Source organism: Gymnoscopelus braueri (genome assembly GCF_963280865.1).
Source record: "Gymnoscopelus braueri genome assembly, chromosome: 21".
Lineage (NCBI taxonomy): Eukaryota > Metazoa > Chordata > Actinopteri > Myctophiformes > Myctophidae > Gymnoscopelus > Gymnoscopelus braueri.
This window is the reverse complement of record NC_137623.1, coordinates 46,452,040-46,524,128: the sequence shown is the minus strand read 5'-3', so window position 1 is coordinate 46,524,128 and position 72,089 is coordinate 46,452,040. Positions and strand designations below refer to the sequence as shown.

General features: G+C 43.0%; 1 protein-coding gene across 1 annotated transcript; it reads right to left on the bottom strand.

Moving 5' to 3' along the window:
• Positions 1-25,545: 25,545 nt before the first annotated feature.
• Positions 25,546-34,896, bottom strand: klf6a (Kruppel like factor 6a). Its single transcript, XM_080417847.1, has 4 exons — positions 34,496-34,896; positions 30,794-31,391; positions 29,674-29,797; positions 25,546-28,755 (listed from the first exon to the last, which is right to left on the bottom strand). The coding sequence occupies exons 1-4, from the start codon at positions 34,595-34,597 to the stop codon at positions 28,704-28,706; spliced, it is 876 nt and encodes a 291-aa protein (XP_080273973.1). The 5' UTR covers positions 34,598-34,896; the 3' UTR covers positions 25,546-28,703.
• Between the last annotated feature and the right edge of the window lie 37,193 nt (positions 34,897-72,089).

Below are 72,089 nucleotides of genomic sequence, written 5' to 3'. Positions count from 1 at the left end.
CAGAGGCACGAGCAACATAACACAGAGTCATTACACACACAGGACTTCGTCCACTCCATTGTTCTGCTCGCCAGTAATTATAAACACACCTGCGAAATCCTTCCTTCCTGCGCCGAGGTTCCCACCAAACCAATCAAGACGGAGGCTGAAAGGAGCGAGTCACAATGATGTAATTACTTTTCCAGGTTCCCAGGATACACACTGAAAAGAAAACAAGCGGGGTTGGGGATGGTGGGGGGGGGGGGTGTTACAGGACCGTGGCTAAAGTGCAAAGCCGGTTTTTGGTGCTCTTGAAAGCCGACTCGGGGCTGAAAGGGTCTCCCGGATTATCCCGATACATGATTCAATGGTAAATTCTCCATTGGTTCAGCCCACATGTCTGGATTGGATGTTTTTCAAGTGTGGCGACAAATCTGCAGAGAGCATGGCAATCAACGAGATAATATGGTGTTGATTTTCAACTATAGTACCCGTTGATCCTGTCCTGTGTGTGTGGTTCCGGTGATGCAATGAATAGGATCAGGTTCTCTTCTGGAAGGTTTTAACCACTTTAAACCTGGTGTCCCCTATTTTGGGGCTTGTCATTATAGGCAAAAACGTTGAAAACATTTCAGTGTATTATCTTCAATAATAGCGGAGGGAAAAAGCAGATCTACAAACTCACAATGCATCACCTCTGCCATCCATTCGTCATACAACAAAGTACATATGGCTTAAAGGGATAGTTCCACCACCAAAATTATTATTTTTTCCATGGGGTGACTAATCGATAGAGAAAACTTATTTTTTTGGGTGAAATATCCCTTTAAGTGGTTAAGGCATGGGGTTCCTTAACCAAATCTACCCCGTTTACACATGGCACAAGTTGCTCGGGACTCAAACTTGCTCTGCCATCTTTGGCTTTAGTCATTTGTGTAAAAGCAAATCAACAGAATTGATCATTAGCAAAAGTTCCCCTCCAGAGCGTTTTACATAATATAATTTATTTCACGGCTTTGAATAGTAAGGCAAACTGACATTGCATTAGATATGCGGCTGTACCTCAGAATATTGTACATCCAAAATTGTGTCTGTAGACGTCCTTGCTGCGGCTGCAGCACTTGAGGAAGAAACGCTCTCTCCTGAGAGGATGCAGACGAGGGAAGGCCTTTGTTGCACTTGAACTTGTGATAGTCACTGCTTTTCATAAATGACCTTCAGTGCCTTTGCCTTTCAACCGACGCGTCTGAAGTATCTTGGGATTGGATTGCAAGCAATTAACTTCACTGTAACGTTGGTCTATAGTTGGTGTAAACACAAAAAAATGGCAGAAGAAATGAGAGCGAAAGATTAGAGGATGAAGGATACTGTACATAATGCTGGAGGTTGGCTGTTTTGGGGGAAGTTTTCCTGTAAAGTGAAGTGTGAAGTACATACTGTTTAGGTTCTCGGGGCTTATACCCAGCATGCTTTATGCTCTGATGACTTCACTGGAGGAACTCTTGTTAAAGTCAAGAGAGACGGAACATAGAGAGGCTGGTATTTGGCATTCAGGGTTATTCTGTTTTTACAAAACAAACCGTTGTTTGTTAAAGACGCGCATGTGGCGCGCGCGAGCGCACACGCGCGCACACACACACACACACACACACACACACACACACACACACACACACACACACACACACACACACACACACACACACACACACACACACGTTTGTATTACTATACTTAGTCAACCTTTTAGGATGCCGATTTTATGAATGCAATTGTTGCATTCATTGCCATTTTAAACCTTAATCCTCTTGCTGGAACTTGGAATCTGGTGTGAGAAACCGGCATACAACTAAATACAGTATAACTCCAACCCTAGCCTCTAAACGTTTAATTCTAACCCCATCGCCAACCAGAATCTTTTTTCTAATTGTATAGGCCCAATTCCTCAAATCTTAGTTTTTCACAAACAACCATTTCTCTTGTGCAGACCAGGAAAATTGTGCTTACAATTTATATTTTTTCAAATTCTACAATACTTATTACAAGTACAATAATACAAGTACTTTCTCCCCCTGGTCACTCCTCATGCGTTGAAGGAAGCATGAGCTCATGATCAGTTCGGGGCTCTCCCCAGGCTGGCTGAGGGAGAGTAGCGCCCAGGATTTCAAGCTTATCCATTGGCACTGGGTGAAAAATGGGGTACAAAATTGTGGGAGAAAACAAAAGTAATACAAGTACACACACACATACAGAGACTCCGACTTTGTGTCCTTTTTACCTTTTGACTCAGCTGAAGTCATCTTCACAGTGTTGTAGGTGCCGGTGTACACTGGGTACACTTTATTGTTTCGGTTTGAGGGGTAGGGGGGGTCTGTCTTCTCTCTTTCAAAGTGTGGGTTTTTGACTCGGTGCCATATTCTGTGAAGCTGAAAAACAGTAACTCATTTTATATGGATGTGCTGCTCTGATGTGGCAAGTGCTTCAGTCTCTAACCCAGTATGGTGCTTTTGCTATAGGCACTTTGTATTCAAACCTTAGTCTCTCTCTCTCTCTCTCTCTCTCTCTCTCTCTCTCTCTCTCTCTCTCTCTCTCTCTCTCTCTCTCTCTCTCTCTCTCTCTCTCTCTCTGCATTGCTCTTCCTGACTACACAATGGCGACTTGAGACGTTTTTTCTTTCTTTTTTTCATCCTTCGAAGAAGCTCATAGAAATGTAGTGGGAGGATATGTCGAATTATTGTAGACATATCCAACCGTTAAGCTGTCATGTTATTGGCAGAAACTGGGATTTTGTTTGACCTTTGACCCTTGGCCTCCCGTGGTAGAAAGGTGGCTGTCAAAACAGAGCCGTCATCTCTTACTGCTAGCATTAGGTTTGGTCAGAGGGTCTCCTATATGTAGTATCACATTGAAGCAAGCAGAAACAATTGTCTTGGGTGGAGAGATCCTGCGGCCACGGGGTCATAAGCCTCCTCCCTAATCAAATCAGAAACCCTTGACGTTAACCCGTTCAAACCGGGAACCGGCTTCTTGTGTATAACCACTTTATCCAGGTTTTATACTTTGGGGCTATTCAAAAATAGCAGATATACAAGCTCATAGCTATGAACACGGTATGAACTTGTAGATCTGCTATTTCTTTTTAATCTTGAAAATGTGTGCAAATCTTTGAATATAGGCCTACATATATTTTTTAAATCAAACATTTTTAACTCAAATCTTTGCTTCTGGGGATTCTACAAATGTCTTCCAAATCGTAACAGTTTAAAAAAAACATATTTTTTAAAACTTATGTTGCTACTGTATATCAGTGGTTCTCAAAACCTTTTTCATGTCAAGGACCACCCTAAATTATATGTATTAGTCCGCGGACCCCCCCATCTTAAAATATTTTGTTCTAGGGACCCCCAGAAGCAAAGATTTTAGTTAAAAATGTATATATATTAAAAAATGTGCACACATTTTCAAGATTTTATTTTTCAAAAATAGCAGATCTACAAGCTCATAGCGTGGCACTCGTTTTTTTTAAATGCTATTTTTGAATAGCCAAAAAAAAATCTTAAAATTACTTAAGATGCGTTCCCGGATTGAATGGGTTAAACCTGGTGGAAGCAGATATACTGAAATACTTGTGTGTACATCCTGTGTGCGGTTCAAAATATTCCACCAAGTTAACCTCCCAGGACCATGCTATCAAAGACCACCACAGTGCTGGCATTAGGTGGGCATTTCCCCTCAGAGCTGTTGAACAAGGGGAGCCCAAAATAATGTGAACATAAAGGCCTGCTGAATGCTCCCTTTTGCCTTGTTTGGAGAGCAGTTTTTTTTTTGTGTGGTCTCCTATTAGAGCTTAATTGAGAGTGTCCTGGGATAAGCAGGAGGAAGAATGCGCGCACTGTCCCCGGCCGTGGCCCCGTCCCAACGGAGGGCGGGACGCATAGTCGTGAGGGACAGGAGGGGGGCCCCCGTGGGGCACAGTCAGTCACCCCCCTGTCGACCCCCACCCCCACCTCCCTTTCATACGTGCCAAATGGAGATTCTCACTGCCTTTGCTTTTTTCATGTTTTTCTCCACACAAGACGGGGACAACACTATACCAGTGGTTGTCAAAGATTGTCATGTTAAGCACCCCCAAAATGTATTTGGCCGCGCAAAAAAATATTTTGTGCCAGAGTCAGAGACCCTCCTTAGGGGAGATTTGTATTTAGTTTTTTTTAGATTATTATTTCTTTCCCTTTTTTTTTAGATTAGTTTTTGGGGCTTTTATGCCTTTATTTATAGGACAGTAGACTGACAGGACATGGGGAGAGAGATGGGGAGTGACACGCAGCAAAGGTCGTCGGGCATTGCAGCCTAGGGTGCCTGGACTGCCACGCTGCGGCCCAGTTCTACAAAGATTCTTCAATATTTTTTGCTAATTCTTCGAAAATAGCCAATCTACAAGCTCAACAATGCGTCACAGTGCAACGCATTGTGAGCTTGTAGATCTGGCATTTTCGAATCGCCAAAGTTCTCCCACTTTGAGAAAACCACTGCCACTAGAACCCACCTAAATGAGTGTTTCATTTGTTTGACGTGCGTATGAAAAGTATATTTGCTGTTCTTACATCTTTTCCCTTACTCTCTCTCTCTCCTCTCTCTCTCTCTCTCTCTCTCTCTCTCTCTCTCTCTCTCTCTCTCTCTCTCTCTCTCTCTCTCTCTCTCTCTCTCTCTCTCTCTCTCTCTCTCTGTTCCGTTGTTCCCTCGGCGGCGGAGCTTGTTCGCTTTTGTACTTTTCCGTTTGACAATCATTTGTAACAACTTCAAAAACATGCTGGCACCATGAATATACAGACAGATGTTGGCCATGAAATATTTACCCCATAAACTGTGTAACCCGGGATTCTTCTTCTTGCCTTGTCTCGTGAGCTGAGCCAACACGTCCATTATTCATGATGAATGGAGTTTTTTTTGTCTACTTTTTGATTTGTAAAATAGCTGTAGTGAGTGGTTTTCAGATTATGATTATATATATATTCGTTTCTTTTTTTCATTTTTTTATTCTGTAAGCATGTATCGGGTGGTCCCGTGATGAATGATGAGGCGCTGGAAACAGCAAGCTCAGGTCTGTTTTCGTTCGATGAATCTTCATCTGAAATCCATCTTTATCTTGCTCTCGGATGGTGATGACTGGCCATTTAACCCGTACAGGCCGGGAACGCGTCTGTGTCACTTTAAGATTTTTTGGGGCACCGAGTGCCGCGCTATGAGCTTGTAGATCTGCTATTTTTTGAAAAATCTTGAAAATGTGTGCAAATCTTTGAATATATATTCATACATTTTATTTATCTTAAACTTTTATCCCACGATTTTGTAACCCATTTTTTCACCCAGTGCCAATTGTCTAAGTAATCCTGGGCGCTACACTCCCTCTGCCAGCTTAGGGAGAGCCTAGAACCGAGCTCATGCCTCCTTAAATGCATGAGAGCTAGCAGAATATATATATTTTTTAAAGCGAACATTTGTAAAATATTTTTGTTCCAGGGACCCCCAGAAGCAAAGATTTGAGTCACAAATGTTCGCTTAAAAACATATATTTATATATTCAATGATTTGCACAAATTTTCAAGGTTTTTCTAAAATAGTATATTTGCAAGCTCATAGCGCGGCACTCTGAGCTTGTATATCTGTTATTTTTGAATAGCCAAAAGTATAAAAATAACGGTTATAAGCTCAAATAAAAAAAATGACACACAGATATGCAGTTCCCGGACTGAAGGGGTTAAAGATATTCAGGCTTGTCTGCAGAGACGGAGCCAGGAGCCGCTTTGAGCCCGAGCCCAGATCCCCAGGTTTCCTCCCACTGCTTTGACACATAAATAAAAGAGAATAATAATGTTCAGTGCCTGCCTAAGCGGCATGCTAATACGCCGTGAATGTGCCCTTTAACCAATACACCATATCAAGGAGGTGGAAAATCTGATCCTAAAGAGGCAACTAAAAGCCCAAGATGTATACTTGGTTTGCGCGTCGTGTCGCGCAACCCGAAAATATAGCCCGATCTAAGCTCAAGGCCTTGTCGGCATTGTGGCCAGATGGGAAATGTTGAATTCTCGTACCGAAGGCTTAAAATTATCGTATTTGAAAGAAAACTGTTGTACACAGCCAAAAAAGAAAAATCACACGTGTAAATAAGTAATTTCACAAAAAAAATGGTATTTAGTGTAAGAAACAACATTGTTTGAGACTCCTACGTGACAAAAACGCATCACATATGCTGCGTGGAAGCAGGCAACCTCTGGACCTTACACAAGTAAAAGTCTGAAACTGGACTGGAAAGACGCGGCCGGTGTTTTTAATGCCTCCAAGTACAGATCTAGGGTCAGATTTACTGATTTCCTGACTTATTTTGAAAAGCCAAATTGGATCGCGAATCAACAGCCAGGGAATTTAGTAAATTCACACACTTTTTGGTGGTATGGCGAAATTATCGTACATTTGGGCATTTTGGGAATTATTGATCGTACATCGCACAGAGGGTAAAATAAGCGTACAAATACGATAATTATCGTACATCTGGCAACACTGCACGTCGGGAGCTTGTCGATCTGATATTTTCAGTGCTCGACACCGGCGGGCAACTATAGTGTAAATCATGGCTTAACTGTGCCTGCATGCCACACAGAGATCCTATACACAACTGTTCCTTTTATCTTCAGTGGAATAAAAATCCCATGAATCCCCCCCTGAATGTCCTGGCGTAGCAAGCATGCATGCAAACCCAATTCCTGCAAAAACCCGATTATCTGCACGGAGTGCACGCAAACGCTTTTGGAAAACGTGAAATCTCCTACCCAGGGATAGCAGGGCTAATAACAATTCCTTTTTCTTCCCTTCCCTCTTTCCTGTGAATAAAACGGGTAGGAGGGGTGGGAGACTCTGAGGTTGTGGATTAATTGGCATGCAGGGCGGCATGGGGGTGAGTATCTGTCGTCACTCAGTCTGCCGATCACAGGCCCAGCCGGGCATGACAAGCACAGCCTCTATCTCCTCTATACGTTCCATTAGGCCACGGTCTGCATGGGCCAGCCACATGCTTTTATGCTAAAACAGTATGGTGGTGGTTTCTCAAAGTGGGGTCCGGGGACCCCCCCACTTGGCGGGGTTCCCGGCGGTCCCCTGCAGCTAAATATAGCATCGAAAACAGTTTAAAGGGATAGTTCACCCCCAAAACAATTACTTTTTGTCTATCGATTAGTCACCCCATGGAGACTTGAATTCATGGATATGTAAAGTGTAAAGTGTCTTGAGACAACTTGTTGTGATTTGACACTTTAATAAAATTGAATTGAATTGAATGGATATATATATATTTTTTTTTGTTGCATTCCTTAATTTGATGACCGGCAGCGGATCCGGTAGGAGACACAAAGAGTCTCCTTTGTGTCTCCTACCGGAACCGCTGCCTACCGGTCTGCTGGTTATCAAATTATTGGCTTGGGAATGCGACAAAAACTAAAAAATATCCATGAATTCAAGTCTCCATGGGGTGACTATCCATAAAAAAACTATCCCTTTAACACCACAGATCTTCTGTTATGGGGGTCCCTGGCACCAAATCTTTTCAGAAGAGGGGGGGTCCACGGCTAAATACATATCAATTTAACATGAAAATGTTTTAGAACAACTGCTAAACAGCACCGATACAGCTGCCTGAGACTGCCAACAGATCCTTACACACGTTGAAACAAAGTGACGGGAAGTGGACCGACAAAAAAACTAAAGAAAACAAAAAAACAAAACAATGTCACAGAGAGAGGGGAGGGAAAAAAAGAAATGAAAAAATCACACAAATGAATAGAATGAATGAACGGCCCGCGGGGGGAAAAACACGGAAGGAACGCGGTCGGTATCAGAAACAGAAGTGGACTTGATGCGGGGGGAATCGATGAATAACCAGTCAGTCCAGAGATGATTAACTAGACTTTTATTCTGGAAGCGTGCCTGCTCAATTTTCCAAATGCACATTTCATTTGTTGAGATCCATTAAACTTGTGGGATATGGGTGGAATTATGATTGCTGTGTGTGTGCGACACAAGTAAACTAATTAAAATATAAACTAGGTTGAGATGTTAGTTTTTTTTGTTGTTGTACTTTTATGTCATCCTTGCTCCCTTTTGCTTTAGCCAAGTCTCGAAAAACAAATGAGCAACACATTTTTTTTTGGTGGCTCAGCAAGTCTCTCCTGCTGTGTGTGTGTGTGTGTGTGTGTGTGTGTGTGTGTGTGTGTGTGTGTGTGTGTGTGTGTGTGTGTGTGTGTGTGTGTGTGTGTGTGTGTGTGTGTGTGTGTGTGTGTGTGTGTGTGTGTGTGTGTCTGTGTCATTTTTAGATTCCTTTGGCTATTCAAAAATAGCAGATCTACAAGCTCATGAGCTATGAGCTTGTAGATCTGCTATTTTTGAAAAATCGTGAACATTTGTGCAAATCTTAGAAAATCTATTTTTTAAAGTGAACATTCTTAACTCAAATCTTTGCTTCATGGGGGTCCCTGGAACAAAATATTTTGAGATGGGGGTCCGCGGCCAAATACTTGACATGTCCTTGACATGAAAAAGTTTGAGAGTAAAAAATAAGTAAAAAGAAAAAAAAAGAAAAGACCGTTACTCATGGTAAAATATGACTGATCACAGAGGTGGGGGGCTCTCCAGAGCCAGCAACAAATCACCTGAGAGTGGTTCTCAAACCTTTTTTTTTTTTTTTTCAAGGACCCCACTTTGGTATGCATTCGGCCGTGGACCCACCATAACTCTAACTCAGAGTTATTGACCCCGCAATGAGCCAATTGGTTCATAACTATCAGTCATTTAGCTGGGACCGCTTGGAACCCCCTCAAGGACCCCTGTAGATCGCTACCACTTGAACCCTAGAAAAATTATACCCTGAAGAAGACAAAAAGCCGACACACGTTGGTGTACAACAGTATATTAATGCACAGAGCCTATTTAACTAAAGGCCGTTTCTAACCTACCATGGAGTGCCTGGACCTGGGGTTCAGTTAACCTTTCCTTTTCCCTTAAAGGGATAGTTCACCTTTTTTCCTATCGATTAGTCACCCCATGGAGACTTGAATTCATGGATATTTCTGTTCCTAAGCCAATAATATGATGACCAGCTGATCTCCTACCGGAACCGCTGCCGGTCATCAAATTATTGGCTTAGGAATGCGACAAAAACAAATAAATGAATGAATGAATTCAAGTGTCCATGGGGTGACTAATCGATAGGAAAAAAAGTCATTTTGGGGGTGAACTATCCCTTTAACACTCAAGTCAGTATTTTACTTTTGGTCTTGACTAGGGGGGTTTGCCAGCACAATGACCGGTGTTGGCCATTGTCCAAAATGTCACCATAGTCTCGGGGGTAAGTAGCATCAGCTGGTCCGAGTTTATTTGCTCATTGTTTACATACCGTACTGTAATTTGTACATGGGGGTGGACAAACAAGCTCCTAAAAAGGCAGAGTGGGGCCGCATCATTTTTGATCAGAGACCCCTCCCCCCATATTTCTCAGATGAAAAAAACAAAAAAAAACATGTCATTTCTATACTCTCCATTATCCAAACATGGGAGTCTGTGTCCGCGGCCATGCAGTGTTAATAATGTGCTGAGCGGAACAATTATGTCACAGTGTTCGATGGCCTCCCATGTGAGAACCCCATGTAATACAGTATGCAAATGTGGAAGGGGGAAAAAAAGAGTCTGAGAACTGGATCTTATGGTAGTGTAGTGGTTGTTTGTGGATAGGCAATGCACTGCATTTATTACCTTTATTTATTTACCTTTTTTTTTTGCCAAATGCTTAGGCTACTCGCCGCGATGCAACATGTTGTGAACTTGTAGATCGGATATAACATTTTTTTAAAAGCCCTCCTGTCTCAGAGGAAGGCCGTGGACAGTTCAGAAACTCGCCTACCAATGACATCATCGATGAGGAATCCAAGCTAATAGAAACAGCAGGCTTTCTATTTAGCATGCTATAATGGAAGACATAGTTCTTGCGTTAATAAAAATCTAAATAAAAACATTGAGAAAAAAAATAGAAAAAATATTGTGGGGGTCCGCGACCAAATACATATAATTGTGGGTGGTCCTCGACATGAAAAGGTTTGAGCACCACTGATATTACAGCAACATACGGTTTTCAGAAAACTGTTTGAACAATAATGTCACAGTGTTTGGTCTCCCATGTGAGAAGAACCCATGACAATACAGTATATGCAAATGTGGAAGGGAAGAGAAAGTCTGAGAACTGGATCTTATGGAGAAAGACCCAGTCTACTGTTTTATACCAAAGTGAATGGCATCTGTAAGGCATTCATGTGTCTGTGTGTGTGTGTGTGTGTGTGTGTGTGTGTGTGTGTGTGTGTGTGGAGGGGGGGGGGGGGGGGGTGTGAATTAGAGCAGTATGTCATGGGAAATAAATGACGGGGGTGGGGTTACACAGGGTGGGGGGTGGGCTGGCACCCATGGAGAATTGATCTTTCAACACTACCACAGCTATGTGACCCGGGCCATGTCAATTATATATTATGTGTTTTCTACCTTCTGACTAGTGTGTGCACATATCTGTGGGAATAAAAAAAATTGAAAGATGTGAACCACATCTCAAGCAGCTGGGTGGCAAAGGCGACAAGCATCCTGAGAACTAAAAAAGGCTGAAATTCAAGACCGCTGATTTAGCTACTACAGTGGGGAAATATAAGCTTTAGTCATTGTGGTTTTTCTGTTTGCTTGTTAGAACTCTTGTTAGAAAGACTAGAGCACAATTTGGACAGATTCTTGGACAATAGGGCTGGGAGTTGTGACTTCAAATCAATATCACGATTGTTTCAAACTTTTTCCACGAGTACGATCAATACACGTTGTTGTTGTTTTTTTCAAGCTGCAAGCTGTATTTTCGCTTTTATTGCACACCACCAATTTAATAATTATTATCCAATTATTTTGGATTTCTTGTCCACCTTTGGAGTTGCATCATGGCAAGGTAACTAACCAACCAAAACCTCTACCAAAGTGATCTTGCCCTTTAAGTTCTCATATATTGGTATCACTTTTTAACGTTAAAATATTTTGTCCTTGCGGTCCCACAAAAAAAAACCTTGCGGTCCCACAGGTTGAGAACCAGTGACCTATAATACATGAACAAGATTAAGTCAGTTATTGGTTCTAAATATCGGGCTCGATATATTTTTCGTGTTAATTGGCCAGCCCTACTGAACATCCAGAATATGATTTTGACGAAATGCAGAGACAATGAAATTACCTAAACATGTATCATTGATTCCACCCCCCTCCCTCCCTCCCTCCCCTTTTCTCCCCACGATCTCACTGATGGCCTTTATCCCTCGTTGCATAAATTACTCAGGCTGTGTTATTTACATCACACACCGGCGGATCGGATCGAGGCTGGAGCTGCAGATTGTAAAAATTGTGATGGGGTCAAAGTGTCCTCCATGCTCTATAAATTATGCGTCGGGGGTGCATGTTTAACCCATTCAAACCGGGAAACGCATCTGTCATTCAAACATTTTTTTAAATTAAATTGGGAAAATATTTGCAAATCTTTGAATATACTTATTGTTTTCTTTTTTTTCATCCCACAATTTTGTAACCCATTTTTTCACCCAGTGACAATTGTCTATGTAATCCTGGGCGCTACTCTCCCTCTGCCAACCTGGGGAGAGCCCACAACTGAGCTCATGCCTCCTTCAATGTATGAGGAGCTAGCAAGCCGCTTCATATCACCTGACAGGGGGCAGTGTGTGTGTTAAACATTTTTAACTCAAATCTTTGCTTCTGGAGGGTCCCTGGAACTAAATTATCTTGAGATGGGGGTCTGCGGCCAAATACTCTACATATCATTTTGTGTGGTCCTTGACATGAAAACGTTTTGAGAACAACTGATTATAGAACATTTTTCAGAAAACTGTTAGGATTTAGAAGACATTCTGTAGAATCGGAAACCTCAGGCCTTAATGGGTTAATCACATGAAACAGAACACTGGTGAACAAACCCGTAACGCAGCCTGATCTTCTCATAATTAAAATGCAAAAAAATCACCTGTTGCTGCCACGCTCTGCTGCTGTGATTGGAAGTGACGCTGCATGCGCGACCCGCTCCGCTCCGCCTCCTCTCTGGGTCTGGATGGTGATGAACGCTATGACCTTCAGGGCCAGACATAAAGCCCCTCATGGAGGCTCCGTTTACACCTGGACTCAACATCAGTCTATCCATGTTTTGGTCAGACAGTTGGTTCTCAAACTTTTTTTTAATGTCAGTGACCCCCAAATTAATGTGTATTTTGACCGCCATCTGAAAACACAATGTGCCAGGGATGGCCATACAAGTGTTTACTAAATGTTAAAAAAAACAATTACGAATATAAAAAACATAATTATTTCAAGATTTTGTTTTTAACCTCTTAAACCCCATGTGGGTACCCGGAGTATACTAGTGTGTTTTCTGTTTTCTGTTTTCTGTTTCTGTTACTGCGTTGCGTCGCGTTGTTTGCTTGTCGATCGGCTATTTTCTCACGAAAGCTTTCCCCACAATACCGATGCTGGGGTTTAAGTGCTTAAATAACAGATCTACACACTCACAACGCATCACGTTGTGACGCATTGTGAGTCGTAATTAATCATGCTGTTTTCAAATAGCCGATGTAGGGTTAAAGTGGTTAAACTGCAGATCTACAAGCTCACACTCAAACTCACTGTAAGCTTCTAGATCGGCTATTTCTGAATAGCCAAAGTATGAAATAAGGTTAACTATTTTTTGCTGGGGACCTCTCATAAGAGAACTTAGTTGATTTATTTTAGTGGCATTTACACCTGACACAATGAAACTAGTCTCTTATGCACAATGCTTGTTATATATATACAGTACACCATACTGTATACTTGTTTTATACTGTTTTCTGGTTTTATTCTGTAAAGGCCTTTGTAAACTTTATTTAGGAAATGTGCTATATAAATAAAGTTTATTATTTATTATTATTACCTCTACCATATTACAATATTTGTACCATTTAGAAAGAAGGCAGAAATTAATTACTGTTCTATTAATTAACCCTAGTGTAAACTACAATTTCAGTTGCCTGCCAAGTTGTATGCATTACTTGGCTTTTGTCACGTTTTATGGATAAGTGCATGTTTATGACATATCATCATTAAAAACATATCATTTTGGTTGATCCTTGACATGAAAAAAGTTTGAGAACCACTGATATTAAAGCAACATAAGTACTTTTTCTTCAAAATAATTGTTAGGATTTAGAAGACATTTGTAGAAAAGTACACATTCAAAGATTTGCACACATTATCACATTCTTTTTTGCAGATCTACAAGCTCGTATGAGCTTGTAGATCTGCTATTTTTGAATAGCTCAAAGTATTAAAAAATGGTTGTAGCTAAAAAAATCTAAAATGACACAGTATGCGTACTGACCCGGATTGAATGGGTTATTGCATCCTGGGTGCATTTACACCTAAATTGCACGTGTTTTGCAACCTGACGCATGTTCCAGCAGTAAACTAGGCCACTAGGTTCTCTAGGTTATACTATGATGACAATGGCAGTGCTTTGGGTTACGCTGAGATAGTGGCAGTCATTGTTAGTTTGTCAATGTACGCCTGACTGTGTTACAAAGACAACATGCAGTAATGTGATGCAAACCTCATAATTCATACGTTGCCTTTTACAAAAAATAAAATGTCACAGTTGTTACAGTGAGGTCATTTCTGGTCGTTCTGGTCACCCTAGGTCAGCAGTTCCCAACCTTTTCTGGTACCAAATGGACCTGAAAGGCTCTTGAGAGCGTAAAATGAAACCAAATGGACCCATACGGGTCCATTTGGTTTCATTTTACGCTCTCAAGAGTTAAAATAGTTAAACATCTGCATTACTTAATTTACAAGAAGTCTACACAATTAAAGAATGTAGAAGAATTGTTATTTTGATCAACGTTTGCCTGTTAGCTCTCCTATGGTACCAACATCAACACAGCATGGAATTGTGGACAAAATCTTATCCAACAATAACAAAATATTCAGTCTTGGGTCTGAGAGGCTGAATCTCATCAAACAGTGGTTCCGTGGCTCAAATGGCGAACAAATACTGGACCTTGATATGAAAAGGGTTGAAAACCACTGATCTAAGATGTTCTGCCATCTGCCCTACAGCTTGGGAATCGATGGGGAACGCGTGCTGTGTGGGAGAGAGTGGTCAGTGGTCAAAACTACCTTTTGTAGTTTTATCTTTCATTGAGATGAAATTGTATGAGGAGAGCTGAGAGGGAAGGCGTAGGAGGAGCTCTTTGTAACCCTGTTCCTGTAGTGTAACCCATTCAATCCGGGGACGCGGGGGGGGGACGGGACGGGACACAAATACATATCATTTTGGGGGACCTTGACATGATTTTTTTTTTTTCCTCAAAAGAACTGTCAGGATTTAGAAGACATTATAGTAGAATCCCCAGAAGCAAAGATTTGAGTTAAACATTTTCGCATATCTATATATATATATTCAAAGATTTGCAAAATAATTCACACATTTAAAAAATATATCAGATCTACAAGCTCGTGGCGTGGCACTCGGTGCTGCGCTACGAGCTTGTAGATCTGCTATTTTTGAATAGCCAAATAAATCTAGAATGACACAGATGCGTTCCCAGATTGAATGGGTTATAAATAGTTAATTATTAGTATTATTATCCTCAAGGCCTCTACTGTACTTTCTTCCTTCCTCTTCTTTCCTCATGAAAATCAGAGACAGGCAGAAGCTTTTAAAAATATCCATCAAAAACAACATACCTCGATACTTTTGTCTACTTTCTTTCTTTCTCATGTTTCTTCACTCTTTAAATTGCCCCATGATGGCTTTGAACTTTTCATCGGTACAGACTGGCGATGCACTCACCCACTTTCTGAACCATGCCAGTGCCATGTACTGTATTACTTATATATCGGAGCAGGTGGCACCCATAGGCAATCGCCTATATGCTGCCTAAAAGTCTAGAAACGGCCCTGATTTATGACAACAAAAACAACCACCAGTAAAATAGCTTGTGAGCTTGTAGATAGGCTATTTTAGCTGTTTTTGCACGCCACAGCAAAGTATAATACAGGGTTATGTGATTAACCAGACTAATCCATTTTGTCAATTATCTTAATTATCTTAAAATGGATTAGAATGGCCTGGACCGCTGGCGTAGCGGTCCAGGCACCTAGGCTCAGTGTATCCTGACAACGTGTCGTGGGTTTGAGTCCTGATCCCAACGGCCTTTGCTGCCATTAGCAGCAAATGTAATTTCCCATCTTTATCCCCATTTCCTGTCAGCCTACTGTCCTATCAATAAAGGCATAAAAAGCCCTAAAATATAAATCAAAAAAATAAATGAAATTGATTCATACCTTTTCGTAATAAAATAAAAAAAATCACCAAAAAAACAACCCTTGCTTCTGGATTTATCTATTAACCTACGGTTATTTGTTCTCAATGACGGTTTCAGTATATATTTTCGGCTAACCGCCCAGCCCTATATCAGCATGCAGGACGGCCTGTCCTGTCCACAGCACAAGACATTTAAATATTTCACCACACACCCCCCCTTGACCTGAGGGCTGGCTGAGTTGGTGAGACAAAACAATAGGCTGTAGCTTTAATAATTGGAGGACAGATGTCTTCTTCTGACAGTAAGGCCCCTCAATTAATCTCTGAAACAGATAACGTGTCTGCTCTGAAAAAGTACGTGCTGTGTCTCCTCTGGCTGTGAGAGGGCCATTTGCATACTCTCTGCTGTAGCCATGTGTTGGGTTTTACACAGTGGTGTAAAGTAACTAAGTACATGTACTCAAGTACTGTACTTAAGTACAATTTTGAGTTTTTTTGTACTTTACTGGAGTATTTTACATTTTCAATACTTTCACTTCTACTCCACTAGGCAAATATTGTACTTTTACGCCACTACAATTATTTGACAACTTTAGTTACTAGTTACTTTGCAGATATAAATTATTATATCATAAACCATGCATCAACCACTTAAGCCCTATTTTATACCTAGGATATTTGAAATTAGCCGATCTACAAGCTCACAACGCATAGCATCGCGACGCGTTGTGAGCTTGTAGATCTGCTATTTTCAAACATTTTAGTACTTTTACTTTTGGTACTTTTAAGTATATTTTCATGCCGATACTTTTGTACTTTTACTCAAGTAACATTTTGAACGCAGGCCTTTCACTTGTAACAGAGTATTTTTATAATGTGGTATTGCTACTTTTACATAAGTAAAATATCTGAGTACTTCTTCCACCACTGGTTTTACACACAGCAGAGCTGAATACACTGACAGGAATGTAAAGAATATAGTTGCAAAGCCTGTTCTATAATGTCTTGTTTGTCTCAAACCAATTGGACCACAATTGTGACGTTTCCTTGAGAAGCATGTAATGTTGTGTGTCTTTCTTTCAATTATAACGTGTAATAAATCACATCAAATAGAAAAATAGCAATATACCCAATCAACCAAATTTGTGACCTACTTTAAAGGGATAGTTCACCCAAAAACAAATCTTTTTTCTATCGATTAGTCACCCCATGGAGTCTTGAATTCATGGATATTTTTTAGTTTTTGTCGCATTCCTAAGCCAATAATTTGATGACCAGCGGACCGGTAGGCAGCGGTTCCGGTATAGGAGACACAAAGGAGACTCTTTGTGTCTCCTACCGGAACCGCTGCCGGTCATCAAATTATTGGCTTAGGAATGTGACAAAAACAAAAAAAAATATCCATGAATTAAGTCTCCATGGGGTGACTAATCGATAGAAAATAAGTCATTTTGGGGGTGAACTATCCCTTTAATGTTTTATTTTTGTTCTATAGTTTGATTTGTCCAGCAGGCTGATAATAGTTCCCTGATTGGTCAATATCGTTGCTGTCGGGTAGAAAATCTACATATTTAAACGTTTTATGTTCATCATACTACAATGTCACACAAAAGTAGCAAAAATAGACGATCTACATTGTTTCTACAATCATGTTTACGTCATTTCAAACCTTTTAATAACCGTTTTTAGGAATCCGATTCATCTCCAGAATATGGATAGCATGCTAATGCTCATATTAATCTATCTTATCATGTGCGTGTGTGTGTGTGTGTGTGTGTGTGTGTGTGTGTGTGTGTGTGTGTGTGTGTGTGTGTGTGTGTGTGTGTGTGTGTGTGTGTGTGTGTGTGTGTGTGTGTGTGTGTGTGCCATGAAGAAGTCATGGGAACCATTTTGCAGGCATTATTAACTAGCAGACACATTTCATTACCATTGTATACACGCTGTACGGATATGCTGCTAAGTTACAATGGCGGTTTGAATTTAATAGCTGCTCCATGTCATATTTTCAAAACATTAATTTCAAAGTGCCAAATTGTTTTGCGTGTAGGATCAGGCCATTGCCTCTGATTGCTGCCAACACATCTTGTTTTCTTTTTTCTCCAATCTTTCGTCTTCCTCGTTAGCAAAGTCACATGCTATTTTCTACACACTCTTTCACACACTTTTCAGTCAATATTTAATTAGTGTGACTTCAAATTAATTAGGGTCTAGACCAAAGAATGCCAGTGTGTGTGTTGCAAAAAAAATTCATTCTCGAGATAGAGTTAGGGACATACAGATTAATATTCCGCATGAGTGCTCCCGTCCACGAACGTTCTTAGGCCTTAGGAAGATGATTAAGGGAAATGTAAATATAACAAAAATAGGCATTAGCGGTCATCTTGGCACCGCGGAAGTTAATTGCCTCGTGGTCGAAAATAAAACGCTCAATAGTCTAATAACACCTGTCATGCTTTAATATTAGCTTCACAAAATCTAATTTCCACGATGTACCCGTAATGGTCTAAGACTTTGTCCTGGCTGGCATTGTGCTACCGCTGTCAGTGAACCTCAAACAGCCGCGGCAAAGGCGAGCTTAAATCAGCGACACCTTTTACGAGATGTTTCAAACAGAGCAAGTCTCATATTTCACCACCTTTTCACATGGTATCACACTTAATTTCCTTGATATCAGTGGCAAGAGATGAAGGACGCATCAGCAGACAATAGAAAGAAAAACTAATTCACCCCGTGCATTGTGACTTGGTCCCTGCCGCAGTTATTGATGCCTGGGCAAATCGGAACGAATAACATTCTAAGTGCAAAGCGAAAAGTATTTCACCAAGTGTGAAATTAAAATACACCTTGTCAAGAGATTGTCACCGACTCTCTCTCTCTCTCTCTCTCTCTCTCTCTCTCTCGCTCCCTCCCACCCACCCCCTCTCCTCTCTCCCCCTTGCACAGTCTTTCTCTCTCTCTCTCTCTCTCTCTCTCTCTCTCTCTCTCTCTCTCTCTCTCTCTCTCTCTCTCTCTCTCTCTCTCTCTCTCTCTCTTTCTCGCTCCCTCCCACCCACCCCCTCTCCTCTCTCCCCCTTGCACAGTCTTTTTTTCTCTCTCTCTCTGCTCCTCTCCTCTCCTCTGCTGGGCATAGCACACAGCGAGAGGAGGCAGTTGTCATGGTGATTAATGCAAATGCACACAGTTAACCTGGAGACGAGAGATGAGGACTTTTCAAAGCATGTCAGACCTTGACTCGATCTAATGTGTCTGTGCTGTTCTGAATTGAAAATCACACCCCCGTTTTTCTGAGAAAGCTTGACACTTTGGCCTGGACGTGGCTCGTATTAAATCCGCGCCTCTCCTTCTGATTAGGTTCGATTGAGGAGAAGAAGCGAGTCCGGTGACAGAAAACAGAATGCGCTTATCAAGGCGACGGGTTCGCCTTTCCGTGTCATCGAAACGCTGTCCCTCTCCAAAAACGTCCGGCGACGTTCGAGGTGGCGTAGCAACAAGTTGTTTAGAATGACACAAGTTTGCATAAAAGCAGGGATCGGTGGGCCACGCTCATATATTCTGGATGTGTCCCAAAATTCAAAAATATTGGCAGGATATTAATTCCACCATAGAGTCTATTCTGTGTTTTGAGATACTTCAGACGTGTTCCTTGTCGTTATTGGGGATGGGAATATTCCCGAAGAATTATTAGTACATGTACTTAAATCAAGATGTTTCTAGTAGCAAGCAAGAAAGCGATCACGCGTCACTGGTACCAACAGGATTCTCCAACCAAAGACAACTGGATGGACATTATAGGGGAAATCTACACTATGGAACATTCATACTCAGACTACAAGCGGACAAGTTGCACAAATATTGGGAAAATTGGGACTTTCTTCCCTCAGCCCATGGACAATGTATAAAAGATTTTACTAAAGCAATAACTGTAGCAACTGTAGAATGCAGCCCTTTTGCCTTGTCTTGTCTTTTTTTGGTTTGTTTTAATTTTTTGTTTTGTATACTTACGTATGTTTGTTGTTCTCGTGAAATATTTTGTTTCCAAAACAAAATTAGTAATAAAAAAAAAAACAGGGATCGGTATTGTATACAAACAAACAACGACGCATCGTGTCTACAGCCGTGAAAAAGGAGTGACCGACCGAGAATGCATTAACGGGAGCATGCAGGCATGGAGGTCAGGGACACAAACAGTATCACACCAGGGACCATTATGTGGGAATGTGTACATACGCCTCGTCTTGACCGTTTGACCCCCCCGCGGCCCCAGAAGGCTAACAGCGTATTTTCAGTGCGTCCTCCTGGGTCCACAGTGCCCGCTGTGTGTTTCACAGATGACACAAGCCAGAGACTGGAGAGAGAGAGAGGGAATCTAATTATGGGGACAATTATGATCCTGACCCGCACTGACCTGGATTTGTATTCAAAATGGACTCATTTACCTTGAGCTGAGTACCGCCGTGCACCAACCCAGAACCCCTCTGTCTCTGCCTCTCTGTCTCAGACAGGCATGCGTGCGTATGTGCGCACACATATACGCGTGTGAGCACACATATACGCGTGTGAGCTCACACACACACACGCACACACACACACACGCACATAAAATCTTACAGACAGACAGACAGACAGACAGACAGACAGACAGACAGACAGACAGACAGACAGACAGACAGACAGACAGACAGACAGACAGACAGACAGACAGACACACACACATTTTTAAGCGATTATTCTATTGATTAACTTTTCGATTAATCAAATAATCGAGAAATGCGTTTTTTCTATTTATTTTTTATTGTATGTATGTATGTATATATATAGATATATATATAGATATCAATGAATCTTAAGCATTATTTTATACGTCATCGCACAACAGTGTCAGGACAAATAACAGTGAAAATAGCAGATCTACAAGCTGAAAACGCATCGTGTTGCAAGCCCAACTAAAATGTTATTAAATGATTGATTATGTTTGTTTTTTTTTATAATTGGTTACATCTCTTAGTTTGATGAACTGTTTATTTTTTTCACAAAAGAGTCTTGTTCACTGGATCTCAGGTTTTACATACTGTTAACCACACACATTTTCCATGCGTCATTTTGCATTTACCACGTTTCACAAACTTTTGTCCATCATTTCATTAAATGGATGTGAACACCACGCTGGTACCACAGCGGTATCATCAATGTAAATAGGATTCCGGGAAGTGATTAGACACAAGCCTTTCTTTGCCCTCCCTCATGCTCATCTTGTCCCCCTAGTCATGATGTGCTGTGTGGTTGAAGTCACGTCACCCTCTCCTCCCCGCTGTGCTTTCTCCATAAGAACCACAGACAGACGTGTTCGCTGTTTCACCCTGAGTCTAGCGACGAGGTCACGCTGGGTGACATCACCCGGGGGCGGGGACTCTTCTGGTACGAGCCCCCCGCCCCCCCCCCCTCCCCACACACACACACGCACACACACACACACATACACACACACACACACACACACACAGCTTGCACTGTCACTCCCGCAAATCCTCTCTCGCGCGCTCTCTGAAGGCCGGCGTCTCAATTTTCAAACAAAATCGTGACGCCTTTATAGTTTTTGTCGTGACTGAAATTAATCTGTGTTAAAAGGAAGAGGAACATGCAGAGCTGTCTTTTTCTTAACATTCGCAGGGATGGAGAGAAGAAGAAGAAGAAAAGAAATGACAAAACTAAAAAGCACACACAACATCTAATTGGTCGACGAACGACTACGTCCTTCGTTTGTGTGAAGAGTTCTTAGATCCTCTCTCTCTCTCTCTCTCTCTCTTTGTTTTATGGAGCTAATTGCCACACAGTAATTAGGTGGAGGAATCCAATTTACCGTGGGGATTCATTTAAGCAAATATGCGTTATTTAATGGGGATTTGAAGGAGGGGTAAACGCTGGGATTGGACGGCCAAAGCCTGATGGCGCGGCGCAGATCGCATAGCGGCGAAGACTGCGAAATTGTCAATGACGATAACGAGGCCGGTGATGAGGACAGGCGGTGAAGAGCACACTAATGAGGATGAGGAGGATGATGGTTGGTGGTGGCGGGGGGGTGGGGGGGTGTTAGCGGGGCTGGTAGCGAATGTGACGGCTGAGGCGCTGACAATCTAAGAACATAATAGAGGGGTCCATGACCTCTGGTTTCAGCTCTATTTCCCCCTACAGCCCTGAGTCCTAATAGACGCTATTAACAGTAAGAGAGGAAGCACAATGGAGAGAGAGAGAGAGAGAAAGCCCTGATGCTGGGTCTTTCAGAGAGTAGTGTGCATATGTGATGACTTGCAGTCTGACTGGCTGAATGAAGCAGGCATGAAGGCTGATAACCTTCCCTTTTCTTTAATATGTCCCCTCATTTAACTGCTTTCAACCTGGTTTCCCTATTTTTGGTCATGTCATTATAGGTGAAAATGTTCAATTTGTTTCCGAAATGTTCATCTTATAGTGACAATATCAGATCTACAAGCTCGACAAGCTCACGAGCGCATCACGATGCGCTGTGATGCGCTGTGAGCTTGTCGATCTCCTATTTCGTCATACGACAAAGTATGTAGGCCTTGGTCAGTGGTGGAAAAAGTACTACTTTTTTTAACTTAAGTAAAAGTATCAATACCGCAATGTAGAAATATTCCGTTACAAGTAAAAGTCCGGAATTTAAAATGTACTTGAGTAAAAGTATAAAGGTATTGGCATCAAAATGTACTTAAAGTACCAAAAGTAAAAGTACTCATTGAGCATTTGAAAATAGCCGATCTACAAGCTCACAATGCGGCATTGTGAGCTTGTAGATCGGCTATTTTCAAATGGCCGAAATGTATATAGGGCTGAAGTGGTTACTGTATGTTTTGTGATAATAATCAAAATCTAAGTAACTAGTAACTGAAGTTATCAAATAATTGTAGTACCTCATAATTGTACTTAAGTACAGTACTTAAGTAAATGTACTTAGTTACTTTACACCACTGGCCTTGGTTAACTCCAGCACAGTCCAATTTTTGCATTGCATATTATACGATACTCTGGTAAGGTAATATCTCCTCTCCCGGGACTATAGTCTGTTATTTAGAGGCAATTTTGAATAATACTGCTTTTCATCCGCCTTCCCTACTGTCCACAATTGCTGGGCGAAAGAGAGAAGTAGCCCTACTGTCCACAATTGCTGGGCGAAAGAGAGAAGTAGCTATTCCATTGTAATTACCATGGTGATAGACAGTGACATTCATTGAGATGCATTGATGACACTAAACGTGGTGTCAGACAGCTTGCTAACGCAGCCTCGGAAATGGTTGAATAACTTCCATCTATTGTCCCTCCGTTGCTAAATACCAGGCTGATATTCCACAGATTGCAGATAAAGGTATCTGTAAATTGAAAATTTAAGCAAATGAATGTCCCTCTGTCTCGCTCATCTGAGGGATTGAGTTGTGCTGTGATGTGAGTTTGTGTGTAGCATGAGATATCGAGTAGCTTATAATGCTGTCTCGCCGTGTGTCAAAATCGTATCGCTAGTGCACGTTGTAATGATGTGATTGGACACAAACCACAGATCTTCAGTGTATATATGCTCAGCACATTAAGATAAGAGCCGAGTGACAGGTGAAGGTAATGTATTGGCTTGCCGGGTAATCCTTTGGGCTTTAGAAGAGGTTAGGGAGAGCAAACGTGGGAAACCATGCGGAATGACGCACACTCTCTCCTATACATCAAACGCAACGCTATGATCCCTAGTATAACAGCTTTTTACGGGCAGAAACATTATATGTCCATTATGGTTCACTCAACCAGAGGATGTTCCCAACACTATCTAGACTTCTAGAGGATGTGAGTCACAGCGTAAATGGGAGAGAAGATGCATTGTGCGGGGCTGCATTTCCTCACGAGAAGACGTTTCCTCAAACAAATGTGTGACCCCTTGCAAGAAGAATGTGATCTGGGATTATTCTCTCCAAAGCTTGGAATCTCCATTTCCAGGCCCATAATCATGGAGAAGTTTAGATATTCATTACTTTTATCTGCGGAGTTGATCTTTTCTGTGCAAAGGGAGGGCCCTCACGAAATACTACACAGAACTTTCTTGTGAGTTACAGATGAACTCTCTTGGAATTTACTGTGTACTTTGTGTGGAAGTGTATACCATTTGCTTCCCCTCTCTCCCCTGCAGGTCGTGTCGCACCTAAACCACAAATTATGCAACGCAATCATTTGTTTGTAGGAGGCTGATATATATCAAGTCGGGGTTGGTAGCTTGAGAGATCAAGGGGGCTGCAATATGTGGAGGCAATAACATTCTTTGTCATTCCAGGGCTGGGAGGTTCTACCAAACTGAGCTTAATTAACTACTGAGGGCAAAGCTTCATTTAGACTCAAACCAACTGCAAATCAGAAGAACTTTAGACGTTTGCCTGCCTGCCCCTTCTATAGCTCACAACCAACCGTACAGTAAGCGGAAGGAAGAGAGCGGGGGGGGGGACGACGACAGATCAACTCTTTGTATTTTTATTTTATTATCTTTTACCCCTCTCCCCCACATCATTATTTTCTTGTTGGTTGTAACATAAATCGTGCTCTTTTGGTTTATCCATTGCTGTTTTGTACCATTATTTGTGTCAAGTAGAGTTAATTATCTAACAAATGTATAAAAGCGCCCTCTAATTAAATGCCACGGGCTGTAAGAGACGGAGATAAATTATTTATACTGCTTTGATGAGGAGCTAGCTTGCTTTAAGCCATTAGCAGTCAGCCGCTGCTATAAATGAAACCACTGCAATGTCTTCTTAGGCTTTAACTTCAGAAGGGGAGAAAGAAGAGCTAAACTCCGAGACAGACACAGAAACCTAGTCAAGAGCTAGTGTTATACTTAAGTGTACTGTTGCTAGTTCAGGTTTCTCTTTAGCAACCAGGCTTTTTTCTCCCCCCCCCCCTCCAAAGATATAATTTGCTGTTTTTGGAGAGTTATTTTCGCACTGGCATTTACAAGTCAGGAAGAGGCGGGTTTTAAACACAAGGCTGACAGTAACAAAGCTGCTATAGGAACAGGTACGGCAAATCCAGGCTGAAATGACAAATGTGTAAGGAAGTAGCCAGGAATTAATCCCATTTGTATAATTTCCTAACGTCATGGCTCAAGAATTTTGATCTACTATGTACAATGAGGCCCCTGGCTGTGCTTATTGAAGTACTACTGTGATACTCGTTTGTGATGTGATTTTAAGCGTCGGAAATGTACCCTTCGAGCTCCGACACACACACACAGTAGTGTGTGTGTGTGACTGTGTGACTGTGTGACTGTGTGTGTGTGTGTGTGTGTGTGTGTGTGTGTGTGTGTGTGTGTGTGTGTGTTAAATCTATTAAATATAGCTACATTCTGCACAGACTCCCAGAGCGTAACCCCTTTAATGTAATGGTGTGTAACGGAACTGCACTAACAGAGAAGGGCTACAACTACCGATTACTTTATCGGCGATTATTCTATTGATACCTTTTTTTCGATTTATCGAACAATCAAGTATTTTTTATATAGATCAGCAAATCAATGAACCTCTTAAGCCCTACTTTATACTTCAATCTTGCAATCTACAAGCTCAATGCGTCACGATGCAACTCGTTGAGAGCTTGTAGACATTGGTTATTGTCACTATTTTGGAATTCTCTTTTAAATATTTTGAAACTATTAATCAATCATTTTATCAAATACATAATTTTCTATTGAATTATAATCAATCAAATCGGTTAGTTCGATGAATAGTTGCACCCCTAGTGTTAAAGGGATAGTTCACCCAAAACAATTCTTTTTTTGTATCGATTAGTCACCGCATGGAGACTGATAGATTTTTTAGTTTTTGTCGCATTCCTAAGCCAATAATTTGATGACCAGCGGACCGGTAGGCAGCGGTTCCGGTAGGAGAAACAAAGGAGACTCTTTGTGTCTCCTACCGGAACCGCTGCTGGTCATCAAATTATTGGCTTAGGAATGCGACAAAAACTAAAAAAATGAACTCAAGTCTCCATGGGATGACTAATCGATAGAAACAGGTGAACTATCCCTTTAAATATAGCTACAGTCTACTCTACACAGACTCCTAAACGTAATGGAACAAATTAAGACGAGGGAAAGCGGAAAAAGTCTGATAAGAATTTCTTATTATTCCAATAAAAAATACATTCATACAGAAATATAACAATTTTGCAAAACAATTTCAAATAAAAATTTCATAAAGCATAAACATAACAATTTTACAAAAGTTTTTTTTTTTTTCGTCTTTTTTGTTTCTTATACAAACATTTCTGTTGAGAACAAAGAGCTGTATTTCGTGTGTTTGTGTGTGTGTTGCGTGTGTGTGCGTCTACATGTGTGTGTGAAAAAGATACATGTTACATTTCCGGGGGGGGGGAGGAATAATGGAAGAAGGAGCTAGAGATAGAGAAGTGATGGAAAAGTATCGGTTTAAGATGCAAGCAAACATGGAGTAAAATCAAGGCTCAATTACCACCCGAACAGTATTGGCTGCCATTTGGGAGCTCTCCTTCTCCTATCCCACAGAAAAAAAAAGAATTAAAAAAACAAATAAACCTTCGCCCACGGCCAACTTCGATTTCAAGTTTGTACACATCCCCGTCTCTTTCAGCAACCCGTGTGAAACCCATGTGTCGGAGCATGCTACAACTACACTCTTTAACTTTGCTGCAACATCAGATTATTTTCCCCTCCACTGCAGCAGGACCCTGACATTGACTGATTTCATGCTCATCGGGTCAAATTTCTAGTTTAGGTAGAGATAATCCCTCATTATTTTTGATAGCTACCCTTTTCCAATCGCCTATACTCGCAACAAATAAAAACAAACACAAAAAAAAGTAAATGCAGTTTTTTAGGGCAAAGACATATGGCCAGTGGTGTGTATATGCACTGATGGCAGGTCAGCTGAAATGGATGATCTTTATCTGGTTCCAGAGAGGCCATCAACCATCACCCCCACTCCCTCCCTCCCCCCCTCGGTTTTCATAATACTGTTTCAGCTCGGGCTAGAACAACGCTTCCCCCAGACAGGTCAATAACCAACCTACACAGTCAGCAGTCTGTGACAGATTCCATGCCAACAAAGCCTTTAGCAATTCATTACCAAGAGGCAGTACAAGGCAAGGCCTGTCCAACTGCAGCCTGTTAATTACAATAAATCTTTAGCTTTTTTCTTCAGTCTTGCTTGCAGGAATGGTGGGAGATGTTGGGGGCGGGGGGCAGAGAGGGTGATGGTGGGTGGAAGTGGGCCTTAAATTCTCATGCTAAAGCAGCTGCTTCGTATTTAAGTCTGCGTTCCGCCTCGAGTAGGTGCACATGCGTTCCGAATCTGCTTTTTTGTTTTTGTTTTGTACAGTTGTGTTAATGGATTACAGTACATACTACACAGTAGTAAATGTTTTTTTTTTAATAAAGGATTTTAAGTGCTCTTCACATACAGCATTTGTCTTACAGGGTCTCTATGACTCAACCAAATGTGATTCATTTATACATCAATTAATTTGGTGCGTCCGCTCATAAAGGAAGTGTCCTAACTAAAACAAAAATAAATAAAAAAAAAGAGATATCATTTCCCAAACATGAACATTTTTATACACTAAACTCTAATCTAAAACAAATAAGAAAAAAAGGCCTGGGCAGCTGTCGATAAAACAGAAGAGGTGCAAATATTCATAGGTAATTGAGCCTTGAACAAGCTTTTCAAAATCACCCATATAACAAAACGTGACCTCCCGAACGGGGCGAAGAACCACCATCACAGGGCAAAGTCACTTGCATAAGGCACCATTAAGGTCAACAGTGCATTATCAGATAGAAAATGGAAAGAATGTACAAAAAAATCTAGATTAGTCCTCAAAGGCAATGGATGAGTGAAAGAAAAAAACAACCAATAACGCCATTAATGACTTCCGTGTGTCTGTAAGCAAGTGGTGATATTTCCAGCCAAAAGCGTGAAATAAGCAATGAGGGGATGGATGACGTTTAAAACAGAAGATAAGATCGTCAAGGCTTTATGTACAATATTGTAACATTTTAACCGTTTTGCGTTTTTAGCTGCACGTTTATTGAAACAATTTGCAGTCCTGGTTTACAGTGGAAACAGGAGGAAAAAGTCGTGTACAAACCCTAAGAGAACCATGCAACACCTGTCTAATGATACTGAAGTTATAGTATAGGTTGTGTTATACCTCTAAAGCACACAGCTTATACAATTTTTACTACAAATCAATTTTTGTAGCTTGTAAAAAAAAAAGAGAAATAATTCATAAACCAGGCTACATAACACATTGCACATTTAGTAGCTGCACCAAAAACACCAAAAAAGCTCCTCTCATACAGTGACTGGGGGGGCAGGGCAAGGGGGTGTTGAGACCCCTGGATCGCTGCCCAGGAGGAGGGGAGAGGGCAAAGTCATCCCCCCTGCCCCCCAACCCCCTTTACTCATCCAACCCAAGGCCCCACAGTCTTAGGGTGCCTGAGACACAGGCACTTCCTCTCTCAAGCCCATCCTCACACGACCGGGAGGCTAAACAAAACAAAACGGAATTTGTTCCCCCCCGAGAAACCCATTCAGTCCTCAGCAATATTGGTACCAGCCCCCCCCCCCCATCCCTCCCCTCCCTCTTTCCCTCCATCCATACATACATCCGCTACAGTCTCTCGTCCTCGATCCTCTCTCGTCTCCACTCACGGGTGAGGAGGGGGTGGGTGGTTGTTGGGGGGTAGTGGGGGCCAGTCAGCCAGTCACAGACATTCACAGTGCATACATGCTTACCTCAGACAGTTTTTGCGTTTTTGTAAAGTACCAGTGTATCTGCTTGTCCGCGGGGGGATTGAACCCCCCCCCAAAACATCATGCACCATACATACAATTCATTCATTCCTTTTTGTGTCCGTCTCTTTTTTTGTGTAATTTTTTCTAAATTTTTTTGTGTAATTTTTCAAATGTCTCTTCAAAGTCCTTCTCAAATCGATTCTTCCATCCGTTGATTTTGTCCTCTTCTTCGTCGCTGCAAAAAAGATAAGCAGATGACCTTCAGAGCGCCTTTTTTTTTGTTTTGTGTCCAAAGAGAGGTCCGTAGAGGCACTGGGATTGAGAATGGTGCAAAATGGCATGCTTTGGCTGGAACACGCTCCCGCCTCTCTTGCTCTGGGGGCAGTTCAACCAAGAGACCGGTCGGTCGGGAGGCAGCGTTTTTTTATATCTCTTCCCCTTTCGCTGCGGTTGGTTGGTTGGTTGGTTGATGCTCGCCCCCCGCTCTAGATGTGTCTCTTCATGTGAAGAGCCAGATGGTCAGACCTGGAGAAACATCTGTAGATGGAGGGCAAAGAGGAAAAGAGCGATATTTAGAGTCTACGAATGGTAATGGATCACTGCTGCGATGTTAAATAAAGTGCATTCAAAACTAAAACACGGATAAGCTTCTACACTACAGGCATCTGTGAGATTAGCAGTAGGGGTGGGACGATATATCGTTATCGCGATATATCGCGATACTTTCTCCCGCGATAACTAATCGATATACTGCCGAAAAATATCGATATTAAAAAAAATATATATATATTTAAGTTTGTGATACGTCCTACTCTGTATTTGTGTAATGATGATTTTGAACTGTTTGGTGCTATTTTATGTGTTTATGAATTGAATACAAGGACTATCGTGATATATCGTTGGTGAAATTTCATGCAATATATCGTGATATCGCAATATATCGATATTTTCAGATATCGTGATATATCGTTGGTGAAATAAATTTCTTGCAATATATATTGAATATCGTGATATCGCAATATATTGAATATCGTCGAATATCGTGATATATATTGTTATCGTGGGCCTAATATCGTGATATATATCGTATCGTGAGGTACCCATATCGTCCCACCCCTAATTAGCAGTATGTAAAACTTCAGATCCAGTTAAAAGTCTTTGGGATGGAAAAAGAAAATTCAATTAAAATTGCCTGAATTGTGTGTGTGTGTATATAAACTAGTCTTGTAACTTAGCAATGCAAAACACTCAAATGGGACTAAATTAACTCCCTCTGATCGCTGTCAATCGTTTGAATACACTATCATAGCTTCCAATCTCTCGAAGCATGCTCTTTGTTGCGATGGCACAACAAAAGTAGAACACATCAATGAGGACCCGCGCCTTTAATCCTATCTGTCTAACTGGTACGTAAGCGCTATCAGATCTAGGCCATGTTCTTGTTTTTGCCTTTACCTGTCACAGTGACTGCATTTAAATGGCTTTGCCCCAGTGTGCTTTCTGAAATGTCTGGTCAACTCGTCGCTTCGTGCAAAACGCCACTCGCAGCCCTCCCATGAACACCTGTATGGCTTCTCACCTGGAAAATAAGAACAAGCATAGAACAAAATGGTCTTATAAGTTTGGTCGGGTAAGTCAAAAAATGAAGAACATGTTTTTTTTCCAGTGAGCTTCAACTAAAAGCCCGGGGGCAGAGGCACTGTGCATGTCTTTGTTTGTCACTGTCGTTGTTATTTAAATGCATTCAAATGAGTAATGCCTCTGGTCAGACATAATCATAGACAGACATAGTTGGTAACAAAGTCACTCAAAACCCCAGTTTCCACTGAACCTGTTGGATCGCTCCTCATCTTGCATTATGTAATTCGAAACATTTCAGGAATGCAAAGAGCGCTCTTACGTAGCTGGGATGTTAAAAGAAAACAACTGACTTTGTAGGTCAAGAGAGGCAGAGAGGTCCTGTGGAGAAAGCCAACACGTGCAATTGCACGCTGCTAATCAAAAATAAGACGCGGTCAAATGACCATTCAAACCCTTCCAATTCAGTGCCCCCTGCCCCCCCCCCCCGCCCCCTGCACCCTTTCCCATGGTGAAACTCAATCTGTTTTGAGGGGACCGAGTCCCTTTTATCCCCCATGTGCCAACCCTCCCCCCTCTCTCCCTCCCTCCCTCTCTCTCACCCAGTCAGTCACATTCCAGATAGATTAGGTCACAGTTTAGGTATCCAGCCATGCAGCGCTAATACTCGCAGCACTCTCTGGCTGAGGACATGCAATGTGGACCTTTAATTACATTACACAATGGCCGGACAATGCCATTAGGGTGGAAGGACAAAATGTATTGCACTTCCTTTTTTTGCCGTACAATAAGATATAAGGGTTTGTATGTTCTAAAGTATACATACAAGTATAATGTTCTTTTAACACTGAATCAAGATGAACTAGTTCTGCATGGAGGACACAACGAATAGCCTTTTTTTCCCTCATTATGCAGCAAGTTGAAGATGTGTCAACAATCCCTGCTTTCATATAGAGGACCCTGACTGGCTGTTGCAGTGTGTTGTGTGTTAGCTCACCTGTGTGAGTGCGCTGATGTGCTTTGAGGTGGGAGCTCTTTGTGTAAACCTTGCGACAGCCGTTGAAGTGACACCGGTGTACTCTCCTCCTGCCGTCCGGCGACGTGTCCCCGCAGACAAGTCCCGTCTTTTCCGAACTTTTCCCGATCCCCCCGCCGCCGCCTCCGGTCCTGATTTTGACCGGCAAGTGCAGCTCGGCGTGAACGCCGGCGCTCCAGCCCTGCATCATGCTGCTGGGCTCCGAGCCGGCCTCCGGAGAGGACGGTGGCGTGCTAATGATGGAGGGGCTAAAAGGTCCAGAGCCGACCAAGACGGAGCCCAGAGGGTTGTGGGTAAAGCTGTGTGTGGGCGAGAGCTCCTCGGAACTGTCCGAGGCCTCGCTGCTGGCGTCCGAGTTCACGCTGTTGGTGTCCAAAATTGGGCTGTCCTGATTGTCCTCCTCGTGGGCCACGGGGATCTTTGGGTCAGACTCTGCCTTGGCTTTGTCCCCGCAGGCCAAGATCAGCTTGCTCCAGAGGTGCTCCGGGTTGTCGAACTTTAGGTCGGACGTGGAGACGTAAGGCTCGCTCTGTAGGTATCGCTCCAACTCCAAGCATGTCTGGATGAGTGCAGAGAAATGAGAAAAATGCTATCAGCATACACATGAATACAATAGAGCTTCTTTTTTATCTGGAGAATGAAGGTCATTGAGAGAGAGAGAGAGAGAGAAATACTTGGATGAATAAGAATCGTTGAAATAACCATTCAGGCTATGGTACTTGTGTAGACACGTGCCCAGAATTGTGCTGTGTGGTCCTATTGTGGACGAAATGTTTATCGCAGATACAAACAGGAACTTCGCTGACTGCTTCTGCACAATTAATAGGAGTAGGACACCACATATTTGCTAGCTTGATGCATTGTATTCTGCCTGCCTAAACACACACATATACACAGTAAAATCCTCAGGGTTGTGCAAGAACGTATGAATCGACCCAAGTGGACAAATGATGGGTCCATGTTTACACTCTCAAGAGTTCAATTAAACACAAGATTGTCCTGTGTACTACACATAGTATATATCCTAGTGAACCACACAGTAGAAGATACAACAAAAATGCATCCTGGAAGTGTAATCGCTAAGACTGCTAGAGAGCCACGCCAGGATCAAGTCAACATCCCCACTGGCACGAGAGAGAGGAAGTGTAAGCTTCAGCACAGCAAGTGCTCGTCTCGCAAGCAACTTGTCATGTTATCAGCAGCTCCACATGGGCCACATCCATTGTGGAATGAGTGGTGAGTCCATTCGAGCTGAGCTGTCAGCCCCTAAACTCTGACCACTTCTGCACCTAAGTGCAAAGGCAGGCATTTAATGTGCATTCTCGTTTCGGCGGTCGAGTGACTCACTGGACAAATTTAGAGTCCTTTTAAGGAAGCTGCCCCAACTTCCCCTCTTAACATGAGCTGTTCGGCTCCTTGTCCTCATGCTGGGGGCCCGGGTCTGACTGACACGCAATCACATCCTTCCTCAGTGTCAGGCAGAATGCTCTTAGTGGCGACACACTGGTTTAAGTGTGACTCAAAGCTGTGGGACTCGGCGAGCAAGGCCATTCATTATGAGGTGCATATGGCACAGTGGGAAGCAGCTCTGACATGGCTCCGGGCATACTGTAACGCTCTCTTACACAATGTTTTCCAGCTGCACTGGTACCTACTCATGCGAGCCTGGAATCGGCCATCTCTGACATTTGATACTATCATATCGTCTATCCCGGTGCCAGCTATAGGGACCCCCAGAAGCAAAGATTTGAATAAAAATGTTTGCTTTAAAATTTATATGTATTCAATAAGATATGCAAACATTTTCAAGATTTTTCAAAAATAGCAGATCTACAAGCTCATATGAGCTTGTAGATCTGCTATTTTTGAATAGCCAAACCTTATTAAGTGGTTAAAATGATTGTGACGCTATGTTAACTCATTTAGCTGGGGACCCCCTGGTACCCCCCCCCCCCCGCATGGTGCAAATGAATGTGCTTCCTTCCAAACGGAATAAAATTAGGATACGGGTATTTTTTGTTTTAAATAAACCAGCAGTGAGAAATAGCCTACTATTAAAAGCCTTTCAGTTAAGTAAGTAAGACGTGCAACGAGAAACACTGCGACAGGAGAGCTCCCTAAAACCACAACATCCTTCTGCTTTGGAAACAATATGATGACAACAGCTCAAGTTATAAGGGCACCGTGCCAACAAAAGTAAATCACCAAATGCTCTGAAGGTAAAAATGGGATCGATTACAAATCACGTGCAATCTATCTCATTTTAACATGATTTCTGGAGTGAAGCCGAACAAATGCAGTGCATTCCCTTAAAAAAACTCACACAAAAACACACACACAACCTAAACAGATGCGTGTGTATTTTGAATTTGAATGAGTGGTAGCCTAGTCTACACACATCCGCTGATTGACGCGACTTCCTGTCGCTCTCTCTCGTTAACATTTTGGACCGAATACGAGGTAACGGATCTCTCCCTCTTGACTCAGTACGTCTCTCTATCGCAGAGCTTAAACGCTAACCCTGCCGACGGGACTGACTGCCAGGCATCGAAAACACCTGGTTAAATAACTCATGCTCAAAATACAGCAGCAGACTGACTGCTGAACCCTGTGAGTTGCACTCCATTCATCTTCCCCCAGACAGAGCAGAGCAGCGATACAAGAACGCTCGCCCCAAAACACGCTCGCCCCTGGGACAAAATCCGGCGACCTCGGAACGGTCGCCACCAGTGTATTCATAAGTAACTTCAGTAAACTATGCCTAAACACCTAACCCGGACTATTCCTAAACGTAACCTCAGTAATGCTATGCCTAAACCTAGCCTTATTCCTAAACATAACCTCAGTTAAACTGTGCCTAAAACCTCACCTTATTCCTAAACGTAACCTCAGTAAAACTATATGCTTAAAACCTAACCTTATTCCGAACCATAGCCTCAGTAAAAAACAAATACAAGAGTAGAGTACAAGAACCGCTGGGGGCGAGCGTGTTTTGGTGCGAGTCTTCCAGTTACCGACTGGAGCTGTCAAACCACTGATCCACTGTCACCGTGCCCACACACACACACACACACACACACACACACACACACACACACACACACACACACACACACACACACACACACACACACACACACACACACACACACACACACACACACACACACACACACACATGCTTGTCAACTTCACACCGAACTCCGCATCATGATAATATAATATGGGTCTCTGGCACATTTTATCAAACGTGTGCACGTGCCTTCATGCGTATTCTGGTTTTACTATTTCGAATAGTAAAACCAGAATACGCATGAAGACATAATAATAATAAACGCCGTTATCCACTGGAACCCTCTCTAGACAAGAGGACCTGAGAGTTGTCTCTGTACTTGGACCATTTTTTTCTCCCCCCTTTCTACACCAAATCTCTTCACCCAAAAAAATAGCCGATCTACAAGCTCACAACAAGTCTGATCTGCTTTTTTTTATTTATTTTTTTGCAAAAAAAATATTTTAAAAAAAAATTACATTTCCCCATTAAAACGCTTAAAAAGCATCCGTGTCACCTTAAAAAAAAAAAAAAAAAAACCCCAAGCGAAGTCATTGATAACTTCAGAACATTGGGACATTGTCACATTGATGTATATTAATAATATTCACCTGCTGCCAGTACTCCTCCAGAGACGGTAAGGCTGAGAAATAGCCCGTGTCGTGAACTATCTGAAGTTCCTGAAAGATGCTGCACATGGGTAGCACATCCATCTCCAAAAAGCGGTTAGAAAAAGCCTTCGATCAGCTGCACTTTTTAAAAGAGAAGTATCTCTTCAAGAGCGGAAAAAAGACCGAAAATAATTCAAAAAGTGGTTGTTGTCAAGAAGAAGTATCCTTGTTTGTCGCGCATGCAGGCTTCGATGCAACCAAAAAAACAAGACGCCCCCGTTGAATCGTATATATTTATATATATACAGATGATGATCGGATGATGGTCCGTGCTTGCGTTCAAGTATGTGTGTTTGCAAACAGTGGACTGGATGGTGAGGAGAGTCGTGCTTCTCTGCAAACTTCCCTATTCAAACCTCGCAGGGCAGGCAAACCCTCCCCCGGCAAGACTACACGCTCGCCCGGCCTCCGCCAATCGGCTGCCACCAGCGCGCAGGAGCCAGTGTTGCCAGGTCGTGCGAGAGAAACAAGCAAACTGGGGCCTAGGAAACCATAGGAAACCAAAGCAACACATGGCCTAGGAAACCTAGGAAACCAAGCAACCAGGGCTAGACAACCTAGGAAAACTAGGGTTTAAAGAGATAAATAAGCAACCAGGCCTAGGAAAACAAGCCCAAAAAACAAGCGAGCCCCTTCGCCCCCTTTTAAACATATATGCATTGGCTATTTGAAAATAGGCGATCTACACAATCTTGTGGATCTGCTATTTTCAGAAAGTTCTTGAAGAACATTTTGGAATATTTTTTGAAACATTTTAAGGACACACATATTGTATGGGGTTGGGGGGGGGGGGGGTAGGGGTCACTGGTCCTTGGCATAAAATATTTTCATACGGGGGTCTGCAGACAAATACATATTATTTTGTGGGGATCCTTGACATGAATTTGTTTGAGAAACACTGGTTTAAACAACATTAGGAAACAAGCCCAAATAAAGAAAACTGCAACCCACAAAACTACCAATATTTACCAGCAATTTACAGAAAAACTAGCCCAAAGTCGCTTAAAATAAGCGGACATGGCAACCCTGGCAGGAGCGCATATGATATCACACTCGACCAATCGCTCGCGCCGGTTGATACAATTTCCCCAAGTCTCTTTTTTAATTGGCGCGTTCGACTCACGGCTCGCTCGCGTTCATTGGACGGCTATTTTTAGACATGTATATATACGCGCTGGCCTGCCTGCGATCCGTGGTCTTTCAGTGCTGGAGCTCTAGCTGTGTGTGTGCGTGTATGTATGTGAGAGTGCGTGTGTGTATGTGTGTGTGTGTGTGTGTGTGTGTGAGTGTTTGTGTATGTGTGTGAGTGTGTGTAAAGGCTACCATGTTTCACCACAGAGGCGCATGTGAACACCAGTTTCCTCTTTTTGCTTTTTTGGGAAACATTTAATTCTAATGTAACTTTACCAGTAGCGCTGGCTTGCGGCATATGCCACTATTGCCTACCAACCACCCTTGATTACAGATTGTTTTTTTCCCCCTTCTTTTTTTTTCTCCTGTTATTTTCCCTTGAAATAAGTTTTCCACCAGAAATGGGACAAATGGCATTCTGTGGAAATAGAGTGTGGTTCAAAAGTTGTTGTTGTACTTGAAGCATGTTTGTCAGATCAAGTTCTGATGAAGTACAAGTAAAATTCCACACCATACACACAGAATCACTGCAATAACTTTTAACCAATTGAACGCCAGCGTCCATATTCTGGGGCCGCGAACGTTAGCCAAAAATGTCAGATCTACAAGCTCACAAAAGCGGGCCAAGTATAGAGCCAACTCAGATCCAGTTTATCAAGCCTAGAGTTTAAGTATATAGGTTAGGCCATAATAAGTCTTTCCTATAAAAGCTAAGTGTATTCATTCTGTATCTCCTATGACATCAAACATTTTCATACTTGTCATGTTTGATGATTGATGCTAATTGTGGGCTTTTAGTGTAATAATGTAATGCAAATAGGTGTATTATAAAACTTAAGTTAAATGTTTTATAAAGTTTATTGCTTGTATTGTTATAAATTCAAGATAGATTTGACATCCTCAACGTCTCGCTTGTGCAATGGGATTCCACACTCATGCCTCACGACAAGTTTCAACATCAATAATGCCACTTGCATGTGGTGACATGCAGGCATCTCTCCTCATTCCACAGTCGCATTCCACCATATGTTTATTTGGCAATGGCATTACATCATGCAACTTATTCTTATCGGCTTGGTTCCTCTTTGGAAGGCGTGCAGCAGAGGAAACCCGTAACACAGCTAGTAAGTCGAAGAGAGAGGCCAGTCTGAGTCCAGCAGCAACTGCATAAGTTCATCATAAAGTCAATTGGCTATGTGAATACAACATGGCACGCTACCCGGGCGTGCAAGATGAGACAAACAACATTTTTGGACAGCTCCCACATTGTTTTCCAAGTGGCTGTCTTTCTCCGCTTGCCAGCCCATAGCGGAGCACTGAGCGTCTATTGTGTCACACTCTCTCGGGCTGCCGGGGCCATATTTGTCACTCATAGCATCTGATTTAGTCATAATGGTGATGCAATAGTGTCTACTGAACCCAGGACCTGCCCTCAGAAGTCCCTTTAAAAGGAATTTCAGTTGGCCTTTGTGTCACTAATGGGAGCTATTCATTATGTCTTATGCCCAGGCCTCACTGGACATTTTTGGCAGTAAAAAAAAGTTCAGGGAGTCCATTCACAGTAAAACGGACCTTCTTTTACAAATCACAAATGACTCGGGTCGGGCATGGCGGGCCATGGGGAGGAGGAGTATAACGCAATGCTTGGTTTATCATGGCACACTAATATAGCAAGCCTTGATCGTTCATGCATCTCAAGACTTTGTCAAGAGGTCCTAACACTATCTGTGTGATGAATCACAGGGCTACCGTCGGGCTCCCGAAGGAGCATTAGCGTTGAGGTCTACGGTAATCACTCCTTACAGAAGAAGGCCCCTCTGATGAAGCATTTAGAGAATGCGCAGGGTGCCGCATGGCAGCTTTTATCTGTGGAGAGGAGAAGCCAGGTTCCACTAGCTTTTATCATCGTTATGCAATCCCCAGCCCAGGCAGTAGCCACAGGAAAGAGCAATTACAGGATGACCCATTTTAATACATCACTGTCAACCCAATCAGTGAGTTGTTCTAAGGGGGTTTTTCTGGGTCTAACCTTGGTGCAGCGGAGAGACTGGAGACCCCTCTGTTGTCCTGCTCTCTCCGTAACGTGCATGAGTAAACAAATTGAGGCTTGTTCCTCATCCCAAGGTATTTTTTTTGTCCCAGCATCCACAAGACTTAGATTTAACCACTTAAACCTTCTATACTTTGGGTGCGTTCGGAAATTACGCACCGGAGCACACTCGCCTATTAGTTTGTATTGGCCAGTGCGCTCAGTGCTGTATTTTCGAACGCACCCTTTGTAAAAACAGACCCGAATTGGCACTGTACATGAGTCCGCTCTTTTTTCGCTCTATACCAAATTCTTTGCAAAAATAGCCGATCTACAAGGTCACAACGATTCGCAACACGACTCTTTGTGAGCTTGTAGATCGGCTATTTGTGGCGAAAGGTTACCCGAATAGGGATGCTGGGGTTCAAGTGGATAATGAACCTATTTTAACCCATTAAGACCTGAGGCCAATTCTACAAATGCCTTCTAAATCAGTGGTTCTCAAACCTTTTCGTGCCAAGGACCCCCTAAATTATATATATTTGGCCGCAGACCCCCATCTGAAAATGTTTTGTGCCAGGGACCCCCAGAATCAATTTGGGTTAAGGTCAGGAACTGATTCTGAAATCTGTTTGGTTCAATAGTCAGTGTAAACATTCTTAATTGTGATCAGTTTTGCACACTCACTCACTAACACTCCTCTGCGCTGAAGTTGCTATAATGAAACATTTTTCCCGAACAGTAGCCTATTTCAAACATAATGCTATAAGGTGCTTATTTGTACGCACGTTGATTGATTGGATATTAGTGGAAGATAACAGGAGTGCAGAGCCGTCAAAGCTAAACCAAGCAAGTACAGTATGTGTTGCTGACAACTGATTCTGAAGCAAATTCTCTTTCATCCTTTCACATCACAGCGTAGCACCGAGCGATCAGTTAGCAAGGCAGCGCTATACAGCGCCATCAATAGAGATGCATCAGCCTGCGTGGGGGGGAAGGAGGCCGTGGAAAAATTTGTCCAAGCTTAAATAAAATGAGAATAAAAATAATTGATTGGAAATCAATGCACATACATCATTCACTCTTTTGTAAGAAGGAGAAATGGACGCGGGGAGAGGAGGAGGAGGAGGAGGAGGAGGGGGGGGGCAGGGATCAATATTCATTGGAATCATAAATCAGGAGCGAGCCAGCGCTCCCGGGGAGAGATGATGATCGTTGGCCTGGTTTTGGATTACATACTGGGGTTGAGGCTGTCCAGCTTGCAAATGCGTTTCGGCGTTGCTGCTGTAGTACCCCCACCACACACACACACACACACACACACACACACACACACACATGCACGCGTGCGCACATCACACGCGTGCGCACATCACACGCACGCACGCACGCACGCACGCACACACACACACACACACACAACCAGACTTGCACGCACGCACGCACACACACACACACACGCACACGCGCAGACACAACATTAACACTGAACACGGCCCCTCTCTTCTCATTGAAATGCATCGATGGTTTTCCGTGTGATGTCGGCCTTCCGTCCCGCTGTCAGGCCACGTCTAGGAGACAGCGCAACATGTGTTTGTGTACAATGGGTCGGGTCTGAGTCTGGGTCCGTCACGCCGTCAATGATGGGTGGCGGAGCGGGGGTAGGAGGGGGGGGGACCTCTGCCTCGCAGCAGCCTCTTGACCTTGAGGATGAAGCGTGTGCTTTGTGTTCCGTGTGTCTGTGTGTGTGTGTGTGTGTGTGTGTGTGTGTGTGTGTGTGTGTGTGTGTGTGTGTGTGTGTGTGTGTGTGTGTGTGTGTGTGTGTGTGTGTGTGTGTGTGTGTGTGTGTGTGTGTGTGGGGTGGGGGGGGGTGTTTGAGCTGCATTACTAAGTGGACATGCTTTGCACACAGCAATCACTCAGGACACTCTTGTGACAGTCAACCCCCTGATCCACAGGCTGATGATGAGAGGATCCGGGTCTCAGTCAGTCAGTCAGAAGAAGCATGACATACGAAGTTCATGTAACCAGGAATAGCTTTGGACTTGGCGTTGTGACAGCCCCCAAAAATGTAAGCGATTGTCGTTTGACACAAGGCTCCCTAACAACGTACATGGCTATGAAGGGCTCGCACTCGTGGGGGGGGGGGGATATTCGGCCAAGACGGCAGATCTGCAAGCTCACAATGTGTTGCGCTGTTGTTGGCGTAAGGGGGCCTAGTATAGAGCTTGGAGGGATTCCGCTCAACTAAGTAGGGTTTAAGTGGTTAATGCAATAGGACATTGCAGAACATGCATTTGGCATCAAATTAGGGCATCGGCCAGCAGGCAAAGCTCACTGCTCAATGTAGAAGGAAGGAGATAGTAAAATGCTCGCTACTCGCGATGTGTTGGTCTAGGATCAAACCCTGTATATGAAAAGTAATCATTATAAATGTGAGGTTTGTGTCTGTGCGTATGTGTATGTCCTTGTGTGTGACAGCGCCAGTGTTGTAGCAACAGCAACAACAAACTAGTACAAAGAGGAACTGTAGCATAGGGCGCTAAGCCACACGGCCTTGACTTTTATCAGGGAAGCGAACAGCAACAGAAACACTTTTTTCTTTTCGTTATCTTATAGTGACATTCTTGTTTACCCCCGGGAGTTTCCCATAATTGAAGAAAAACTAAAGAAAACACCACCGTTTTCCCCAGCAAAAATGTTTTGAACATAAACAATAAGCGAATGAAAGTGAATGAAGTTCTGCACAGTTTCATTCACTTTTTTGTCTTTTCCCCAAGTGAGTTTTTCAATAAGTAAACACAATGTTGCACAGATTCAGGCGAGCGGGATCTTAAACGTGCTGGAAAATCCAGAGGACAGTTCAATGGTCATTGTTTCACACATGGGTGGTGCACGGTGAGGCCGCGTGTTGTTTTTCCTCCCGGGTGATGCCTGCCTTTTTAGTTGGTGGTGCTAAAGGCTACTACACCATTATTACACGCGGGTATACAGGAATGCGAGGTATTTTATTATTTGCCGCCAACCTCTGTGGGAACCAGCTCTCTCTCTCTCGCCGTTTCGGGGGAGGTATTTATCCGGGGCTGCGGGGATAAACAGCGACCCAACCCACTGATTAGGGACCTTGGATGTATTCATCGCACATTTTCGGGTGTGGGAGAGGAGAGGAGGTACGAGGGGGGGATCAGGTTACCCTGACCCCGAACACAGTGAGCTGAATGTTGTGCTCTATTAAGACGGGACGATATGGGATAACCTATCACCCAATTCAACAGGGCACACAAGGAGACAAATTCCTGGTTGCATGTATTGCATTTAGGGTGAATACAAGCAAACACTGTGTCTCGCACAGTCTATACTCTGTCGGTTTAGACGTTGCAAACACCAGTAAACTGAGATTTAATCTGCCATTCATGCTAAATTACATTTGCACATTTGCATTTAGATTTTCCAGATGGCTGTCTCTCGACTCGTAAACAAGAAGTAGAGAAGAGCAAAAGTTTACGTTTTCCCTTAACCCATTCAATCCGGGAATGCATTCTGTGTCATTTTTAGATTTCTTTGGGCTATTCAAAAATAGCCGATCTACAAGCTCTTATGAGCTCATATGAGCTTGTAGATCTGCAATTTTTTGAAAAATCGTGAAAATGTGGGCAAATCTTTGAATATATAGATAACATTTCTAACTCAAATCTTTGCTTCTGGGGATTCTACAAATGTCTTCTAAATCCTAACAGTTTTTTATTTTAAACTTATGTTGCTATAATATCAGTGGTTCTCAAACCTTTTCACGTTAAGGACCCCTAAAATGATATGTATTTGGCGGCGGACCCCCATCTCAAAATATGTTGTTCCAGGGACCCCCCAGAAGCAAAGATTTGAGTTACAAATGTTCGCTTTAAAAAATGTATTCAATGATTTGCACACATCTTTCAAAAATAGCTAAAGTATAGAATAATGGTTAAAGTGGTTCAAATCTAAAATGACAGGTGCTTTCCCGGTCTTAATGGGTTAATGCGAGCCAATTATTGTCAATTATGCCACACACCTCTCAGTAGCTTAAAATTCCAATCCCATTTGGGTGATGATGCCGTCAACAGACAGTGGGGCTTGAATTGGAAGAATGTTAAAAAACAACTACAACATCTCTGTGAGGACACTGAGACATTACCTGAGGCCTCAATGGCATTCTCACAAAAGACCTTGTTTGGGAAATACTGCTGCAATTTGCTCTGCATTCAAGGACATGTTTTTACGAACAACCCACACATACCTCCCCCCCACCCCCTCCCCGAACACACACACACACACACACACACACACACACACACACACACACACACACACACACACACACACACACACACACACACACACACACACACACACACACACACACACACACACACACACACACACACACACACACACACACACACACACACACGCTGGCTTCATGTTAAAGACGTGTAGGCCTATATGGCCTGTCTGTCCGTTCTTCCAGCATTCATTCCATTTGGCTGTCAGTCACGGTGGATCAGCATTGCTTGAAGGACTGGAGTGAAAGGACAGGAATCTACAAGTGACCTGACCTGCTGCACATACCGTAGAGGAAGAAAACCAGTGGTGGAAAAAGTACTCGCATTTTTCAAGTAAAAGTATCAATTCTGCAACGTAGAAATACTCTTTTACAAGCAAAAGTCCGCAATTCTAAATTTACTTGAGTAAAAAGTACAAAAGTATTGGTATCAAAATGTACTTAAAGCACCAAAAGTAGAAAGTAATCAATATGCGGGATGCCCCATTTTAAGTTTTCAAATGTATAAGAATCTTTTGAAAATAGCAGATCTACAAGCTCACAATGCGTCACATCACGACGCATTGTGAGCTTGTAGATCGGCTATTTTCAAATTGCCGAAATATATATATATAGAGTTTAAGTGGTTAATGTATGTTTAGTTATGAAAATCTAAATCTAAAAAGTAACTAGTAACTAAAGTTTTTAAACAATTGTAGTGGAGTAAAAGTTAAATATATTCCCCAGAGATGTGTAGTGGAGTAAAAGTAAAAGTATTGGAAATTGGAAATACTCCAGTAAAGTAAAAAAAAAATACTGAAATACTGAAGAAAACTTAATCAGCTAAGGTGTGTTGTGGGGGTCTTATCTTTTATCTTCAGATAGGAACTGATTCCAAATCTGTGTTTGTACCATCATGTCTCATCAGCTAGGCTGTGCTTGCCCCCCCCCCCACACGCACACTCCTATCTAAAAGTTCACAGTTGTTGACCTGGGAGGCAGGTCAGAGCCCGGGGGGTCTTTGTCCTCACACACAACCGTGAACAGTGTGTCTCCGACGCTTATCTCTTTAATCCCACTCTCCCTGGATCTGTGGGGCTAGCTATCCTATCCTTGTGGATCTGTGTTTCACGGATGAGTTTCAGCTGAAGAAGAAGACATCATCTCTGTCATGTCTACTTTTTTGCTGACAGGGCTCTGTGAAGACGTGGTCATACTGAAAAGAAGTGCATGTTTAGAAAATGTACAACAAAAAAATACACTTCACCCATTAAGACCGTGAACGCTGCTGTCATTTTTAGATTTATTTTGTTTTTTCAAAAATAGCAGATCTACAAGCTCATAGCTACGAGCTTGTAGATCTGCTATTTTCGAATATCGTGAAATCTTTGATTATATGTATTTTTTAAAGCGAACATTTTTGACTCAAATCTTTGCTTCTGGGGGGTCCCTGGAAGAGCATATTTCGAGATGGGGGTCCACAGCCAAATACATTTTGGGTCCTTGACGTGAAAAAAGTTAGAGAACCACTGATATCATTGCAACAACTGTTAGGATTTAGAAGACATTTGTAGAAACCCCAGAAGCAAAGATTTGCACAAATGTTCACGATTTTTCAAAAATAGCAGATCTACAAGCTCATAGCTCAGAGCACTCTGTGCCGCGCTATGAGCTTGTATATCTGCTATTTTTGAACAGCCAAAGAAATCTTAAAATGACACACAGATGCGTTCCCGGTCTTAAATGGTTAAGGAAAAAATGTATTGCATAGTTTTGGGTCCAACCCATGTAAAAAAAAAAGGGGGGAAAAAATAATATTGGTCACGTTTTTGTGTACAAACAAGAAACCAAAATATGATCAACATGGGCATAGACATAAATACGTTTTATATTGACACAGGTCTGGCGTTCTGCCAAAAGTACAACGATTTGTTTTCACAAAGTTAAAGCATGCGGCTACTGTGTGAGAGTCAAAGTCAAAGTGAAACTCTTACTAAGCGGCTACTGCAGTTCGTCATGAGTAGGCCGTGGGTCACGCCATTAAAAAGACTCCACTACTGCGGTATAAGGAAGGCTGCATGTGTAAGATAAGGTTTGTCACGGCAAAAGTTTGATACACTGCAGTATCATGTGGACAACGTCAGTGAACTTTTGCAAGAAAAGGCCCTTATACGCCGAGAGATGCTACTTTATAATCATTTTTATGTCTTTGTCAGGGACGCGCGAGCAGCACAGGGCTTAATGCAGCCCCTGAACTTTGTTGCAGGGCCGTGTTAGTGTATGGGAAACACATCAGCCTCGGCACCTTCTCCTAAGGTCGTGACTTTTAAAGGTTGACTCCAAACAGCCCAGCTCTGTTGACTCAGCGCCCGTCTGTACATTAGTACACAGATACTGAGCCCGGCTAACAGCCTGCTGTTGCCAAAGTAACAAATCCTAGCCACCAATGACCTCACTTGCCGGCACACACACACTCTGTTAGACTTTGTACTGTTATGTCATTTATTTGATCTGTGTGTCACACAGGCATTTCCCTTCACACGATCCTCTCTCTCTCTCTCTCTCTCTCTCTCTCTCTCTCTCTCTCTCTCCCCTCCCCTCCTCTACCTCTCTCGCTCTTGCCCTCTCTCTTTCTCTTTCTCTCTTCACTATGTTTTCTTTTCCTATCAAAGGGAAATCCTATTGGCGAACCCCCCCCTTGTTCCCCTTCATGACCCATTGTGTTGTTGTCTTTGTTCTAATCCATTGTGAGTTGTCTTTAGTGTAATCGTTTCCATGTTATTAGCCTCGCTCTCTCTCTCCCATTCGGACCAAATACGTCCAGTTTTTTTTCTTTCCCAAGCCCTACATAATGGCAATTCTGTGTGAATGAATGAACACTTGAGCGAACCCTTTGATCTTAGCTGACCCCATACACAATACATAACAACTCCCTCTTTAAAAGTACAATGCAAACATAGTCATGTACAGACAGAGGCACGTATGCAATCACTTGAGCAAAATAAGTCTCTGGATTTTGTAATGATTGCTCGCTGCAGTAATAATCTTATGATAAACTGCTCTCTCTCTCTCTCTCTCTCTCTCTCACCCCCCCCCCCCCCCCCCTTCCCCTTGCTCTCTCAGCAGATACACACGTACCTATCGCCAGCTGAGCATGACTCACTCATACCTCATGACCGCTTTCCAATGAAGCACATTGTTGTGTGTCTGACCGGTCGGCAGGTTTCCGGGAAATCAGTGTGTGAGCTGTACATATGTGCCATCATCACCGTTCCACAGCAGTTCCAGCCTGTGCTGAGCTGTGCTGTGTGACTGGGCGCCCTGGGGGGAATCAGGCCAACATAAAGCAATGAACTAACCAAACAAAATTAACCCCCCCAAATAAATGCTAATGAAAGGAGAAGGAATGGGCGGGGGGGGGGGGGGGGGGGTTGGGGGGGGGTTAGTCTAATGGCCTTAATCGCTTTGTCAAATAGGCTTTGGGGCTACGAGTGACACCTGCCTCGTTTCTCTCTCCTGAACGTGCTTCAGGGGCTGTCAGCGCTGATAAATCGTCAGAGCAGAGGTGGAAATATCCAGTAATGAGCGAGCTTGACGTAATACTATGAAATTAGGCCGCCTGAGTCATACTCCCAGCGAGTCTACCAGCGATGACATAAGAATAAGAAAAGATCATTTTTCATGATAGAGTTACGACGCGCTTTTAAATAAATAATAAAGCAATAACGCCATGATAAATAAAAAGTGCTCTGTGTAGCATATATGAAGTCACCTAAAACCCGATTTTCTAGGTTGTTGCATTACTAAGCACTGAGTGAGGGCTCAGCAATTCCCTGCAGCATTGCAGACTAGTAATTTATTGAAGTGTTTTGCAAACCGTCCAAACAAGTATCTGTCACCGGAACCCTAAACGTTGTCACACTGAAGCTTTTCAACACGACAGACAGAGAGACACTGTGGTGGTAAAAGTACTCAAATGTTTTACTTAAAGTAAAAAAGTAGCAATACCACAATCTAAAAACACTCTGTTACAAGTAAAAGGCCTGTGTTCAAAATGTTACTTGAGTAAAAGTACAAAAGTATTGGTATCCAAATATACTCAAAGTACCAAAAGTAAAAGTACTAAAATGTTTGAAAATAGTAGATCTACAAGCTCACAACGCGTCGCGATTGTAGTGGAGTAAAAGTAACATTTTTGCCTCTGAGATGTAGTGGAGTAGAAGTAAAAGTATTGAACATTGGAAATACTCCAGTAAAGTAAAAAGAACAATACCTCAAAAGTGTACTTGAGTAAATATACTTAGCTACTTCCCACCACTGGACACTATGCACACTAGCAAGGTGACTCATAGACAGACAGACAGACAGGCAGGCAGGCAGACAGGCAGGCAGGCAGGCAGGCAGGCAGGCAGGCAGGCAGGCAGGCAGGCAGGCAGGCAGGCAGGCAGGCAGGCAGGCAGGCAGGCAGACAGGCAGACAGACAGACAGACAGACAGACAGACAGACAGACAGACAGAGGCAGGCAGACAGGCAGACTACAGCAGACAGGTAAACAGACAGACAGACAGACAGACAGACAGACAGACAGACAGACAGACAGACAGACAGACAGACAGACAGACAGACAGACAGACAGACAGACAGACAGACAGACAGACAGACAGACAGGCAGACAGAGGCAGGCAGACAGGCAGACTACAGCAGACAGGTAAACAGACAGACAGACAGACAGACAGACAGACAGACAGACAGACAGACAGACAGACAGACAGACAGACAAACAAACAAGGGCAGGGCTAAGCCCTAGAGAGAGCAGTGACACAATCCAGTGCCTCTCCCTCCACAACATACACCGTAAAATCCAGAGTGTCTGCTTAAACTAAACCTTAATGGGTCCATTTGTACACATAACTAATACTCTGGAATGTGCTGTTTGCAGACAGACAGAGCAGACAGGTAAATAGGCACCGCCTATCTTTCAAAAATAGCAGAACCACAATGCGTTGCGACGCGATGCATTTGTGAGCTCGTAGATTGGCTATATTTTCAAATAGCCTGAGTATAAACTAATGGCTGATGGTATGTGAAAATGTATGTTTTGTAATAATAATATCTAAACCTACAAAGCAACCTTTAAATTAGAAACTAAAGTTTAAAAATAGAAACAAGCGAACCCTGCTCACCTCGAAGCAACAGAGACTGTATAAATGACTGGAGACATGGCTGTCTCCCCCGGGGGAACAACAACAGACGTAACACTACACAACACCAACAAGGCCTATGGCTGCTGGGGCGCAGCAAACAACACCGTCGGCAACGAGAACCCAAATAAGTCGTGACAGCACCGGGGGTACCTGAGAGACTCCCCAAATTGATCATTCTTGGTAGAGCTTCCACCCCCCCCCCCCCCCACACACACACACACACACACACACACACACACACACAAACGAAAACACGCACATACCCTCCTTCGCCTCGATCCTAATACATGCAATACGTCGCATCTGCTGCAGAAACCTTGGATACAACAGTCGCTTTTCAGAGTTTTGTGTCATGGCTATTCTTGGCGCGTTTGCGGTCGGCGCCTCTGCGCTGCGATTCCAATTCTGCATGCAGAGCCCCTTTAGTTCAACCCTGTAAACACATCCTGAATACATTATTTACGGCACGGAAAAACGTCTCCTCATCTCCTCACCTGGCCTAATATCGTGAAGTTGTTAAGTGGGAAGTGTGTGCTCCTTTCTGCAACCGTATACATTCAACTTTATCCAACTCCATGCCATACGTATCCCAGCCTGTGGGCCGGGGTCCACTGATGGGCACACACACTGGTGGGCACACACACAAGGACCACAATGGAAACCAAGTCCCCAGGACTTTTTTTTGTTATCATTTTATAGCCTAAATGTCTGACTCGTGCTATTTACATTATTGACTTATAAAGTATTCAATCAATCAATCAAATCAATAAACTGCTAGCTGTCGCCTAGGTCAGTGGTTCTCAACCTGTGGGTCGGGACCCCCAGGGGAGCCGCCACATGATCTTGGGGGGGGTCCCCAGGTGACAGTGAAAAAAGTAATTAAAAAAAGTAAAGAAAACTAGAAAAAGTTTTGGACAAAATCTGTAGGAGTACTGTCAAAAAATATGTTTTGCACAAATCGGCCTCCTGGTGGCGCTATAAAAGGCCCATGTGAAAAATGTGGGGCAGAAGTTCGGAATTGGCATCCAGGGAGTGTGTGTGCACAGTTTCGCTGCGATCAAGCCAACGGTGGCGGAGATTAGCTGGTGACAGACGGACACACACACACACACACACACACACACGGACGGACGGACACACGGACGGACGGACGGAGGGTAAAACATACTCTCTCGCCATGCCTTTCGGCCTGGCGGAGACAATAAATGGAAAAATACCAGAAAGAGGCAAACATTGTGATCTACAAGCTCAGAGCGCCTCGCGGTGCGAGGCGTTGTGAGCTTGTAGATCAGCTATTTTCACAATATTTATCTGTGGAACCATGTCAGACTCAATGTAATACCTCAACTCGTACAATTCCAAGTGCTTGTCTGGGTGGGGGGGTCCCCAGTTCAAATATGATTATTTTAGGTTGTCCCCAGTTCAAATATGATTTGGAAAGAACTACTGTACTAGGTAGCCGTGGTAGCAGGGCACCAGAGCAGCAGCCACAGCTGACCCATCGTGTGTGAATTAATTAGCAGCCAGGGCACATTTTAGCACAGTTATTTGGGACTTTGTGTCGGGTAGGTGTGATAATGTGGGTCAGCTAGGGGAGCACTTGGCGGGACAGTTCCGAGCGACGGGGAGTCATGTCATCTCACGCTATCAGCTGGCGACAGGCACTCAGCGCAAACACCCCCCCCCCCCTCGCCCACCCACACCCACACACACACCCCCCCCCTGATAAAAGCCCTGATCCCGGCTGAGCCCGCTGACCGCCGCAGTTAACGTCCCCTCTCTTTTACGGAGGCCTAATCCTGGAATTTAACAATGTGCCGGGCCCTCCAGTCCAGGGGATCAAATTCTTCCCCGTGGACTGTGTATTAGACAAGCCCCGGCCCAGCTCCCCTAGGCCTTGTGCCACCCACAAAGCCTGGAGTACAAATCCACAGAAAAAAAACTGACCCCCCACCCCCCCTTCACACCAGCCACACGCAACACTGTGTAACAGAGTCATGTCAGTATGAGAGCTGTGAATTCCTTTATGTGTGTTTCCTCCTCGCTGTTTTGCCTCTCTGCGTCGTTTTCTGGCCCCGGCCTCTCTCTCTAACCTAAGCTTTTATTTCCAGTTGTGTCCCATGCAGCATCTGTTTTCCTTCTTTTTCACGAGGCTACTGTACTTGTGCTGTGTGTGTTAGCATTACTGTGTGTTAGCACAGTGGTCCCCTAACATTTTCATGTCAAAGGGCCACCAAATTGGTTCGTATATTTAAGGCACCATGTGAAAGGATTTTGTGCCAGGGACCCCCATAAGAGATCAAAAGATTTAGAGATCCAAAAATAGCAGAAATATCAAACAGGGCTTAGCCTAAGTGTTTACATTAAACTGTACTGGACCCCCTGGACCCCTGGGGGTCTCCAGACCCCACTACCAGGTCCTATTAACACATGACGCTAACTATTGAGGCGTCTCAATGGCTGTTTAACTTGCATTAGCCTTCATGGCGCGGCAGACAGGCTGTGATTGTGCGGGGGGCAGTGGGATCATTATTCGCAGAGAAACCTATTTCTCCGTGACACACACACACACACACACACACACACACACACACACACACACACACACACACACACACACACACACACACACACACACACACACACACACACACACACACACCCCACACAAAAAAAACTTGCACACACATATCCTGACATGCAATTATGGCATACGACACTTTGGGGGAACACTGCAATTAGCGAGTGTCAACCATCCAATATGCACTATTCTTTTCTCTTCCTTTTCCGTTTGTGTCTTGCGTAGCTCCTTCCAAAGAGCTGCACTCGTCTTCTAGCGTTTCAATGCGTTTGTTATACCGCAAGGTCAGATGGGACAGATACCCTACGCCGGCATCGGAAACCTCGCGACTGTACGCGGTAATTACTGGTGTCCTTGATATTTGATGTGGAATGGGGATGGTAACCTTTAGTGTTTGCCTGTTAGCTCACCGAGTCCACCCCCCCCCCCCCACACACACACACCCACACCACACACCCATTCACACACACACCCCCAGCCTCTGGGAGCATGGCTGGAACACAGGAGGCTGACTTTGGAGGGAAAATGTGAAGTGTGTTTGCCACACCAGCTGCTGCCCAGGGACATGGTCAAACATGGAAGGCTTGTCATTGCTGTGATGTCTGAGGACGTGTACTGATGCTGATGATGGGACCTGCTGTCAGGGTGCTGGGTGGGTGGTAGTGGTGGTTGGGCAGTGGTGTAAAGTAACTAACTACATTTACTCAAGTACTGTTTGAGGTATTTTTTACTTTACTGGAGTATTTCCAGTTTTCTGAACTTTTACTTCTACACCACTACATTTCAGAGGCAAATATTATACTTTTAGCTGTTAGCTGAGAGAGAGAGAAGCAGGGACCTCTTCGCCAAAAACTGCTTGTAATCTACTCCAATCAGGAGAGAGTACCCATTTATAAGCTTAATCTTTATAGTGTTCCAGTTCCAATTTTGTCTTCTCATTTCTTTGTCATTACTCCCACCTTCCAAGTTCTTTTTCCTGATTGGATAAAATTGGTATCCTGACCTGAAAATGCATTTCTGTTCAATATAGACCACCGAAGTCTGACGTAATTTACACATCCTAGGTTTGTCTACCTGGTTCGCGGACTCGCGGTTTTCCACCCCCATTCTAATCCCCATAGACGTTTAATATCGTGTCAAATAAGAACTGTGTTACAACAATAAACGAATGATCCCGGCGGTTTTACTCTTATGGATATGAAGCATCAACTGACGGTGAATTGTTACTTCCGCCGAATTAGTTAAATTTTCGCCAGAAACAGACTGTATCAAATATAAGTGACTGACTATCATAAACGATACAGAACCTCCTCCCTGACAATATCGCCGAGACAGTTTGTTTATTTTTGGACCACAATTCTTATATGAGACGATTCTATGATGACCCAATGGTATTCTCCATAGCGAAATTACTTTACGAACATGGGGATGAACGAGTAACGTCAGGACTTCTGTACTCTATAGAGCTAGAGAGACATGGAGACTCCTGTTACTGGACAAACACTCTATAGCGATGCGTTATATTATGGGAATATAGAGCTATTTAACACTTATTTTAACCAAAGCAAATCACTTTATTCAAATACACGGCCGCAAACGCTTTCGAGATTTTGTATCCTGTACACAGGTTCCACATGCTTTACATTTGCTCATTCAAAATTCCTGCCAATTTTGTGGAATTTAGAATGTTTGAGAATGTGAGTTCCTGAAAAGGAGCTGTCAGAAAGTGGATAATGAGATGAAAATAATTTTGGGCCTGGTGTGACTCAAGTGTTAAGAATTGTAATTCTAGTTAAATCCATAAGAACCTTTCTTTATTAAGTAAAACATAAAAAAACAAAAAGAACATTTCAGGGATTTCCGATTACACCATTATCCAGTGTGAAGTGAGTGGAACTATGAAATTATAATCTTTTCTTTTGGTTATCAGTCTCATTAAAAATTAGAGCTGTGCTTGTAAGATTGTGACACACCAGTAAGAGGATTTGCATTCATAGACTGGGCTTGTGATTACTTGTTCATATGAGCGACTCTTGTCACAGCTAGGGAGGGTTCTGGAACTCCAGCTCTGGCCTGTGGCCGCCAATTAGACTAACAAGGCCTCCCTCCATAAGTCACTGAAGTGCTGCTTTAATTGGCACAACAACAGCTGAAGAAAGCGCTAGCAGGCAGCCATGGCCTAAAGCTCTGCACACACCTGGAGAGACTCTCATTTCCCCGTTGATTCTTCGAAGAAACAGCAATAGCCATAAATTCCTACCCAGTCTGATTGACTTATTTATTGTCCCAAACAATGCATGCTAGTAGCAAGAGGATATGAGAATGACACCCACTGACACCGGCGCAAATCACAACACAAAAATGTCGTCCTAAAAAAAGGAAATCATGTTCTCCGATCTTCTCCACACCAGTGGTTTTCAACCTGGGGTCCAGGCCCCCCCCCCGGGGGGGTCCCCAAAGATCACAGGGCCATGTCTGTAATAGTCAAATTGTTTAAGCATGTTGTACAAAACCATATCTTGCATTATTACATTAAAAATAATCTGCATTTGTCAAGATTTTTCAAATTGTTGAAAATACAGCAACAATAGCTGTTCTGCTATTTGTCATGAAAAGTATATAGGGCTAACAAGTGGCTAACATGAAAAGCACTGTGTGTGTGTGTGTGTGTGTGTGTGTGTGTGTGTGTGTGTGTGTGTGTGTGTGTGTGTGTGTGTGTGTGTGTGTGTGTGTGTGTGTGTGTGTGTGTGTGTGTGTGTGTGTGTGTGTGTGTGTGTGTGTGTGTGTGTGTGTGTGTGCCTGTGCGTGCGCGCGCACCGTACGCGTGCATGTGTGTTTTGCGTGCGTGCATGTGTGGAAGGCGGGTGTTAGATGGAAAAACTGCTGGGAACCTTTTGCTTGATTGAATACTTTCTTAACAGTTTGCAAAGACAAGCACAGGGAAGTACAGTTCAATACAAGGCCTGTTAAGAGGATTCTAAACCCAAGAAAGCACTATGGCTTGTTTCCATTGCGCCACTGGAGTGCTGTCTCCCAATCCAATGCACCTGTCTTTATTGTGTTCATAGCTTTTGCCATAGCATTGTGTTGTGTAACATAATCTGAACTGCCACCACCACGTTATAAACATCCCATGTGAACACGTACAAGTGCAGGCATGCCGCGTTGCAACACAAACACGCCAGGTGTTTTTGACACCCTGCCGCCGCTCTCGTACATCTGCGTGTTGTGCCAATCCCCCCCCCACCCCCCACCCCCCGCCCCCTCAAAACACTCCTCCAGCTGAATGGCAGAGGATTATATAACTGGGCTTCAGACTCATCAATCTGTAGTCCCCGTGTTTATGTTCGCCTCTCTCACACTGTTTTTCTTGGAGTCCCTCTTGAGAGAGAGAGAAGCGCTGATGGAAAGGATGAGGCTCGCTCGCTAACATATACGCATATCTGGGATGCCTGGCAGAGACGTTATCGCCACACACACACACACACCCACACTCACACACACACACACACACACACACACACACACACACACACACACACACACACACACACACACACACACACACGGCAATCTCCGTCTGTACACTTAACAAAAGTGCAGGTACCCCTGGCTTATCGTCCTCAAACAAAACGTGTCAGTCAGGCAGCAGTACCGGGATTGACTGGGATGCGTTGCATGGGGGGGGGGGGGTAGTTCCTGGAAGGGTGCCAACAAAGGGAAACATGCCCTTCCATCACTGAGGTTTATGTCGAAGCATGTCGGAGGACAGGTAATGTGACAATGAGAGGATTAGCAACATCCTGCTCCTATTCTTTGAGGACTGTATCATTCCAGGTGGTATAGGACGCATGTACTGGATATCTGTCATACTTATAAAATAATTATAACTGTCCCAGGCCTTCATTTTAGTGTTTATAACATTCCAAGGCAGCCATGGCACGATATTTGCAGAGCGCCCATTGCCCAACACCTATACAGTATTAATATTTTTCACTGTTAGCTTCCTACAAATTGCTATTCAGTCATTCCTGTAAAAGTCGTATTGATTTTAGTTTGAAAGGATTTGAAGAATTTGTGCAGCAATACGGAGGTGGCAGACAATGTCTGAGTTCAGCAGGCATTGTCCGCTCATGATCACCATCTTCGACGTCCATTGTCCCGCTCCGGGCTGAGACACTGAATGGGCCTTTTCTTTCCTTTTGATAAACTTTTGACCTCGACATATCTCTTTCCTTTGCGCAAACATGTTGACCTTGGCTCACCATTCAGCAACATGGTCGAGGCCACGGATAAAGCACTCTGCTGCGCTGTCGACCAAGGTGCCCTCGATGAGCAGAAGATATCTGCTGTGGAAGTGAAGAAGAAGTTGTGACTCGTAGAAGTTTGTGGGCGAACAGCTTGGGGTTGTGCGTGTGAATCTTGTGTTCTTGTGTTGTGTTGGATAATGTTGCGACTAATGGCTCTATTTTCAGAATCCAGGTCAATGCGTTGTTGTTCTGGGAGAGCATCCTTCATTTTCCCAGCCCCAAAAATACACTACCTGTTTTCCATTACGCACCGCAAGAGTGGCACTGAGCATTGCTCCCTAAGCAAGCGGCACGGGGCACATTTGTCAAAAATTGCTCAAGTCTTCAGCAGCAGCGACTGGTTATTATTTATGGTGTCTCGTTAGCGAGCCTCATTGTTGATGCTCGCTCGGGGGCACCTGCGCCGTTTTCATCACACGGGCTCATCTCCCTGGCCTTTCATGACATGTCGTTAGCATCAGGTTTGTGACCGATGTTCCCCAAGTCTCACCGCACCGACGTACGGCATACGGTACATCCACCATGAATATATTTTTATATATATTTATATTTTATCATTTCCTCTGCACTTCAATGAAATAAGAGTTGAGGCAGAGAGGGGGTGGGATGAAGGGAGTTAACGGGAGGGGGTTGGGATCGGGGGGTGGGGTATACGAATGTGCCATATAGCCTTTTTCACGACGAGATGGCTGTGATTGCCAGCTGCCACTTCATTCAACTGCATTTTAATCTGGGTGGTGTCTGGAGAAATCTCGTTTCACAAATGACTTCTCCGGTTAAAGTGCTAGTTGGGCTGCGGGGACGCGGCGGCAAGCACGCCAGATCCCGGCTGCTGATGTGATGCCTCCCAAAACAAATCACCTGGATATGAACTATTCGCTTCCTAATGGGAATCCATATTCATCCTTGCTCTCTCCAAAGGCGCTCCTGTGGGAGATGCAGATGTGTGGCTTGATTTCATATCTCAACCTCTTATCCTCTTCCCCATCCCTGTATATCCCTGTATCCTAATCAAACCCCCACCATCCGCTTACTCATATTGGATTTCCACTGCTACAGCGTCTGGGTTTATGGACCGTCTTTGAGATTATTAATGGCACGGCACAGACTTACCCCGTATATGAATATGGAGATCAGCCACGTTGTGCGTTGGGCTTTTTTTTGTATATAACCGGATTGATCAAAATCTCTGGTGTCGTCTTTTTGACTGATGGTGCCACCTTTGTGCTCGACGCGCGCCTCTTAATAATGTGTGCCCCCCTTCTTTCGCATTATCTGCGTATTTAAAGCTCCGGGGCTGCTTAACCCATTAAAACCGGGAACGCACGTACTGTGTAACCACTTTCACCATTATTTTATAATTTGGGCTATTCAAAAATAGCAGATATACAAGCTCATTGCAGCGCTATGAGCTTGTATATCTGCTAATTTTGAAAAATCTCGAACATTTGTGCACATTTTTGAATATTTATATATTTTTAAAGCGAACATTTTTAACTCAAATCTTTGTTTCTGGGGGGTCCCTGGAACAACATATTTTGAAATGGGGGTCCGCGGCCAAATAAATATCATTATGGGGGTCCTTGACATGAAAAAGTTTGAGAACCACTGATATTATAGCAACATTTTTTTTTAAACTGTTAGGATTTAGAAGACATTTGTAGAATCTCCAGAAGCAAAGATTTGAGTTACAAATGTTTGCTAATTAAAAGTATATATATGTTCAAAGATTTGCACACATTTACCTGATTTTTCAACAGAATTGCAGATCTACAAGCGAGTGCCACGCTATGAGCTTGTAGATCTGCTATTTTTGAATAGCCAAAGTATAAGATAATGGTTAAAGTGGTTTAAAATCTAAAATGATAGATAAATGAGTTCCCGGTCTTAATGGGTTAAAAAACAGCCATGAATGATAAAGTCTCCTCCGCACACCAAAAGCTCCTTGAAGCTACTTCTCTTCAATTCAATCTGTGGCCCAGATAAAAGGGGTCAACTTCATGCTGTACACGGGGATCAAATTGAAACTATAACGGGTTTAGTTCTGGAGGTACTTTTTCTTTTTTTTCCTCCAATGTACAGTATTTACGTTTCGCACAGGCATCTGAAGGACACCTTCATGCTCATTGCCAAAGCGCCTGGCCAGGACCACGGCCGGCGCTATATACATGCGTGCGATCCTCAGACAAGATATGCCGGATGAATTATTACAGCAAAAGGGGGTTTTATTTATTAACTCGCGCCCCATGGTAAGTTGGGCGCGTGCCAACTGTTGCCGCTTGCTTGCTACTCCATTCGGCGGGGGACCTATCATCTGTACTGTGCAAGGGCAGATAAATAAGGGATATTCATGGACACAGATAATGTATGGTCACACCTCATGAATGTACATTATGAGGTGCGGGGGGGTGGGAGGGAGGGAGGGGGGGGTATACAGGGAATATGTGCTGGAAGGCCAGCCTATTAATGCCAATGTCACCACGTCAATTAGCTGCAACTTAACTCGACGGAAAAGGTAAACATGGATATTAATCTGCCATACAACTCTGCTCATATCCAATTACCAAAGGACAACAGAACAAAAACATTGCTGACGGGCAGAAACCTTGGATTTCCCGTAATTTCATCTTTCTTTCTTAATGTGTTTTCATAAATGATTGCGAGCCCTAGTCTTATACTTCATCGTATGACAGTGTCGCGCAAAGGTATAGCGGAAATAGAACGATCTTGTGAGCTTGTAGATCTTGCTTATTTGTGCTTTTCAGAAGGTTCAGAAAATTCCGAAGGTTTTCTTATAGTATAATGGCATGCCCAAAATATGGACGCCAGGTTGGAAGTGATTAAAGTCTGTCTGTGGCTTTTATAAATGTTTAACCAAGCAAAAGTGTGGCTTGTGAGTATACGCTTGGGCCATGGCTTAAGGTGTACAGAGAGGCCACCTGGGTAACAGAAGGTCACGGCCAGGTTTGATTCATTGCCTCCAGCGAGGTGTCCATGAGCAAGACACTTGACCCCTACCTGCTCCCTCCTGATCAAACATCAGCTGGGTGAAACTGGTAAGTATGAATTTCCCCTGTGTGGGATTAGTAAGGTCTACATTATAATCATTTGCCGTTTATATGAGAATGTACAACGACGCACGTATATAGGGCAACGGCAGTTGACTGACTCAGCGCTGTGTGACACTTTTAACATCCACTCTGTTGTCATCGGTTTGTCCTGATGTCACAACCAGTGGTGGAAAGTAACTAAGTACATTTACTTAAGTACCGTACTTTTGTAAAATGTTTTGGTATTTGTACTTTATTTCCAATTTCCAATACTTTTACTTCTACTCCACTACATCTCAGAGGCAAATATTGTACTTTTACTCCACTACAATTATTTGAAAACTTTAGTTACTAGTTACTTTTCAGATATAAATTATGATAATATGAAACATATATGAACCACTTTAGCCCTATTTTATACATAAGATATTTGAAAATAGCCGATCTACAAGCTCACAACGTGTCGCATCGCGACGCGTTGTGAGCTTGTAGATCTGCTATTTTCAAATATTTTTGTACTTTTCGTTTTGGTACTTTAAGTACATTTTGATGCCAGTAATTTTGCACTTTTACAAAGTACATTTAGAATTCTGGACTTTTACTTACAGAGTATTTCTATATTGCAGTATTGGTACTTACTTTTACTTTTAGTAAAGAATTTGAGTACTTTTTCCACCACTGGTCACAACTAGGCTTACCTTACTCCCTTTCACGTTCTGCAACAGGCAGGATGATTGTATTAATATTCATTTGAGGGTGTCTTTATTGTGATGTTATTCTTCTGTAAACACTGTACTTCTATATGCCCTAGTATTGGAACACAGGTAATTTTTTTTTCCTCTTCCATTTCCTCGAAGGTATAACGTTTTTTGGACATACAGGTTTCCGTTACGACAAAAAGTGGTGGTTGAACGTAACATAGTGTTGTAATGTCATCATCCTGGCCTGTTGCTGCTGGTAATGAGTGTATAGTCATGTCATCTCTGCAGTCTATCAGCTGATAGTCATGTTAGCTCACAGGGTTTGTTCTCCCTGCTGGAGCAACGGTTCGGGGTAAACAAGAAGAAACAGAGCAGCTATACACAACGTGAGGCCAGGCCCTCAGCAAAATGACACCACGTTGCTCTCCTTACTTCTACCTCTCTCCCTGGCCTTTCTCTCTCTCTCTCTCTCTCTCTCTCTCTCTCTCTCTCTCAGTGGTGGAAAGTATACCGGGAATTACTGTACTGTACTTTTTAAGTAGAATTTTGAGGTACATTTTTAGTAATATTTGTACTTTTATTTATTTATTACTCCACTACAATAATGTATGACAGCTGTAATTATACTAGTTACTTGTATATTTACATTATTAGTACAAAACATACACATTAACCACCTAAGCCATCGGCTATTTGAAAATAGCCTTGTACAAGCTCACAACTTGTATTGCTGAGCTTTCAGATCTGCTATTTTCAAAAAGGTTTGATACATTTTGAAAAATGTTTGTACTTTTTACATTTTGGTAAAGTAAAATGTTGTATTTCTACATTGTGGTGTTGCCACTTTTACTTAAGTGAATAATCTGAGTACTTCTTCCACCCGCACATGAGGTCAGCCCTGTCAACAAATTACTCTCCATTTCCTCTCTCGCTCTCTCTCTCTCTATCTCTCTCTCTCTCTCTCTCTCTCTCTCTGCATGTCTCTCTTTCTGTTTTTTTCCACAGTAAAGTGGCACTGCATCAACTAAACCACCAATTTGTGTGGAAATGCGGTGGGTGGGCGCACGTGGCTGCACTTTCAAATCGATGTGTTCCGTTCGGTGCGAGGAGCACAAGCAGGAGCGAGTGAAAAGTATTTCACTCACAGCCATTCGCCTTATTTTCTGTTTGCAAGCAGCAAGATTTCATCTTTGAGTTCATCCCCGGCAAGCATCAGAAAAATCCGATAAAGATGAGTCACTGCAGGATTCATCTTTCACTGAGTCCTTTGTGAGAATGTGGAGCATGATGTCGCGAGCATAAGAAGCAAGGTTTTTGTGCGTGTGTGCTTCTTGGATGTACCTTATGCCACTGTTTCTCAACCTGTGGGCCTGGGGCCACACTGGTGGGGCCGTGAGGATATTGCAAATGGGCCCCCAAATAATTGACAAAACACTATTGTGTTGATAATCACATTAATATAAAAAAGAATCATGTAATGAGGTACCTTTATTGATGACGAGGGGGGAATTCAGGTGCTAGAGACAGCACTGCAGTGCAAGTTACAGATACAGGGCATAGAAGTACAGTAGGCACAGAAGAGGAACATCACAAAAAAGACACCCTCAAACAAATTAACATAAAGTGTTTAAAAAAAACATGCTTTGAAAATGCACGCGGACCATCCATCTGACAATCTGTCACAATACAACAAGGTCTGGTTTCAAACGTTGCTTGTCCCCCTCGTCACACAGTTTAGGCTCTTCTCCTCTCTCTCTCTCTCTCTCTCTCTCTCTCGCGGCTCAATTATCGCCGCTTGCAGATAAAAATCGCACACGAGCTAAACGTGCCAAAGCAGCCGTCGCTGTCGCCTTGGCCCCCCGTGACTCAGGAAAAGGCCCCGTTTCACCCTTGACCCGTGTCATTACCAAAGCGACAACATTGCGGGGCAGACAATCAAGGGGATCAAGGCTGGCCAAGAGAAATCCTGTCCCCCAGACATAAAAAAAAGGATGCACACAGCGATCCCCCACCTCCACCCACCCCCCCCTGCACCAGGAATTCAATTTCACTGGGCTAACATCTGCCTGAGATAAGTGAAACATAAACAATGTCAGTCACACGCAGCGGGACTGGGGTGTGGGGTGGGGTGTTCAGGGTGGGGTGTGCAGGGTGAGATCAGGGATCTTCCTAGAGACGTCAACCTCTCTTAATTACAACCATGACATCCTGGGCCGCACGGTTTCCAGCCCTATTTAACCCCTTTGATCCCTTTTTTCCCCCCATTTCATTTCCCCCCCAGTATGATATGCATTAGGCCACAGACCCTCATTTGATAAAAGAAAGAAAGAAAAAAAAAGTTTTGTACTGGGATCTCTGGAAGGCCAATCTGCATTGTAAAACCCTCAGTATTTATTTAACTCTGAGAGAGTAGCCTATAAATGGAACCAAATGGACCCGTAAGGTCCATTTGTACTCTCTCAGAGTTACAGACCCAAAAGGGGTCCATTTGGATCACTGGTGGTCCCCGGACATGGCATTGGGGGCCTACTGTAACTTGTTTATGGTATGGTAGAGTATGTGAATACCATAACTTATACAATTGCAGTCGTTGTATTCTGTCTCACTGTTCTTCTGTGTCTAGGTATGACACGACCTTTGACATGGTCCCGTTTCTGGTTTCAAAATTATATTTCTCCTCAAAGCAGGCAGGCTCTATTAGCTCAGTGGTAAAAAAGTTCAGCACTTGCGCATTGGAGACCAGGCTTCACATCGTGCAGCTTCAAGGTCTTATTCTGCCAGAGAGAATGCAAAACGAAGAACACAGGGAACAAATGCAAGGACGACATCGATAAAATATCACATTCTAACAGTTCGCATGACAAAAGCACAGATGAAACATCTTTGTGAGGCCGCAGTACCTGAACTTCCTCTCAAGTCTGTGGGTTATATGAAGCTCCCAGGGATACATTGGACAAAAGCCATGTAATTTCCCTTTCCCATAGCCAGGTTTCAAGGCCGTAGTGTTTTTGATGGTTCCCGCCAAGCAACGGGCTTTTAACCCTTGGATTGCATACGCGTAGCAGCCTAGCGCGTGTTTAAAAGCCCCATTTATGTTTGAGATGACACAGGCATCCTGGTGTGTGCTGTATAGCCACCTGGGACCTGACTCACTCTCGCTCTATCTCCAGTAAACATGTTATTCATGAGACATGCTGTTTACATTACACACACAGAGAGAGAGGGAGAGAGAGACAGAGAGAGAGAAAGAGAGAGAGAGAGAGAGAGAGAGAGAGAGAGAGAGAGAGAGAGAGAGAGAGAGAGAGAGAGAGAGAGAGAGACTGGTGCTAGCCTACACCAAATCGAATTCATTTCAATGGACCCAATGTAGAGTCCAAGTAGGTGTCTGCTATGACTGAAGAAAGCTCGTGAGACGAACTATTACAACTGATCAAGTTCATTTCGAACATCACAAGAAAATTCTCCCACCCCCATTTTTGATTGAACTCTGGCCTGCATATTTTTTATTTTTAAATCCTTCTTTTTTTTTCTCCATACAGAAATAGCCAAAATGTCCAAAAACCCCTGAGTTGAATAATGGTCATTTTTATTTAAATCTGATTCTGCTGAGTGTGGAAAATATGTCAAAGCGAAATGACAAGGCCTCCATGTTTTCCCCATTATCCATTTAATGTCTTGGTGGTCATTCTTTCCTGGGCGGTTTAGAGCAGTGGCTGCAGACATTCACATCTGAAACCTTAAAAAGAGAAGAAAAAAAGAAGCACATCAGAATTTCCTCACAAACAACAGTGTCTCCCTATACGGTTCAGTTGTAGGCCTACTTCTATATACGCTGTGTCACCGCGGTCACAGCCAATGCCAGATTTATACTTGGTTGTCTCTGAAAATAGGCAATCTACAAACTCACTTAACTTGTAGTGATCCGCTATTTCCGAACACACCGCGTGCTACTAAATATAACTCTGGTTTAATAATTCAACGTGGGCCTTAACCTTTGTGCCAGCTTCCCTCGACGCGCGTGCCTTCTCACTCACGGCTTGTTATTTGAAGTAAAGTATAAGGAACACAATGCAATAAACTGAATAGTATCATTTTCTTCTCGCCTCCTCAAAGGAAGAAATGTAGCTCACTACTATTATCACAGCATGCTGGTGAGTTTTTCACTTGTGTTCTCAATCTGCCAAACTACGTTCAGGGGGGAGAAAAATAGGCAGTGAATCAGTATTCATGCAGCAGAACTCGTGTAATTTTGGTGCACAGGCACTCATTATATTTGCATACCGCGAGGTAAATGACAAATAAATGCAACCCCCCCCACACACACACCTCCCTTCCCATCTCTATTTCTGCTTGATGTTCGGCTCTGTCGGACAGAGACCTTGTATCTCCATAGTTCAAGTTTGTATGTTTGTTTTTTTTTGTAAATTAATGCACTTACTTCATCGTTCAAGATTGTCGCAAAATTGGCGATCTACAAGCTCACAACATGCTGTGATGCGACGCGTTGTGAGCTAGTACATTGGTTCTCAAAGTGGGGTCCGGGGACCCCCAGGGGTCCTTTGGGGGGGGTCCCCAGCGAAATGTGTTAATATAGCATCACAATCATTTTAACCACTTTAACCTTTTATACTTTGTCTATTAAAAATTAGCAGATCCAAGCAGATACAAGCTCTATGAGCTTGTAGATCTGCTAATTTTTTTTTTAAATCGTGAAAATGTGTGCAAATCTTTGAATATATATATATTTAAAGCGAACATTTGTAACTAAAATCTTTGCTTCTGTGGGTCACTGGCACAATATATTTTCAGGTGGGGGTCCGCGGCCACATACATTTTGGGGGTCCTTGGCACGAAAAAGTTTGAGAATCACTGAGCTAGTAGATCTGTTATATTCACTATTTTAAAACGTTAAAAAATGTTATAAATCACGATACAAAAAGGAACGGTTTTGGACATACAAGGTTTCCTCCCTAAAGCGACGTGTTGCATGTTTGCATGTTAATGAATATTAATGCAGATCTATCCCTTGACACTTTGTCGTTGAGATAGCATTTGTTTTTTGGGGTGGGGGGGGGGGGTTGTAGTGGTGAAGGGACTTGTAAATTGAGCACATTGTTAGCGTCGAGAAGCGTTTCCTGCTGCGAGTCAAATAAACAGGATGCGAATCAGGCGATGCTTGTTGTTGTTGTGTCATCGTAAGAAATTTTTTTAAGACAGCTGCTTTTTGCTGTGTGGCCATAGAGACGCATGCAGCAGCTTGGAGAGGAGTCTGGTACTTTAAGGCTCACTAAAGTCTATTTCTAGGATTCCAAACCTGAAGTGTTGTGCGTGTGTGCACGTGTGTGTGTGTGTGTGTGTGTGTGTGTGTGTGTGTGTGTGTGTGTGCATGTGTGTGTGTGTGTGTGTGTGTGTGTGTGTGTGTGTGTGTGTGTGTGTGTGTGTGTGTGTGTGTGTGTGTGTGTATGTGTGTGTGTGTGTGTGTGTGTGTGTGTGTGTGTGTGTGTGTGTGTGTGTGTGTGTGTGTGTGTGTGTGTGGGTGGGTGGGTGGGTGTGCGCGTGTGCGTGTGTGTGTGTGTGTGTGTGTGTGCTTGTATTGCTATACTTGTGAGGTTCAAATGTCCTCACAAGTAGAACTAGGGCCAAATAAAATAAAAAAAGGATTTAGGCTTACACTTAGGGAAAGAAATCTGGATGGGGTTATAAGGTTAGGATTAGACATTTAGAGGTTATAGGCTCAGGTTTAGAGTTATGCCTGATTTATATACTTAGATGCGCGCCGGGATCATGCAACAAAAATAGCCGATCTACAAGCTCACAACGCCTTGCTTGCAACGCGTTGTGAGCTTGTAGATCTGCTATTTTCGGCTATAGTAACACAGTATAGCGTGTGCGCGTGCAGGACTGGAGATGGGGATGAAAAACAAAGACCCCCCCCCACCCCCTCCCACCTCAACACACACACACTCCCACCCCGCTACCGTCTCTCTCCCTCGCAGCCTCTCTCTCTCTCGCAACACCTGCTTTTTGTTCCGAGTCGAGGCTGATTGCGCTCTCGAGCCACCGCAACGGCGTGCCTCAGAATAGGATGAAAGGAGAAAAAAAAGAAACACTAAGGAAGTGGGACGCCGCGGTCGCCAGGTAACAACACGATGGTGAGGAAGAGCTGCAGTGACTTGAAAATCACAGAATAATAAACCTGAGAAAAATGCTGCATAATGATCCTGTTAACGTCGAACCACACTACTGAGCTCTGTCTCTCTTCCTCCCCCTTCCCCTCTCCCTCTCTCTCTCTCTCTCTCTCTCTCTCTCTCTCTCTCTCTCTTCTCTTCTCTCTCTGCATCTTTCTCAATCTATCTTTAACCTCAACTTCAACCTCTTAAACCCTATGTACTTCATTGACTGGAGTCCCCCAGGGCTGTATATTAGGCCCCCTCTTTTTATTTTACCTCAACATCAACACAATTGATATACATTTGGCCGCGGACCCCCATCTGAATTTTTTTTGTGCCAGGGACCCCCAGAAGCAACGATTCGAGTTTTAAAAAATCGCTTTAGGGGCGCCCGCTGGCCTAGCGGTCTCAAGGTCGAATCAGCGTGTCTCAAGTTCGAGCTCCCGTTCCCGACGATCTTTGCTGTGTGTCACCCCCCCATCTCTCTCCCCATTTCCTGTCAGCCTACTTTCCTCTCAAATAAAGGCAGAAAAGCCCCAAAAAAATTCTTTAAAAAAAAAATATATATATATTCAAAGATATGCACACATTTTCAATATTTTTCAAAAATAGCAGATCTACAAGCTCATAGCGCGGCACTCGGTGCCGCGCTATGAGCTTGTATATTTGCTATTTTTGAATAGCCAAAGCTAAGTGGTTAAAATGATTGTGACGCTATGTTAACTAATGGGGACCCCCTGGTACCCCCCCAAGGACCACTGGTGGTCCCCGGACCACTGGTTGAGACCCACTGTCTTAGCTGAAAACAACCGATCTAGATCAGTGGTTCCCAGTACCCTTTCTGGACTTAAAAATCTTGAAAGTATTTGTGGCCCAAGTTAACCATCTGTCAATGGAACTAACATAGCATATGTGTTGACTTGTGTAATGTCATTTGTGTTATGCTGCTATGTTGATTGGAATGACTTTATTTTGAAAGACAGAGAAGTACCCTTATATTGAAAGGCCGTCTAGATGAGAAGAGGTCACCGTGACATTAGTAAAGGCAGGTGTGTGAGTGTAGGTGATTGCACTTGATCGAAAACAGCTGTGTGGGCCTGCAAACAGCGTTTGAGTGGCATCATTTCTGTGTCCAATTTTGATGTTTTTCAACTTCCGACCTATGTACCTTCACCTGGAGCAATGCTGTAAGTTATAATTCATTTGGAAGCTCTAATTTCATGGATGCATAAATAAGATGATAAGTTAATGTTAAAAACGTCAGTTAATGGTTATTTTTATTTAAATTAATGTAATGTTATCTTTGTTTCAGGTTTTACTCGATGACCTGTTAAAGATGAAGACATTTTAAGGTAAGAGAACACATCTTACGTTATTTCTATGGGAAGTGGAGTTTAGCTCGCTGTTGAGCTGAAGTTCAGCACACACTTTGGCAGGAACAGCACAGCATACTTAAGCTCACATGTATCTGTATCACAATACCGATTTGTATTATCCATTTGTGTTATATTATCAATAAAACCTTAGCGTTTTGCCAATTATTTGGCGGCCCCGCTTGCAATATAACCCCCAACGGCCCACCGTTGGGGATCCCTGGTCTAGATTTAGGAACGCTAGGGTTCAAGTGGTTACACAAATTATTTCAATCTTGTCCAGCTGCAAAGGGAACCCCCCTTCACCTCATGTGGTCCCACTCCCATGCAGGCTGCAGGGCCCGGTGCACAACCCCACTACGTCAACCCCCTCCTGGGACCCCCAACCCCACATCCTTCCTGATCTCACAGTCCACTCTCCTTCCCATCCTCCATGGTACTGGATATGTACTCCAGAGAGAGAGGGAGAAAGACCATCTGCTTGCCAAAATCCCTCAACCCCCCTTTCCTCTCCTTCCTCTTGGTACAGGAAACGACACCTGCAGGTCTACATCACTTCCTGTTCTCCTCCTGGTGCAGCGCTTGTCTTTACAGCCAGTTGTGTGTGTGTGTGTGTGTGTGTGTGTGTGTGTGTGTGTGCGCGCGCTCGCGCGTTTGTGTGCGTGTGCTCTTGTATTGCTATGAGTGCCAAATGTCTCCCTCAAGTATAGTAGGATGTGAGAAATTGACGTTGTGTGAGGACCATTGTCCTGGTCCCCACAAGAGAAGTGGTTGTTTTGTGGTTATAAACCCAAAATAGCAGATCTACAAGCTCAGTTTGTACATCTTGGGTGACATCGACACGACATGCAATTAAACTTAGGGTGAAAAAAAAGTGGTAAAAATTGCATTGTAAAATTAACATCCTAAAATGTGTCCTCCCAAGTATATAGTAATACAAAGTACAAACCTGTGTGTGTGCATGCATGCGCGCACGTGTGTGCAGTGGGGAATTTTGCCTCCTAAAAGCGGATTTGATTGACTTCCATATGCGCTGCATGTTCCTGGCTGCGTTCCATGGCTTCCATAGCGGTACAGGCCGTATTTTCAATGACGGGCTCCGTCTGGGCACTTAATCTGCTCCCACAGACAACCTTGGTCACCATTTTCTCCATGACCCAGGCCACCTCTGGAGCTCAGTCCTGGCATAAATCACATCCCACCCTCCCCCCTCCCCTCCCCCAGATCCTCTTATCAATTCATCCATTAATGTCCTCTGGGGTTGTCATTTTTACAGCAAACATAAACAAGGCAGTGTTACAGCGTTGACCTCCGCTTCCTGACAAAGATGCGGATGGTATACGGCCCAGCTGAGGGACATTAGGGCCAAATATCGGCTGATGTTAGTCGGCCATAAGCTGCTCCTGCATGTACACTTCTCATCATTGTTGTGTAAACTTGACGTACTATATTCTCTGTGGTGGACAAAGTGCACGCAACTGCAAGTGAAAGTTTTTACTTGAGTTAAAATACTTGCTTTTAAAATTACTCAAGTATTCAAATGTACAGGTTACAAATGACATTTTCTTTTGAATATCAATGCACTGCTGCTGTACTGAAATATAGACATTTTCCCCAAAACGAATCTTCTAGCTTGTAAATCTGCTATTTTCACTGAAGAAAACAGGGCTAAAGCAGTTGGTTCATAATGCAGTGAGTGAGTCAAAATGAATGAGTCAGTGAATGAGTCAGAAGTTCACTATTTGTCTTCGAAATGTAGTGGAGTGAAAGTAGCATCACAAAATATAAATAAATAAGTAAAGTGCAGATACTCAAAAACTGTATACAGTACTAAAGTAAATGTACTTTGTCACTGTCCACCACAGAACTTGACACATACTAAATTCCGCCGTCGTTTAAACCAAGGCAGTGGGCCGTATTGAGTAACCCCCAAAACAGGATGTTTCGCAGCACAATTACCGCTCACGAGGAATGAGGGAGGAACAAACACAATCTGCAGTCAGGGGAACGGGCCACTTCTCCTTCTGTTCACTTGACTGGGTTGTCCATTGTTTGTCACGACTGTGGTTATTCTTCGTGTTCCGCTGAACTTGCTTCCTGTATGGTCATTAGTGGCCCTTACGATCGCCATGCATCATGCATCAGGCCACTCCGTTTTAGTCCGGGGCCCCCTCTTTTATGACGTCGGTAACCACGGCTTCCTCAGACCCTATCTTCACCGATTAACACTTATGTCATTGTCATTTGTTTTAACCACTTGAAAGTGTCTGGGGTTAACAAAAATAGCCGATCTACAAGGCTATTTTCAGCAAAGAGATTTGGTGTAGAACAGTGGTTTTCAACCCTTTTCATATCAAGGTCCATTATTTATTCGGCATTTGAGCCACGAAGCCACCATTTGATGAGATAATTGTTGTCAATTATTTGTACACGCTCTTGTTTTATTGGATCTTGTTTATTTGATACACTTATTTGGTTTTAGCTCTTATTCATTTGATTTTCCTATTTGTCTCATCTGTTTAAGAAAGTAGCTAGCTGATATATTGCACTTTTACCTTAGCTCTAGGTATGCTCTTAGTTACTTGTTTTAGAAGAGAATGCACTTAAGACTTCTGGTGATTAGTAGTTTCCTTGCCTACCTATGTTGAATGCACTTACTGTAAGTTGCTTTGGATAAAAGCATCAGCTAAATGACTGTAATGTAATGTAATGTAATTTAGCCTCTCAGACCCAAGACTTAACATATTTTGTTATCGTTGGATAAGATTATGTCAAAATAACAATTCTTCTACATTTGCTAATTGTGTAGACTTCTTGAAAGTTAAGTAATGCAGATGTTTAACAATAATTTAACTTAAAATGAAACCTCATTTTACACTCAAGAGTTAAAGATCTACATGTATAAGGGTCCATTTGGTTACCAACTCCATCATTTAGCTGGGGACCACCTGGAAACTCCTCAAGGACCACTGGTGGTCCCCCGGACCACGGGTTGAGAACCATTGGTGTAGAGAGAAAAAAGGAGGGGGCCTACCCTAGTATAGGGTATACTCCCCCCAGGGGGACTCCGCAGTATACAAGATTTTTAATCTCAGTTTTTATCCTTTTTGTTTGTATTTCTATTATTCCATTATACGTATATATATTTACTGATGGCACCATTTAGGATGTTCCGTGTTAGCCATCATCGTTCATACAGTACAGTGAAAGAAAACAACCATCATCATCATCATCATAGATAGATTGGTCGACGCTAATCGATGCTCTCCCACTGATCTAAATGCTTGTGTGAAAGTGTTAGTAGAGCATCCCACAGCTCCGGGCTGAATCCATCGATCCGCTTGCGATGTTTGCATTGGGCCTAGATGGGAGGATATTGATATAATGAAGTATAGATTCTACTGTACTACTCTCTGCTCACAGACGAGAGGGCCGTTCTTTTTGTTGCCCCAACATAGATCAAAACCGTGCGCATGTATGTATGTATGGCATGTATTGTGCCTGAGTGAGAGAACTCCAATATTACCAATATTCCAAGGCTATACTTCAACGTGTTACAATTATGATTTGTACAGTAAAACCATCACGCACGAGCACAACCATGCAAATGGATGCTGTCGGATTGGAAACCTTCTCCGTGTTTCAACGTTTTTTTTTTTAAATGTCAATTAACCCTTTAAGACCTTAGATTCTACAAAATGTCTTCTAAATCCTAACATACTTTTTGAAAAAAATAAACGTATGTTGCTATATCAGTGGTTCTTAAACCCTTTCATGTCAAGGACCCCCAAAATGATATGTATTTGGCCGCCAACCCCCATCTCAAAATATTTTATTCCGGGGACCCCCCAGCAGCAAAGATTTGAGTTACAAATGTTTCGCTTTGAAAAATATATATTCAAAGATTTGCACTTATTTCCACGACTTTTCTAAAAAGTGCGGTACCGCGCTATGAGCTTGTAGATCTGCTATTTTTAAACATCTGTGTAGATCGGCTATTTTCAGCATTTCTGAAAAACTTTGTTCCATTTCCTAAAATAAATCTTTTTTTAACATAATGAGGTTTCTACACCCGACAGCGACGGAATACAGGATAATGACAAGTCGGGGCAGAGTCAGATAAACGTGATGAATGAGGGGTCACAAGGTGGTCGATTTTTTTGTTTTGAGACGTGGATGTTTAGAGATTGAACGTTTCATTACATCAATCAATTTTGAACCTCCGTCTGTGTCGCTCTCATTATGAGCGGGTTGTGTCGTGCATGTCAAGCCAGTCTGTGTGTTAGTTTGTGAGGTGATAATATAGGCGTGTAAATGCTGCAACTATCGAATATTATTCTTAGCAGTGGTGTAAAGTAACTAAGTAGATTTACTAGTACTGTACTTTTACTTTACTGGAGTATTTCCAATTTTCATTACTTTCACTTCTACTCCACTACATCTCAGAGGCAAATATTGTACTTTTACTCCACTACACTTATTTGACAACTTAAGTCACTAGTTACTTTGCAGATATAACTTATTACGTTATAAAACATACATTAACCACTTCAGGCCTATTTTATACCAAGGCTATTTGAAAATAGCCGATCTACAAGCTCACAACACATCGCATCACGACGCGTTGCGACCTTGTAGATCTGCTATTTTCAAACATTTTAGTACTTTTACTTTTGGTACTTTAAGTACATTTCTATGCAAATACTTTAGCATTTTTCTCAAGTAAATTTGCTAAATCAACGGATCAACGCCCCAAAAATTCAAACATATTTTATAGATTTAAGTAGCTTATAATCAACTAATAAGTTGATTATAAACTACTAAGTGTCACACAAAAATAGCAAACAAATGCCGATCTACATGCTCACAATGCATTGCACTTTAATGCGTTGTGTGAGCTTGCAGATCAGCTATTCTTGCTGCTTAAATAAAATGGAATAAAAAAGGAACATTTCACCTTCCCCCTCCAAAAGAATCTATAAAAAAATGGTAAATACATTTTTGATTCTTTTTTTATAATCAATAATCAAAATCAATTCATTTGATTAAAGGTTGCAGCCCTGTAGGCTTGTATGTAATGAAAGGCAAATGTGCAAAGAATCAAGAGAGAGAGAGGCCCTCTCTCTCTCTGAGGTCAGGCTATCCTCCGGGCTGATGTCATGGCGACCATGTTGCCAGGAAACCAAACAATGGGGCCGGCTCACGATGCGATAACAGGAAATGATTTCATTGTCTCGTTTCCGTTAATGTGCAGCTACAGAGTCGATGCACTGCGAGGCGAGGCATGCCTCCTCGTGCACCTTCATTCATTCACTGTGTGAGAGGCTTCAGGAAAAACAAATGAGTTAGTTAGTTAGTAATATGAATTTGATTATCACGGTCACGTTGTCCATACTTTGTTCCAGTGGCTTTCCAGTAACGTTTTCATGTCAAGGACCCCCAAATGTATATGTATTTTGCCATGCACCTGCGTCGGAAAAGATTTTGTGCCAGGGAAGAGAAGATTTGTCAAGACTTGTCAAATATATATTTTTTTAAATACAGATCTTCCTGCTCAGAACACGTCGTCGACGTCGTGAGCTTGAAGATCTGCTTTTTTCGAATTGACAAAAAATTTAATAGGGCTTAACCCTATTTTAAACCCCAGCATCGGTATTGTGGGGAAAGCTTTCACTGAAAATAGCAGTTGTTGTGAGCTTGTCGATCTGCTTTTTAACAGAAATTGTCGATCTGCTTTTTAACAGAAATTACACTAGTATTGAGCTCTAAGGGACTCCAGTTACCCATATGGGGTTTAAGTGGGTAAGTGTTACTTTAAACTATTAAAAAAAAAATCTTGGGACCCCCTGGATCCCCCTCAAGTCCCCGCACCCCACTTTGAGAACCATTGTTCTATTCTATTCTATCCATGGTCTTAGTGCCATGGATATATCCTTATCTCTTGAGTGGTAACATGGCATGACTCTGACAAGCAGCACATGTGTGTGTGTGTGTGTACTCGTACTCACTGTTGTCTGATAGTGTATGTGTGGGTGTGTGGTGTGGAGTGCAAGCGTGCGTGTGTCCCTCTCAGCGCCCAGCAGCCTGCCTTGGTGTGCATGGGGGGAGGGGGGGGGGGTCCTGTTTAGTGTACAGACAGAGCCTGGATGAGGGCTGATGTTTACCAGGTCAGAGCCCAGAGGCGCTCGTCAACGGCGGTCAGATAAGAGTTGGAGAGAGGAGGGCCAGAGCGCCCCGGGCCAGCCAGGCACCCTCTCCCTCCTTTCTCATGACATCTTCTCCATGCCTGGCCTGATAGAAGATGGGAGGGAACACAGCAGGAATGTAAGCTGTTGTATATGACCCCCCCCTCTCTCGTATCTCTAACCACTTGAACCCCAGCAAATTTTGATTTAGTTTTAGTCATAGTCTTTTGGAAAAAAAATCCATTTAGTTTTAGTCATATTTTAGTCATCTGAAATGTTTTAGTTTTTGTCTAGTTTTAGTCGACTAAATCTACAGTCGACTTTTAGTCGACTAAAATGTATTTTGGCGGTGCCTTGATGGCGTGGTAATGGCTGATTTTACACTTGGTTGCATGATGAAAATAGCCGATCTACAAGCTCACAACGCGTTGTGAGCTTGTAGATCTGATATTTTAAGAGCACATCACCCACGCGCAACCAAACATAAAATTACTAGTCTTTTA

Excerpts from the sequence above, each read along its gene's own strand:
- klf6a (XM_080417847.1), bottom strand. The coding sequence starts at position 34,597 with ATGGATGTGCTACCCATGTGCAGCATCTTTCAGGAACTTCAGATAGTT. Across the intron at positions 29,798-30,793 it reads ACATCAGCGCACTCACACAG|GTGAGAAGCCATACAGGTGT; the intron begins GTGAGCTAACAC and ends CTTATTTTCCAG. Across the intron at positions 28,756-29,673 it reads AAATGCAGTCACTGTGACAG|ATGTTTCTCCAGGTCTGACC; the intron begins GTAAAGGCAAAA and ends CTCCATCTACAG.